This window comes from Petromyzon marinus, chromosome 36 (genome assembly GCF_048934315.1).
Source record: "Petromyzon marinus isolate PM22_M1 ecotype Great Lakes invasive population chromosome 36, UKy_Petmar_22M1.pri1.0, whole genome shotgun sequence".
NCBI classification, from domain to species: domain Eukaryota; kingdom Metazoa; phylum Chordata; class Hyperoartia; order Petromyzontiformes; family Petromyzontidae; genus Petromyzon; species Petromyzon marinus.
The window spans coordinates 4,683,661-4,754,515 of NC_133702.1; the positions used below are offsets into that span (position 1 = coordinate 4,683,661).

At 48.0% G+C, this 70,855-nt stretch overlaps 2 protein-coding genes across 6 annotated transcripts; both read right to left on the bottom strand.

Moving 5' to 3' along the window:
* Positions 1–258: 258 nt before the first annotated feature.
* Positions 259–34,961, bottom strand: EOGT (EGF domain specific O-linked N-acetylglucosamine transferase). 4 transcript variants are annotated; one of them, XM_076072051.1, is made up of 18 exons: positions 34,507–34,961; positions 32,652–32,769; positions 31,971–32,081; positions 27,208–27,403; positions 25,203–25,306; positions 24,304–24,412; positions 17,650–17,744; positions 13,788–13,892; positions 11,068–11,174; positions 9,195–9,298; positions 8,802–8,894; positions 7,422–7,493; positions 6,527–6,613; positions 5,566–5,634; positions 4,257–4,318; positions 3,129–3,248; positions 1,611–1,713; positions 259–1,346 (listed from the first exon to the last, which is right to left on the bottom strand). In XM_076072051.1, the coding sequence occupies exons 3-18, from the start codon at positions 31,994–31,996 to the stop codon at positions 1,200–1,202; spliced, it is 1,599 nt and encodes a 532-aa protein (XP_075928166.1). In that variant the 5' UTR covers positions 31,997–32,081; positions 32,652–32,769; positions 34,507–34,961; the 3' UTR covers positions 259–1,199. The 4 variants fall into 4 exon arrangements, with proteins under 4 accessions (XP_075928166.1, XP_032822549.1, XP_032822550.1 ...); XM_032966658.2 differs by lacking the exon at positions 31,971–32,081; XM_032966659.2 differs by lacking the exon at positions 31,971–32,081 and having other exon boundaries at positions 32,648–32,769.
* A 7,247-nt stretch (positions 34,962–42,208) lies between these two features.
* TMF1 (TATA element modulatory factor 1) lies at positions 42,209–70,143 on the bottom strand. 2 transcript variants are annotated; one of them, XM_032966654.2, is made up of 19 exons: positions 69,820–70,143; positions 66,830–66,894; positions 65,935–66,155; positions 61,280–62,865; positions 59,096–59,199; positions 58,120–58,246; positions 55,185–55,290; positions 54,632–54,774; positions 53,471–53,637; positions 52,549–52,705; positions 51,374–51,466; positions 49,915–50,071; positions 48,619–48,811; positions 48,031–48,100; positions 47,674–47,766; positions 46,871–46,993; positions 45,891–46,025; positions 45,229–45,354; positions 42,209–44,297 (listed from the first exon to the last, which is right to left on the bottom strand). In XM_032966654.2, the coding sequence occupies exons 3-19, from the start codon at positions 66,077–66,079 to the stop codon at positions 44,154–44,156; spliced, it is 3,669 nt and encodes a 1,222-aa protein (XP_032822545.2). In that variant the 5' UTR covers positions 66,080–66,155; positions 66,830–66,894; positions 69,820–70,143; the 3' UTR covers positions 42,209–44,153. The 2 variants fall into 2 exon arrangements, with proteins under 2 accessions (XP_032822545.2, XP_032822544.2); XM_032966653.2 differs by having other exon boundaries at positions 65,935–66,159.
* Between the last annotated feature and the right edge of the window lie 712 nt (positions 70,144–70,855).

Genomic DNA, 70,855 nt, shown 5'->3' on the forward strand with positions numbered 1-70,855 from the left:
AGTAGTCAAATGTCACCTTTTCGCTTTCTGGAACTTAACCAAAAGAGCAAGGTTGCTGCGTGAGTTTCGCGGAAGTGCTGCGCGTCTCTCCAGCGTGTTTTCAGGGGTCGCGCCGCGCGCAATTCGGCACCACGTCCCGACGTTTCGCTCCCGCCACGCGCAACTTCCAAGTTCCTGAGGGAGACTCCCAGAGCAACGTGAAGCGAAACGTTGGACACTCCGCGGAACAGCATGGGGTTACAAAACCTGATACGCATCGGAGAGCAACAAATGTATTTTTCAAGATGATTTCTACATTGTTGCCTAAATATATGGGCGAGAAGTCAAGCCAGCAGAGTCTCACAGGGCACGGAGTGTGGCAACTGACGGACTGGTGGTGCCGTGTTGCTGGTTCGGCAAGGCCTGCTTTGCCAGTGGTCGTGAAAACGAGGAATAAGTGCACAGCGGTTAGCCAAGGGATGCATAAGGAATTAGGAGAGGGTGGAAGAAAGGACACAGGAGTGGGGAGCAAAGGCTTGTGGGTAAAACCTGGAGTGCCGCCACCATTTGACGTAAGTTCTCACGTTCTTTTCTACGCTTTTTTTACTTTAGGTAAACACATTCGCCCTGGTCCAAAAAGCCACCAAAATAACAATAACAATGTATACATACTTTCAAGATACTTCCATGACAAAAACAAAATACATGGCTTTTAAAGTAACAAAATCCATAAATCTGGTTGCAAATGTGCAAAGATTCAGTTAAATAAATCAACATCTTATATCATTCATACTTCTTTGATCAGGTCATGTCATTCCCTTTGGAACTTCAGTATGAAAACAATATAATTTTAGACAAACACCTCCATTCAACTGGGATTCAGGCAGCATCATCATATGCTGCTCTGATTCCAATTTTAAAGATTCAGAACCTTCCCAGCCGTAGTCGACAACTGAACCTGCTCAAATTTGATGTCCCTCCTCCGTGAGAGACCATCTACACGCCGCTTTGATGAGACCTTCCCATCTTAAAATGGAAGTTTTCTGGATTTGGAATGGCTCACAATGTATCGGGGGGGGGGGAGAAACAATAAAAACGTCCTTCTGTAATTTGACGAAACAAACCGATCGGGCAGCCGGATTTCTGGTGCGGCTCGCACGGCTGGCCTTGCCACGGCGTCCCCGACAAAAAAAGCTCCGGCTGGCCGGCGTCAGCCGAGGTCACAGCTCTTCGTGCCGTCTCTTGGCGGGCCACCTGGGGTGGTGGAGGACCTTGTCCGCCGCCAGAATGACCATGCGCATGAACTCGCCCACGTCAAACGAGTAGTTGGTGAACTTCGGGTGCTCTCCCATGGTCGGGTGGTGGCCCTGGAAGGAAATGAAAACAACAGCACAAAAGCGTTGAACTTTTCAACCGATACCTGCGGACCGGCGTGGGATGCAGACGGCTCCGGGAAGGCTTTAATCCAGCAGTGGATTGACCGTGGCGGATGATGACGATGATGAATTGTAAAGGCTGCCTTCGCGAGTCTGACACAGCCAAACACTTCCCATCCAGACGCCTAACTAAGCTCAACCCTACTTAGTTTCCAGGCCGAGCCGAGAGCGAGCGCACGAGTGGCTGAGACTCACCTTGTCCTGCGGGAACACCAAGCTGTCCTTCATCCAGGTCATGTAGTGCACACCGCGCAGGTTAGCCAGGTCCATGTAGCAGTGGCGATCGTCGCAGTTGTGGCTGGGTGGGACCACGAGGCATGGGGATTAGCTCGTCGAAGCTCTCTCGCCTGCGCAGTAACACGTACGTTACTCCTGCCTCAAACACCCATCTTCTAACCCAAGTGGTTTATGTAGGCAATCAAAAAACTTCATCCTGTTCTAACAAACTGCATCTGTTGTTAGTTCCTGCTCACAGACCCCTCCCGTGTGGTATGCATATTACTGCCCAATGCACAGAGTCCTCTGTATGTGTGTATGTTGAACATCTTTCGCACCGCATATAGCCAACCGTGCTAATCGGAAGTGCGGAGGGGGGGGGGGGAAGGACAACCAAATCTACTCCCCCTCCGCATTGTCACCTCCTGCGTGTGTCTGTGCGGTACACTGATCGCGGAGTAGCTGGAAACAGCAGCAGCTGTGTAGAAAGACTAGAGTAGAATAAATAGGTAATAATAACATTTCGATTCAGATGGATGATTCATTTCAGCAGCAAGGGCTCCCAATGAGCTGCAAGGCTGTGACGGTACACAATAAGACCACACAATCTCCCTGTCTTATAAAGGACAATAAAAAGCATTTACTTGTTGGGCACAGTGACATAACCCTCTAAACCAAATTGGTGGATCACACGGCCGTGTGTTTTGTGTGTGCGTGTGTGTATGCGCACATGTGCGCGTGTGCGCGTGTGTGCGTGCGTGTGCGTGCGTGTGCGTGCGTGTGCGTGTGTGCGTGTGCATGTGTGTGCGTGCGTGTGCGTGTGTGTGCGTGTGTGTGTGCGTGTGTGTGTGTGTGCGCGTGTGTGCGTGTGTGCGTGTGTGTGCGTGTGTGCGTGTGTGTGCGTGTGTGTGTGTGTGTTCACCCGGGGTAGGGCTCACCGAGCTACACCGGAAGTATAACAGCAAACAATTATAAAATAATAATCTACCACCACCTACGGCTGCAGCGCAAAAACACGGTGGGCAACGTGAACGGGGCAATAAATGGTGTGAAACTGGCAAACCTGCTGGGCTTCGGCGTGGCCACGAGATGACAGGGGGCATGATGGTTTGTGAACCGGATTTTACGAGGGGCATGCCATTGCCTGGGAAGCCTCTTTCTGGGTAACTCTGGTTTTCTCCCAAATACAAAATGTTCCTTCAAGAGAAAGTGGCCAAACATTCCAACTCAGAATCCCCCTGAAAAGAGACTACTGGTACTCACTAATGCTCTCCTACGTAAAAACAGTGGCAGATGCGTGTTTTTGTCATTATTTGTGGTAAAATTTGGAATGGCAGTTTTTTTTTTAAATCTAGGTCACAACAATCAGAATCTAGACCTTAACTCAAGTACTCTTCAATGGTTCCCAACCATTCAATAAACCTTAAGTTTTCATGCACTTTATTCAACCAGGAGGTGAAATATGTGGCCATGCGTGCGGGGCTACGGGGAACTCACAGCTCGAAGACCACGGCCCAGTCGGGGAGGAAGAGCAGGTGGGTGAGACCAGCGCCGTGCATGCCGATGAAGATGTCGGAGTTGTGCGTGACCTTCAGCTGATCGACAAACCCAATGTGCCTGCGGTGCACCGCAGCAGCAGCAGCAGCAGCACAACAAACGAACGAATGAAGAAAAGACGACAAGATCATTAAGCGAGCGCTCACTAGGAGCTACGATGGCTGGAGGATGCAGGGTCGGGGCGGTGGGACCTGACGGCAATACGAGTGTCACGCGAGTGGAGGGGGACTTGCGCTGCCGGCGCAAGGTGGTGGATATCGCTCTGCCGCAGGGAACAAAACTGTTGTAGCACTTTATGCTAATTCCTTTGTACAAGCGTTTGGTTTCCTCCCACACAGCTTAAAGGAGAGCGACCTGGCTTGACTTTCTTAATTCCAACGCTGTCCTCGTGACAGCACGGTCCCTTCACCTGATGAAGGCCACTTGTGTTGTGGCCGAAACGTCGTGATTTGTGTTGTTTTATTTTTTACCTACATGACTTTACTGAATAGAACCAAAGAGTATGGATCCCCCCCATCCACCTTCTAGCCTCTTCGTACCCCCTCGCCTGTTGGCCTCAGTGCAGTTGCACCGCCTGCACACCCGATCGCTACGCCACCGAGTTAGTACAATACAAGTTGAAATCACAACTTCTAAATATGACTGCATGTCAACAATACTCCTTATAGAAACAGTGAAGAGATTTATCCTACAAACAGGAAGGCCTTGCGACTGGGTGATTGGCCACTGACACAAAACGATCGCGCGAGACGAGATGTCGTTCTCAAGCGTGACTGCGTGACACAGGTAAATAACCCATCTTGCCACTAGGCTGGTCTCCGTGTGTCTGCGTGAGCCTGCAGGATTTTATACATCAGTCCTTGTACACAGAGACATATTAACTGGCACGATGGAAAGTTTTAGCCGCAATATTTGCTCACGCTGGCAAAAGAGCTCCTTGTAAATGACGCTACTCTATAAAAGAAAAATGAACTCAATATTATTATTAATATACGTGCCTTGTAATCAATGGGTCGTTACGTGTAGTCGATACAAAACGACGCCCCGTGTCACGGGAAAGCGGCTCACCTGCTGTTGAAGTCCACAAGCCGAACCTCCAGCCAAGACACCGTCTTCATGGCCTTGATGAGCTGCCGGTGACAATCACAGCAATCAATCGGGCTACTGGCATCGTCTGGGGCGGCAGGCCGATGGCACAGTGATAAGACTCGCGCCTCACAGCAAGAAGGGCCTGGGTTCGATTCCCGACTCGCCGCGGTGGGGAGGTGTTAACTACCTCGCCTGGTATACAGAAGGTCATGTGTTCGATCCCGACCCCGACGCCTGCTGCTGTATATTCGGAGTTTGTACGTCTCTCCTTGTGGTGGCGTGGATTTTTCTCCGGATCCTCCGGTTTCACCCTCCACATTTAGAAATGTGTGTTTAGAGTATTTTGCTGCTATAAATTTCCATGTGATAAGCCGCTTCGTTGAGCTATCATTTGTGGCCAGGTCGCTTCTGAAAAAGAGGTAAATAGCTCAGTGGGGCCTTACTTGGTCTAAATAAAAATAGGTAATAGTTTAGTTTAATAAACTCGAAAGTTTTTTGTGTGTGCAGTTTGTATGCTCTCCCCCTGTTCTGATTGAGTTTCGTCCGGGTTCTCTGGTTTCCTCCCATAGCTAAACAAAAAGAATCGTACAATGCATCTGGTATTGGCCAAACATCCCAACGCGGCAACATTTACTGAATTGGGATTACGCACTGCAACATCAGCCAAAAACTGTGAAAGTGCAGCAATGTATTACTCCACGTCAGTAAACAGCCGCATCCGCAGATTTTCACAGAACCACTGGTATGTAATTTATTGACCCCAGAGGGATGATAGGCTCGGAGGTACGAGACTTTCTCACGTAAAAAAAAGGCCAAACTAAATATGTGGGGAATTGATTTTGCAGTTGTTGGCGACCAGGCTGAGACCATTAACTCGCACCTTTGATGAGAGTGTTGTATAGTCATGCGTGGTTGAAACTCAAGATTCGAATCCGGTATCTCAGCAGTGATGGCTCAGTGCTCTGACCCCTGAACTAATCAACCCTTCTCCAATTCAACGCATTTCTACCTTAGCTGACATTCTCACAAAATGCATTACCTCGCTCATCTCACTTGCAGTAATGCAATATTTATATCTTGGTCACCCATCCAAGTAATGTGTGTTAAATGTCCTTCGCACCGCAAGTAAGCCAACCGTGCTCATCGGAGGTGCGGACACAGCCCGGCCTTTCTTAGCCTCTGTGACCCGACGAAGTCTGGCCACAGAGCTGTAGACACGACTGTCAGTGGGTCGTGCGTCAGTGTGTGTGTGTGCATGAGCGAGTCCACATCGCCAGGGTAGCCTCACCTCGTCCTGGTTGAGGATGCGGCGGAACTGTGTGCTGCGCTCGAGAAGCGTCACGCGCACCTTGTCAGCCTGCAGCCGCCACTCACGCGCAGCACAAAGACAAAGGTCCCCCACTGTGCAGCCTTAACAGACTGTTAGCGAGCAGCACCTATGAAGGCAGGCACGGCACACGAGGAGGTGGGTGGCCAGCACCACACCCGGATGCCTTTTTCTCCCTAGTGGTAATGTTTACACACTGCACCTGGTACTCATTCGAGGCCGAGTCAACCTTGGGGAGGCCCAGGACTGGTTTCGATAATCGTCACTGCTGGTGTCCGTAAGTGGGAATTGAACCCGGGCGGCAGGGTTCGTAGTGCAGTGTTCTAACCGCTACACTACCGCTCCCCACACTCCCCAGCATACGCACACACACATCACACTGCGGTGAGTAATGTGGTAGGCACACGACTCCCCCCAATCACGTGCTGTCAAAGTAACAGTGGGTGGTAGGCTATGTAATGATGCACTGGATTATCAACTGAAGCCCAATGGAGAGACGTACCCATTGCCGGCTCAGGGCCAACAAATGAAGATTCATACCACTCCGTTACTTGTTTTGACAGGGAGACACTTTTAACTTTTCAATGCATGCCACGGCTGAGCGCCCCCTTTGCCGATCTGGGAGAGCTCCCTCTGGGCCAAACCGCTTGCAGGGCAACATTGGCCTTGTGCAAAGCACGCGAAGGGTGTCGTGCGTCATGTGTCATGTGTCGTGCGTCATGTGTCATGTGTCGTGCGTCATGTGTCATGTGTCGTGCGTTGTGTCATGTGTCGTGTGCTGCGCACCGTGTGTTGTGCATCATGTGTCGTGTTGTGCGTCGTGTGTTGTGCGTCATGTGTTGTGTGACGTGTGTTGTGCATCGTGCGTCACGTGTCGTGTGACGTGTGTGCGCGGGGATTCGCCGCGGGTTCCTCCGGGGACCTTGGGCCACTCCTGCGCGACGCGGAGACGGTGCAGCACGTGCTGGGAGAAGGCCCGGAAGAGCCCCGTGCCTGAGCAGGTGGGAACCTGCACGCAGACGCCCTGGGGTCAACGGCCACTCCGCTCCCCCACCTGCCGTCTGGCTAGCAGGCACTCCGCAGTTTAAGAGACTTTTGTATTGTGACATCCTGGTTTCTGACCGGAGATGTTCGAGGCTGAAAAACATCGAACCTAACAGCCGCTCAATCTCGGTTGTGAGAACTGCTCCTCGACTCGCCCGGGAGCTAATAATGGTAACGATTGGCGCGTCGTCACGCGCCGCTTGCACGCGTCACAATTTCACGTGAACTGCGCGCTGAACTTTCTTTCGCGCCGTACGTGGCCAACCGGAGGTGCCTCACGAGCAGAGTCAGGCTCGCTTGTGTTTGGCTATGCCTGGGTGTGGTGGAGGGCTTCACGACAAAAATGTGGCAAGATCAAAAATCGATTATGAATCATATTGCCTGCTAAAAAAAACCCATACTGTTTATTCGATTAAAAAGGGAATTGTAAAATCGACAGTTTCTGTTGCGTGCGTGCATACGTGGCGACCACCATGCACAAACATGGCGCTGTAGGCTGCTGCTGCTGCTGCAGGGGACTAGGTTATTAGCAGAGATCATTGCGGCACAATCCACCGTCAGTACTCTACTGTATTGTACCGTACTCCTATGTCGACGTGCCACACGCCTCCACCATTCTGCACTGACCCCGTGCGGTAAAGTACGGCCGAACAACCTCCACAGACAGCGTGGGAAGGGCCCGCCCGCCCTCCCTCCCCATCCAGCAGTCGATTAACAATAGGGATGCGGATGTGCGTGTGTGCGCGTTATCTCGGCCGTGTGCGTGCACTCACGAGGGGGGTGTTGTAGAAGAGGCCGTAGCGCATCCTGGGCAGCAGCGGGAAGATGGCCTCCCTGAAGCACACCTGCGCACGGCCACGGGGACAAGGGCACGAGACGCCACTCGCACTAGCACCGCCGCGGTGGCGAGATGTTATCTCCCTCGCCTGGTATGCAGGAAGTCGTGGGTTCCATCCCGACCCTGACGCTTGCTGTATATTTGGAGTTTGCGTGTCTCTCTCTCTCTCCCCGTGGTCGCGTGGATTTTTTTCCGGGTCCTTTGGTTTTTCCCTCCACATTTAGATTCAACAACACTCGTTTAAGAGTATATTTGGCTGTGACAAATTTCCACGTGATAAGCCACTTTGTTGAGCTATCATTTGTGATGGCCAGGTCGCTTCTGAAAAAGAGCTACATAGCTCAGTGGGCCTTACCTAGTAAATAAACATTTTGCTTGGGCTGCTTCACCCAAAAACAACTGGAAAATATCTCTTCTACAATGACAATAGGCTAATGGACTAAAAAAATGCTTTGTATTTTTGTTTTCATTTGTCCAAACAATCTCTTGTCTATAAACAGCCGATTGTCTGTTTTACTTTTTTCTTCTTCTTCTTCTGTGTACTAGAAGAAAATAAGAGACAGCTGTCTCATTCATGATCTTCTCATAAATCCTCCTGTACTCGGAGAACTAAAGGTAATCTGGTTTTTTAAAATGTAATAATTCTCTAAGATTTTAAGAATGTTCTGGCAAAAAAATTACATTCATAGGAGCCCAAATGAAAACAAAAAATCGAGCAATATTAAATTACCCGGATTTGTCTTCTCCCACCTCTTCAGCGAATATGGATAAACCGTATGGGTTGACAGGTGTGCAGTAGGCTTGTTTGAGCATACTTCATGCTGGGGAGTGCGGGTTGGTGAAGAGGGGAGTGCCAGAGCTGGTTCCGAAATCACTCGAAATATGAAAATTATCATTATCACTCACCGCACCTTACTGCAAAAAATATTTTTTTCACAATACGGAGACTCCTTTATTTACGAACACGTTAGGTTCCAGAGGTCTGTTCGAAAGTCGATTTGTTCGTAAGTCCAACTTTGCTCCTGTCGATTCCTAACGTGTTGTACGGCATGTACACTAAACACGAGGAATGGCTTTAAAAGTTGTATAATCTCCTGTAGATGTAGATGCCACTGGTTCTTCACGTTCTCTAGATGTAGATGCCACCACCGCCATCTATCGTGTGGCGGTGGAACTTACGATTCTCGGTCCAAACAGGCAACTGCACAAGGTTTAATAGCGTCTCTGAAAGTTCATAAGTAGAGGAGTCCCTGTAATCGTTATACTTCTGACGATGCCGTTAGCGCTGACCGTGACCCCAGGGCGAGGCGCGTACCCGCTTCTGGTCGTAGTCCTTGAGGTGGGTGATGTTGAAGTTGGTGAAGGCACTCCAGGTGTCGCTGAAAAAGTCTCCATAGCCATAGAAACTCTTCAAGAGCACACACGCGCACACACACACACACATTCACAGAGTTGCATAAAGATTCCCCCGTGGGGACTAAGGCGCGGTGAGCGAGCACACGTTAAGACTGGCGCAACACGCGAAGGGCAGTGGTTGTGTGGCCAGCGCCATCCCCCGACAAAAAATTGTCTTCCCAGTACCACAGGCTGTGCTGTACGTGCGGACGTTGAACTTCTTTCGCACCGTACGTAGCCAACCGTGCTGATCGGACGTGACGAGACTAAAACGGGCAGGTGGGGGGGGGGGGGGTCGCGGCCGTGCGCTCACCGTGTCCCACATGACGATGTTGACGTCCTGCGAGAAGGAGCCGTTGATGTGCTGCGAGGTGTAGAGGTTGACGAAGTCGCAGAAGTGGTGGTACATGTTGACTCCTGTAGGCAGCGCACGCATTGACATTGTGCAGATTCATTTTGGCCGCTGTGAAATTTCCACACGCGATTTTTTTTTTGTTGGGCTATCATTTGTGTGCCAGGTGGCTTCCGAACAATAAGTTAATAGCTCGGTGGGCTTTATCTGGAAAGATGGTTTAGTTTTACTTGTATATATGTTTTTAAGTTATTTATTTACCTTTGCTATACTTTGCGCGCCTATTGTGTTTTTGTACTGTTTGTTTTTGTAACGTTCTGACCCGGTCCTGCTGGACATCTGTGAAAAAAGAGCTTCAGAGCTCATCGGATTCCTCCAGTACAAATAAATATTCTGATTCTCATAGACCGCAAAACGATGCAACAAAGTTGCAAAACGGATAATATGAGCATCGTGGACATTTCGATGTGTCGTCAGCTCCGTAGCGTTAAAGAGGCTGGAGGGGGGCCTGAGCCCCCCTGCAGCCCCTGCTAAATGCAGAGGGGGCCACCTTTTAAATGATCTTATTACGGTCAAGTAAAAAAATGTCGGTACAAAAATTCATAGCATTACATGATAGGCGCCGCTTGCTATATCTCATTGCGCAGGGGGAGAAAGCTTGAGCAGAATGCATAAGGACACCGCAGATCAAACTTAATTCTCCAGGTTTGTTCAACATTAGCACCTCCGGTTAGCACGGTTGGCTACATACGGTGCGAAAGAACTTCAAAATACCGTACATTCATACAAAGACAAAGATCCCCCATATAGCCTTAGCAGACTGTAGGGGCAAGTACTGTTAGCGAGCACCTATAAAGGCCGGCACGGCACATGAGGGGGTGGGTGGCCAACACCACGCCCGGCCGCCTTTGTCTCCCTAGTGGCGATGTTTTACTACACACCGCACCAGGTACTCATTCGCAGCTGAGTCAACCTAGGAGGAGGGCCCACGACCGGTTCTGATAATTGCTAATCACTGGTGTTGGTGGCCGTGAGCACGAATCGAACTTGGGGGGGGGGGGTCTCCGGGTTCGTAGCGCAGCGCGCTAACCGCTCCTACGCTACCGCCACCCACAACCACCACCATAACGCGAATTGGATGTAACGCGATTCATCGAAGGGAACTCCGTCGCGCGAGTAGGAACAAGCGGTCGTACGGCTGCCCCGGCATAGCGTCGCACAAGGCGGGATACTGCTGGATGCATCTCACGCGTCATCGCGGACTGTGCTTTACCTCATTTTATATATTATAACGCGATTTTTCCATCACGCGGTGTTCTTCAGGGACACAACTACCGCGTTAGAGGAGAGCAGACTGTGCCGCCATGTCGCAGCAACCCTAGTGCAGTCGTTCTTCGTAATATGTTTGCCGAGTAGAGGGCCCAAAGGCCCCAAACCTACAAGCGGCCGCCAGTAACAAACGGCACCATCAAAGTTGTAAGAGATAAAGGGTGCAGCACGTGTCTCGAGTGGAGCATGGCTGTTGTATAAAAGCTTGGGAAAGGAGACGGTGGGAGGGGAGTATCAGAATCAGAATCTTTAGTCAGGACTGGAGCAGGGGGTCGACAACCAAATTAACAAAGAAGGTCCATTTTTTGTTCGAATTCGGTAACAAAAAATAACTCGATATTTCAAGAGCCGCACACAGCACTGTGGTGAATTCGAGACGGCGGTCCTCAAATAAACGACGTCACGGAGCAGCCCTTGAAGAGCCGCACGCGGCACCGCGGCCGCGGGTTGCCGACGCCCCCTGGGCTGGAGGAATGCGGCACGAGGGGGCCGCTTTGCCGAGCACCTGCGTCGAGCTTCATGAAGTAAGTCGGCGTCTCCACCACCAGGTCGCAGCGGCCACTCTCCTCCGGCTGCCGCTCCAGCTGTGTGAAGCTCTGCAACTCCGCAAACCTGGGGTGTGGGGGGGGGGTGGTGCAGAGACACCGGCACGTGGAGATGTTAAGCCAGGGAGATGTTCTGGGCTGCTCGTAGACTGGGGTTGGCCCTAGCGTATGGGTGTCTAACACCCGGCACGCGGGCCAGACTCGGGCGCCCCAAGCCCCTTCCCTCCGGCCCGCCACGTGTTTCAACGTTTATGACTTATTTAGAAAAATAAAACTTTTTAAAGATTCAACCTCAATTCAACCTGAATTTAAACCGGAAATTGAAGTGGCAGATTTGCCACGCCCGACGCAGTGGTCCAAACAAAGAGGTGTCAGGCATCAGGAAGGAAGCAGCCGCAGCACTCAGCAAGTCGCTATACATATCACTTGGTTCATTACGTGGGTGGTTGACGTGAGCCAATGTTCGGTAAATTAATACCGTGTTATTATGCTTTTCATTTCCACGTGTGGCCCGTGGAAGCTGCATTTGAATCCAAACCGGGCAGCTGTTCGATTGACTTCGACACCTCTGCCCAAGAGGCAGGAGAGGGAGAGATGAGCCCGAACTTAGACGGCGTGCCGGGCGTGAAAACATTTTCGCTGGCTCGCTGAGCCGAGATAAAAAATTAAGCCCCCCAAGTGAAGCACCGTTGGGCTGCCTGGTTTTGATGCTTTACCACTTCCTATTTACCAGAGGTTTTTTTGGGTTAGATCGCGTAAATATAAACGTGTCGTTAAACGTGTCGTTTACGTGACAAACCTTACTAGCCAACTAGTAAGGTTTGTCACGTAAACAGAACGTGCCAATTCGTTAGCACACCGGTGTGTTGGAGAGCAAATCCACAACAGTTACAATCCGAGTACGACGTTTCGCCAGTAATTACCACCAGCATTATCAGGTGGCAACCAGATTTGTGGATAAATCCTCCTGTTTCGTTCCTTAAATAGAGGGGTAGATGTGATGACGTCACTTGTGAGTCCTTCACGTGCTTCGTGGGGGGGGGGGTGGGATTAATGAATGCATATAAATTACAATCTTACTAATTGGCTGCGTTGGGTGGTGGCAGGTTTAACGACACATTTATATTTACGCGGATGATATTGGTCACGAATGCCTACGTGTTAAACCGTTCCTATTTACCAATATTGTAGCAGAGTTGAGCGTGGTGAGTACTTGGACTGGAAATTTGCCTGGGAACACCAGGTGTTATAGGCTTGCACGACGAGGTGGTAAACAAACAGCAGAGCAGCAACACATTATTACTTGTTGCAAAGAATGTATATTGTTTGAAGGTAGTGTTGCATCAGCACCGATGCAAATTAGGAAATGAAAGCAGTCATCTTCCCAAATTAATTTTCAGCCGAATGGTTTACCGGTTACTCGCGAGCGGTGTTACATTTATACAAACTACTGGGAGTACCGACGGGGAAGTTGGTGGGGCTAGGGGACCGTTATTTTGGTGGAGGTTTAGGGTTTGGAGGTTGCACAAGAGGGAGGCGAGGTGTGGAAATTTTCGTTTCACTCTGAGGGCTTCGGCCTTGCTGCGGAGGTGACTATAGGGGGTTTTTAATGAATGGCAACCATTGATGAATTATTCATGAGCATGCGTTGGCAGCCGGGGTTTTTTGGCGATGGGTTCTTGAATCTGTACGGGCAGACGCTTCGGTGCCCACCGCTTTCCCCCTTTCCTCTCAGGGTTTTCGCCCCGGTTCTCCGGCTTCCTCTCTCGACTCTCCTCCTCGAGCCAAACACTCGCGAGTAGAACAAACAAACATCCGCAAGGCAGGACTCTCCCGAAAGCGAGTCTTACGACTCGGCGAGGCCTTCCTGTGCGGGAAAAAAACGATTCTCGTTTGTTTCTACAATAGAGAGACTCCTCTACTTACGGACGAGATTGGTTCCAGAGGTCTGTTCGTAAGTCAAACTTTACTGCTGTCGATTCCAAACATGTTGTACGGCATGTACACTAAACACGGGGAATGGATTTAAGAGCTACGTAATCTTCTGTGGATGTAGATGCCACTGTTTTTTTGTGTTCTGCAAATGTCAATGCCACCACCATCATCTATTTCGCGGCGGTTGAACTTATGACTCTCGGTCTGAACAGGCAAGTGGACACACGAACAGGTTTGTTCGTATATGTCTGAAAGTTCATAAGTCAAATGTTCACATCTAGAGGAGTCCCTTTAGTTTTTGTTGGTATCGTGTTGTAGTCGTGATGTGAAGAAGTGTCCGCTCAGATCGATCGCAGCCACCCGTGGTGCATCTCTTTGATACGCTCTGAAAAAAAGCGTGACGAGCTTGGCTTCCAGACTTAACGAATGGGCTTTGCGTATGTCGAAGTATGGATGTATGCAAGTATGATGAACTTCTTTCGCATCGTAGACTCTACATATATTGAGGAACTACTACTGTGTGTTATCTTCGTGTGGTCTGGGACTGTTTTGTTGTTGATGTTATTGTTGCCTTGCTAAATCGGACTTACATAATTAAGTAACGTTTTATCTATTTATAGTTAGCGACTTGCTTACCATTTTCTCTATTTTGCACTCCTGTCGCTTTTTTTGTGACTCGCCCGACCCGGCGAACCGTCAAAGGCCGACGGACGAGGGGGGGGGGGGGTGGTGGTTGGGGTCTCACCACGACTGCAGGGGGCTCTTGTGCTCCCCCTCAGCCGCCAACGCGGCCGCGTCCAGGTCACAGCGGCCGCCAATCTCCCCGGCCTCGAAGAAGTCTTCGCTAAACCTGGCCGCAGGAGGGGGGGGAAAAGCACAGTCACGGAAGGCGAGTGATCGAGCGGTTCGCTGCGAAACCCGCCGATGCCGAGGTTCGATTCCCGCTCGTGCCCAACACCGGCGGCGATAATCTGAACCCGTCCTGGGCCTCCGCCAGGTCCAACGCAGCCTCGGAGGAACACCTGGTGCGGCGTGTAAACATCAGCATTGAGAAGGCAAAGGCGGCCGGTGCGTGGAGCTGGCCACACCACCCCCTCCCTCGCGTGCCGAATCGGCCTTCGTAGGTGCTCGCCAACAGCGCTTGTCCCACCATCCTGTATGTCGCGATGTAGGGGATCTTTTATCTTTGTGCACATGGGTAGTGGTGGAGCAGCGGCACAACGGTTATGGCACTGCGCTATCAACTCTGAGCCGTGAGTTTGATTCTCAGCCACAGCTGCCGTTAGCGGGGAGTGACATCAGCACTGGTCCTGGGCTTCCTCTCGGTCGACTCGGCCTCAAATGAGTACCTGCCATGGTGTGAGCGCTCTTGTAAGGTGATCGGGGGTTCCTTGTGCAGAAATGTAGGCACGCAATTACGGAAATGGACGATCATGGGCCATCGTGTCGTTCAAATCTAAAAGGTGTCACACGTGCTATTACTCAACTGCCGTATAACCTGCCAGCATGCAAATCTCCACTCCAGGTCGTCGCGCGACCATCCAGTTTTACCTGAATTAAACCAGGCCAGCGGCGACTCGTTTACCTGCATCTGGCAAAAGAATGTTCTTCTTCAGCGAAAACATAAACACTCTTTCAATGGTTTCGTTGACAAAATGAGAACGTGACGGGCGTTTTGGTCATCTCCACTTACTTCCTTGATTGTATCTCCTTCAGTCGCCACCGAACTGCACGCAGCTCGACTGTAAGAACACTGCGCCATCTCAGTAATGGTGAATTCAATTCTAGATTTGAAGCTTTCGTGACTGCAAGGATCCATACTCTTTCGTTCTATTCGGTAAAGTCACGTAGGTAAAAAATAAAACAACAAAAATCACGACGCTTCGGCCACAACACAAGCGGCCTTCATCAGGTGAAGGGACCAGACTGTCTCGAGGACAGCGCTGGAGTGAAACACAGCCACGCTCAGACCGCGACCTTTAAGCTGTGTGCGAGGAAATAAGGTGCCTTGACAAAGGAATTAGCATAAAAATTAGCATTTGATTGGCCGACTTAGCATGATGAAGATGTTCTAAATCGAACCAAACATTAAACTAATTTTCAATGGTACAGTATATTTTTCAAGTAGTGGTACCCCAAACTTTCGCAGCTCTTAAAATTCCCTTTTCACACCATCAATAGATAAACTCCCCCTCCCCCCCTCGCCAACCGGCATGTTCACCCGCATGTACACCAGAGCAGGCCGGCCATGTGGCCAGATGACAAAAGTGTCATCCACGTACCTCTTCCATAAGGTTGGGGCAGAGTGGCAGTCTGGATGGCGTCAGTCTAGACCAATTCTTCGACCACATCAATTCCATACACCCAGCCATCAGATTTACCATGGAAGTCCAAAAAGATGGCAAGCTACCTTTTTTGGATGTCCTAATTAAAAAGAGACCTGATGGTTCAATGAGCCACTCTGTCTACAGGAAAGCTACCCATATGGATGCTTATCTGAAACCGGATTCCCACCACCATCCATCACAGAAGAATTCTCTCATCAAGACTCTGTATCATAGAGCCCAATGCATATCCGACCAGGAACACATAGGCAGTGAACTCAAGCACGTACACCAAGCTCTTAAGGCTAATGGTTACTCCGACTATACAATCCGCAAAGCTATCACTCAAACCATGAAGAAGAACCCTCTTGAGGAGCCTTTCAAAACCATCACTTTACCCTACATTGCGGGGATCACAAAAAAGATCTCCAAAATCTTGAATAAACACAAGATCCAGGTCCGTTTCAACACATTACAAAAAATCCGTGATCTGGTTCCGTCTGTAAAAGATGTGATTCCGGACATACAATACCCTGGTGTCTACAAACTAAGTTGCCTCTGTGGTAGTAGTTACATTGGAGAAACCAAACGCCATGTCTCGGACCGCATTCGTGAACACAAAGCAGACCTTAAACACGGTAGGACCAACACCTCGGCCGTGGCAGATCATTGTTATAATTCAGTAGGCTCACATGACATTGACTTTTCCAAGACAGAGGTTCTTTGTAAGCCATCTGGCTACCATGAGAGATTCGTTCATGAGGCTATCCACATATACAAGCACAGAGACAATTTCAACCGAGAAGATGGATTCTGGCTTAGCAATCATTGGAAAGATTTGATAAACCATTTCAGGTATTAATTGATTGTTCACGCTTACAGTGGCTTTCAGACAGCATACATTACATTTTTCGTCTCCCCCCTCCTCTTTTCAGAACATAGATGGACTCGTCCTTCTAAATAAACTGCCAAATCGCTGCGCGTGGCGCTAACGTTTTTTTATAAATAAATAAATACACCGTTTAAAAATAAATACATTTATGCAAACCGACACACCTGATGACGACCGTTTGTGTTATGGTCGAAACGTCGTGAGAATTTTTATTGTTTTATATATATTTTATTGTTTCCCTTCAACGTGACTTCACCGAAAGAACTAAGAATATGAATTACTGCAGTCAAGGAATGTAATCATTTTTTCCCACCCACCCTAGGGATTTGTGAATTGTCAAGTTTTGGTGTCTTTGATTCGACTTGAGGATCAATTCCTTTTCGTATTATTTGGTATTGTTTCTTGTGTGCTTCGTCTTGTTTGTACAGTTGTGAGCGATAGTGTAGCGGTCAGCGCGCTGCGCTATGAACCCGGCGACCCGGGTTCGATTCCCGCTCATGGCCAACACCAGTGACGATTATCTGAACCGGTCCCGGGCCTCCCCTAGGTCGACTCAGCCTCAAATTAGTACCTGGTGCGGTGTGTAAACATCGCCACTAGGGAGACAAAGGCGGTCGGGCATGGTGCTGGCCACCCACCCCCTCGTGTACCGTTCCGGCCTTCATAGGTGCTCGCTAACAGCACTTGCCCCTACAGTCTGTTAAGGCTATATGGGGGATCTTTGTCTTTGTTTGCACCACCACCATAAATGCAACGTGGGCGTGTAATTTTCTGAAGGATATGCAAAAATGTTAAAGCACGTAATTTCGCTAGCGTGATTCGATGCATGGGTCTTGAGTGTACAAAGCAATGGCAATCAATGTGATTACAAACAATTACTTGCCCAGAGAAAACCCACCCTTACAGACGGACAGCAGTAATACTCAAAATCCTCCGCACAGACAGATTTGTCACAAACCCACATTCTCGACTGCCCCCGACGGACATCAACATCAACACCATCATCCCCCGCAGGTGGGCGACTCACACAGGGGTCCATCAGTGCACGAGCCAGCAACTCTGCAAGCGAGGCTCTGTACTACAAGTGAGCATCACGGCAGCACGTCATCGATGACGGACTACTGCCTTGTCCCATCCGCCTGTCTCTTCTGTACTAATCTCATCCGTTACGGCCTGCGTCGTACGGTGGCACCGCCCGTCTCGGCGTGGCATCTGCGCATCGCGATCCTCACACCCAGGAGCACAGTTCGGACGAACGTCGATTCGGTTGTTGGTGAGATGCACCGAACGAAAGACCCAGGATGCAGTGGAGCAACGCTCGATCCCTCCTCTCCCCTCCGGTAGGCCGCTTGTTTGGTGTCGGCGGCAGGTGAAACGCGGAGCGGCCTCACCTGTCGGTGCCGCGTCGGGGCTTGCGCAGGTCGACGTAGAGGTTGGTGGCGCGGCAGTAGCGTGTGTATTTCACACACGTGAGGGACGAGTCGCCCTGCACAACCACAACCAAATACAAAGATTCCCCCCCCGTATAAGCTCAACAGACCGTTGGGGCAAGAGCTTTTGGCGAGCAGAGCTTGTGAAGGCCGGCACAGCACACGAGGGGGTGGGTGGGCAGCACCACAGCCGGTCACTTTTGACTGTGTGCGCTAACCTTTGCACTACCGCTGCCCGCACGCACACACACAGACGCACACACACACAGACGCCGCACGCACACACACAGACGCCGCACGCACACACACAGGCGCACACACACAGACGCACACACACACAGACACCGCACGCACACACACAGACGCCGCACGCACACACACACAGACGAACACACACCGCACGACACACACACACACCGCACGACACACACACAGACGCACATACTAACGACGACGATCCCCAGTGTAGCCTGTAACAGACTGTAGGGGCAAGTGCTGTCAGCGAGCAGCACCGATGAAGGCCGGCACTGTGGCGCACGAGGGGCTGGGTGGCCAGCACCACGCCCGACCGCCTTTGTCTCCCCAGTGGCGACGTTTTACACATCGCATCGAGTACCCATTTGAGGCCGAGTCGACCTAGGGGAAAGCCCAGGACCGATGTTGGCCATGAGCGGGAATCGAGGTCGGGTTCGCAGCGCAGCGCTAACCACTACACTACCGCTCCCCTAAGACCAACAACCACCGCCACAACGAAAGCAGCAACCACCACCGCCACAACCACCACCACCACCACAACCACCACAACAACCACCACCACAACCACCACCACAACAACCACCACAACCACCAACAACCACCACAACCACCATCACAACAACCACAACCACCACCACAACAACCACCACAACCACCACCACCACAACCACCACAACTACCACCACAACCACCACGACTAAAACCACCACAACCACCACCACGACCACCAGCGCCGCCGCAAGCAGTCGGTGGAGACGAAAGACAGAAGCGTCGAGACGGACGGCGCAACATAACACCACCAGGTGCATCGAGGCGACAGGGAAACCGACCGGTAAACAGGCGTGCACGACGGCCGTGCGACAGAGCCAAGCAGCGGAGGAGATGAGGCGTTACTTTCCAAGGAGCGAGCTTCGATTTCAGGTCCATCTTTACAGCTTCCACCCCATCCACACCCCGCACGTTTTATCCCAGGCCTTGCTGTGAATGTGCTGCTGCAGTTACAGCCTGTTAGAGGCACCCTGCCAAGACTCATCCACCATCGTCGGTGTGATTCACCTGCGCTGTTACGCACCACACCACGTAGGTATAAAATAAAATAAATCACGACGTTTCGGGCGCAACACAAGCGTCCGTCATCAGGTGGGAAAGTAGTTTAAAATAGTGAGTGAAACACACTCACCATGAGTGTCTGGTGAGTGTCTGGTGAGAGGTGTCCGGTCAGAGGTGAGCAGTCAAATTGAGTGGTGAGTGTCTGGTGAGTGACTGATGAGTGTCTGGTGAGTGTTTATTGAGTGTCTGGTGAGTGATGAGTGTCTGGTGAGTGTCTGGTGAGTGATGAGTGTCTGGTGAGTGTCTGATGAGTGTTGAGTGTCTGGTGAGTGTTTATTGAGTGTCAGGTGAGTGGTGAGTTGTCACGTGAGTTTTGTGTGTCTCGCAAGCATTGGGTGTCTGGTGTCAGGTTGAATGGTGAGTGTCTGGTGAGTGGTGAGTGTCTGGTGAGTGGTGTCTGGTGAATGGTGAGTGGTGAGTGTTTGGTGAGTGTCTGGTGAATGGTGAGTGTCTGGTGAGTGGTGAGTGTCTGGTGAGTGGTGAGTGTCTGGTGAGTGTCTGGTGAGTGTCTGGTGAGTGTCTGGTGAGTGGTGAGTGTCTGGTGAGTGGTGAGTGTCTGGTGAGTGGTGAGTGTCTGGTGAGTGGTGAGTGTCTGGTGAGTGTCTGGTGAGTGGTGAGTGTCTGGTGAGTGTCTGGTGAGTGATGAGTGTCTGGTGAGTGGTGAGTGTCTGGTGAGTGGTGAGTGTCTGGTGAGTGTCTGGTGAGTGATGAGTGTCTGGTGAGTGGTGAGTGTCTGGTGAGTGAGTGGTGAGTGTCTGGTGAGTGTCTGGTGAGTGTCTGGTGAGTGGTGAGTGTCTGGTGAGTGTCTGGTGAGTGGTGAGTGTCTGGTGAATGGTGAGTGTCTGGTGAGTGGTGAGTGTCTGGTGAGTGTCTGGTGAGTGGTGAGTGTCTGGTCAGTGTCTGGTGAGTGGTGAGTGTCTGGTGAGTGGTGAGTGTCTGGTGAGTGTCTAGTTATTGTCTGGTGCGTGTCATGTGAGTGGTTTGTGTCTGGTGCGCATTTAATGGCTAGTGTCAGATGTGTGTCTGGTGCGTATCAAGTCATCCCGTCTGTAAGAAGTTATGCCCTTTAGTAATTAAATACGAAATTCCCTTGATTCTAAGCGGCTCAAAAGACATTAATGTATCCTGGACAACACTTCACAAGGGAAGCACACAACTCAATTTTAATTCAGAATTGCCTTTTGTCTTTAGTTTATTATCCTCCCCCCCCCTCGCCTCCGATGAGCACGGTTGGCTACGTACGGCGCGGAAGAAGTTCAACGTGCACACACATGCATAACAACTGGAGTTGCTTCGTGCAAAACCATTGCACCGTGACTAGACGCTTGCCCGTGCTGCGCAGCATCCCACGGCCGTGAGTGACAGCACTCGCCCCACGTGGGGCCATCAAGGCCTCGACACGATTGCCCTACCCTGCCTGCGTCCGTACGGACAGAGAACATCTCGCGCGGGTCACTTTGACAATTATGTCTTTGCTGCCACCAACATTTTTCGATTTAAAGCTTTCGTGACTGCAAGGATTCATCTTCTTTGGTTCTTTCGGTAAAGTCACGTAGAATGAGAATAAAATAATAAATTAATAAAATAACACAGAGACTGTCCCTTCACCTGATGAAGGCCACTTGTGTTGTGGCCGAAACGTCGTGAGAATTTTATTGTGTTATTTCATTTCATTAATTTATTATTTTATTCTCATTCTACGTGGTGACTTTACCGAAAGAACCAAAGAAGATGCCACCAACATAATTGGGGAACACAACGGCATTTTGAGAGGGTGTTATTTTCTGTATTGCCCCTAGTGGTTTGCATGGGGCGGGGGTCACGTGATAAAATCACAAACACGACATGCACGGGTTTGCACGCGCAGGATATGGCGCAAGCATCGTGTAAGAACCGATCTCAGAAGAGGGATCGGTGCTGAGACCGAACGCTGCAGTCGAACGCTCTCCAGCGAGTGGGAAACCTTTTCGAAAGTTCATTCCCGGCTCTTGACACCCTCCCTGGGGCAGGCAGACATCACAGGCGGCGGCCCCGCCTTAGAAATCCGATAAGAGCTCTCGTGGTAAAAGCCACCAATCCTCTTATTTGTTTACTCTTTGAGACCCTTTTGACAATACAATGACAACCCCCTGCAGCAGCAACACTTGCATTCAGAAAAAAAAGGTTTGGAACCTAGTTTTTTTTTTAAACCAAGATAATCTCTTTGCCATGTCACAATGAACCGGGTACACTCGTGAGGCGAGGTCTAGAGCTTCTTGCCGCTCTTTAGATACATACTGACGCATCGAGCCGTCAATTTAAATCGATTCTTACGCTCAAGACACATTATAATTGATTGTTGCTAATACACCCAGCAATAAAATTCACCATGGAGGTAGAAAAGGATGGCATGCTACCCTTATTAGATGTTTTAATCAAAAGGAGACCATATGGCTCAATGAGCCATTCTGTCTACAGGAAAGTAACCCATACTGACGCCTACCTAAAACCTGATTCCCACCACCATCAATCCCAGAAGAATTCCCTCATCAAAACGCTACACCAGAGAGCTCAATGTATCTACGACCATGAACACCTGACCAGTGAACTCAAACACGTACACCGGGTTCTCAAGGCGAATGGATATTCTAACTACACAATCCGCAAAACCATCACCCCAGCCGTGAGGAAGGAGCCATCAGAAGATCCAAACAAAACCATCACCTTACCTTACATAGCAGGGATAACCAATTTTTTTTCCAAAATCTTGAACAAACACAAGATCCAGTTCCGATTTAACACCGTGCATAAAATTCGTGACCTGATCCCATTTGTGAAGGACAAGATTCCTGACATGCAATATCCTGGCAGCAGTTACATTGGGGAAACCACATGACATGTATCAGACCGTGTTCGTGAACATAAGGCAGATCTGAAACACGGCAGGACCAATACTTCTGCCGTGGCTGATCATTACTTTAATGCGGCTTGCTCACATGAAATAGATTTCTCTAAGACGATGGTACTTTGCAAGCCGACTGGCTATCAGCAAAGATTCGTTCATGAAGCCATCTGTCTATACAGACACAGAGACAATTTCAACCGAGAGGAAGGTTTTAAACTCAGCAATCATTGGAAAGATGTCATCAACCACTTTGGGTCATGACTTGATTTGTGATTTCTTGTCCACCTCCACCGTCAGCAGTGTGAGTGTGTGGAGCGAGATGCAATGCTTTGATTGGTGTAGACCTACTGCTGGTGTCGGGGTCCTCTCCTACATTAACATTAGCTGCCCCGCCCATCTCTAAACCTTTATAAACAGCTCTCTGATTGGTGTAGACCTACTGCCGGTGTCGGGGTCCTCTCCTACATATTAACATTAGCTGCCCCGCCCATCTCTAAACCTTTATAAACAGCTTGCCCTCAGAGGCTAACCTCCCTGTTCCTGATGAGAACCGCTTGTGTTGTGATCGAAATGTCGTGATATTTTATTATTTTGTATTCACTTTATTTTCATTTTTATTATTTGTTATTATTTTTCTATCTACGTGACTTTACCGAAAGAACCATAGAATATTGTTGCGAATGTTACACTTACATGTGCCGAATTGTGTGTGTTGTGTGTGGGAATCGATGTATTTGTTTGATTTGTCTATGTTGTATGTAATCATTTCATGCGAGGGGCTACAATGGCCAACGGTGTAAACATAAAATACATTCTCGAATCAAATCGCAGCCTTGATTCGTTACAATTTCTCAAATCGCAAGGCAGGCAAATTTGTTAAGAGGCCGACTCCTTCGGAGAATACAAAAAACTCCGTCTCAAATTTCGAGGCTCTGCACATGAGAGGCGATCATGTTCCATTAACGCAAATCACGTGCGAGTGTTACGTTCGGATCCATGGAGTGAACGCAACTGAACAAACAAAAGATCAAACAAGTGGGAGACAACGCCAAGGAGTTAATAAAAAAAACGAGACGAAACAAGGGCACTTCCACAAACGAGGCAATCTGACGGTGGTCATTTTTCAAAAACGTCCGAAAAATAGACATCAGGTGTTATTTTAAAGGTAATCGCGGTGGCTAGGAGATGTTAACTCCCTCGCCTGGCATACAGGAGGTCGTGGGTTCGATCCCAACCCTGACGTCTGTATATTTGCAGTTTGCGTGTTCTCCCCGTGGTGGCGTCGATTTTTCTGCCGGGTCCTCCAGTTTTTCCCTCCACATTTTAGAAACATTCGCTTAGAGTATCTGGCTGCTATAAATGTCCGCATGGTGATAAGCCACTTTGGTGAGTTATCATTCACTTCTGAAAAAGAGCTATATAGCTCAGTGGGCCTTACCTGGTAAAAATAAAATAGTTTGAGAAAAAAAATCCTTATTTATGGATTCAGTTGAATGGGTTGCAATGCACACGAAGTTTAATGGAACTGTAAATGCAACCATGGCCATACCAGTGTGCATTGAGTAAGTCAGTTGCCAGACTACGACCTACACCGTGGAATTTATACAGAGCATTTCTCCCTTATCAAGAAAGGTGAACAGATCAATTCTATAATATTTAACAGTCCTAATAGGTTGAAAAACAACTCCTGAGTAAAGAAAGCCACTTGACGTCACGCAAAGTATTAACCACATCCTTAAAGTGTTTGGAATGTACCCCGAAAACTGTACAACTGGCCAAAAAAAGAATATATCCTTGAAATTAATCTCCACCCCAAAGCGTGAGAATAAGTCCTGCATGGTATAGCCGCACTACTTTACAACTCTGAAGAGCGATTACAGCTCGTTTGCCAGAACGTCCCCCCTATTCGTATTGCAATGTGGATTCAACGTCATGCAATCGCTGGAAGGGATATGAAACCTACAGCTTAAGAGATCCCATGACTGTTCTGTGCAGATTACTATGGCATCATGTGATGTGAGGGCAGAACGCACAAAACTACCTATAAACACTTCCTGGCATAGAGCCACCAACCCTCATATTGTACACCCCGAAGTGATGACAGAATCACAAAAACAATATAGAAATGTACCAGGAAGTGCACTTTCTATGTATGTATGTATGTTGAACTTCTTTCGCACCGTACGTAGCCAACCGTACCAATCGGAGGTGTGGAGCCAAACGAAACAAAGTCACGGCCCATATATATATCTCTCTGGAACCACGCATGTTTACCCAACCCCGATTTAAAGCGGTGCAGTTTGACAAAATTCACCGACAGCCCCCTCGGTGTGGGAGCGGGGGGACGGGTTGTGTAGCGTCCGTACCGTTTGCCTGGCTCGGCACAGGGTCTTGAGCTCTCCCATACGCTCCTTCACGTAGCCGAAGTCCGCCTGACGCCAGTAAAGGTACTCCGCCGCCTCCACGGAGTTGGCCCTGCAAAGAAAACGGCCGGCGAACGCCGTTGGCGGCACTGCGATATATGAAGCCGGTGACGCGGGTTTCGTTCCCGGCCACGGCTAACGTTTCCCGGCCGCAGCTAACACCAGTGGTACATGATATACAAACCGGTCATTTAACCCAACGGCACTGATCAGCGCGGTGATGTATGGCCAAGCAATCCTCATGGCCGACAAAGAATGAGGAGGGCTTCATTCCAGCAGCAGATTGACACATCTAAATCCGAATTTTTATTAATCCTGGAGAAATCTGATGAGTTATGAAGCTCTTTTTTTATACAGATATCCAGTAGGGGCGGATCAGAAAGTTACAACAACATAGAATTACAAAAAGTATAGGAAAGGGAATCAAAGACTAAAACCAAACTATTTTTACCCCATAAAGCTCACCACAGATATTTGTGGTAGGAATCCATGGAAGGAGGCGGTGCAGAAGAGACAGCCAATGCGGCACAAGTGAGAGTTTACAAACAACAGACGGGACAAACGAGAGTACAGTAGAGGGAACTCAACAGTATAAAAATAGTATACAGAGACAGAGTACAGACAGGAGTGTGGCTGGCCACAACAGAGCGACTGCTGCTAAAGCAGGGCTGGCTTTCACTTCCACAACATTCATTATGAAGCATGGCAACGTGGCACAGCAGGAAGGGTAACAACCCAGAAAGCAGGGTGCCATGACAGCTGGGAGGGTGCCAATAGTGCGACAGTGAGAGAGCCAATGCTTCGGATACAGTGTGGTGCATCAGTGGGTTAAGTGCGCTGACCAGGCGGTGTTGGAGGATGAGCAGACCGGGAAGCGGAAGCTGTGGCGTGGCACGCACCCCTCCTCGTAGCCCCAGCAAGAGGAGTTCACCCTCGACAGATGTCTCTGTGCGACAGCAGCAGCGCTCCCAATCCTTCTCGTCGCGTCATCTCGCGCGAGCACGCATCTCACCGCTGTGTGCAGTGAATTTATGATAACGCAGCACGTAGCCCAATGTGTGCACAACCAGTGTTCGTATACTCGGCGCTCAAGACTTTATTTTCAGCTGGCCTCGGAACCCATTGAGCCGAGCAGCCCTTTTACAAGGACGACCAGATGTAGACACAGGCAACACATCCACCACGCCATCATCACGGCAGGGCCGATCGAATAGAGGAACAAGCAGAGAGGTGTATCTTGAAACTTCCCAAGGCGGGGGCCGGGAGCAGTCACAATCGTACCAAGAATATTTAATTAGGGCCCTACATTAATAATACATCAACATATTTGTATGTTTACATTTCAAAAAGGGGGGCACTGCCTGGATTGCCCCCCCCCTCCCGCCTTTGATCCGCCACTGTAACGTCAATCAATCGAACTTTATTGCTTTAAAGATGCCTTTCTCAAATCAAGGCCCCTGCACACACACACACTATTATTATTACAAACGAAATCACCACTGACCGTACCGATGACCGTGTAAACATGACGACAGTGAACGCAAGAATATGTAACGACAATATAGGTGTGTGACGCACGATACAGTTAGTTTATGTCTTTGACCGCAGTGTGCGTGACGCTCATGCTCGTGTTTCTGGACAGCGGAGATGTAGTTGTAACATCCCCACAGTACTTCAATCCTACAGGGTCAATAAAATGACGATCCATCTGCGGGAAGTCAACAGTGGTTGTGCTCTGCATAGATTCTTCTGCTGCCATAGCAATGTGGGATTCCAACCCACTGGCTCAGGGCTGTGAAAAAAGAAGGGACCACCATGTTGCACTCCTTTTGGAAGGAAACTACTTGAGACGTTAATTTATTTCAAACTCGGTGGCCTAGATTTAATACTGGGCCAAATATACACAATGGCACCAGTGCTCCAAATGATGTCTAAACCTGGCCTGAACCATCCCAACCAGTCCCCACCTGAAAACAAGAACAACTCTTGAGGCTCGGTCAATCACTCAACAATCAGCAGGGAAACACATTGGCCGAGAGTTCTCTTGCAAGGTTAGCTACAGGAATTTGCCCTTTAACCTATTTCTTTTGCTTCCTTGTACCTAAGATGTGTGTATCTGCCTGATGAACTTCGACCACACCGTACGTAGCCAACCGTGCTAATCGGAGGCGCGGTGGAAGGACAACAACAAACTCAACACAAAAAGCAGTTTCTAAAGAAATGAGCTAACAATGTAGACGATAAATAAGTGTAAAGCTCCAGTGGATTCACAAAATATCGGGAGGAAGAGTGTTCCAGATGGCCGCAGAAGCGTGTCTGAAAGCGTCGTGATGCGGTGACCGTGCACAGACTCCAGAGACATGCGCCAACATCCTTGCACTGTTAGAACTTCTACTTCCATCTTGGAAGTTCTCCCTCCTCTCCTTTGAATTTGAATTCAAACCTGTTGGTCTTCTTCGGGGAACGACAGGCGCACTTTATTCATATTGCGCTGTTTAAATAATGTGGTTCTGACCGCAATGATCACTTTGTATTTTAACATTGCGCAACGTTCACATTTCTTCCAGGGTAATATTAGCACTTTGAAGCACTTTCTGTTAGCGGTTCATTTGCCTTGCTACCACTAGTTTAAGGAAAATTGAAGTCAACATATTTGACCTTGTGATGTAACCCAGGCCACCATTGCAAACGAGTGCCACGATGACACTTTTGTCTTAACGGGGCTGTTGCTACCTCCTGGTGGCATTGCAGCTGGACTCCCGAGTGCACTGAGGGTGCACAAGCAATTCTCTGTACCTTGCAATTGCACGGACTTCGGCAATGCCATTACGGGCCGCTGAGACTCACCTTGTACGGGCACCGGGGGTCTGCCACGCATGACTCTGTCTCTTGCGGGCGGCCGTGCAGGTAGTAGGGTATGTGCTCAGGGTGGAGGTTGAAGTTGGTGAAGTTGGTTGACGGTGAGATCTGAGCGCCGCCCAGGCACGGACAGAGGACGACCCAGAGGCACAGCGCTGACCACGGCGCCATCGTCGGCTCGAGCCTGCGACGACACGACGAGTGGGATTTTTGTTGTTGTTGTTGTTAGAACGCTACGAGCCACGTGCAGGCGACACCTCGTACCCTGACAACGTCCTTGCGATTCGCTTTCACTCGATTGTCACCAGCAGCTGTCAACATCGCTTCCTGAAACTGTGCGTGAGATTCCACGCCCCACACCCCCCCCTGCCTCACCCAGCCCCAGCCATCTGTGCTGCCGACAGCCCGTCGCTGCTCACGGCTACCGTTTCAGCTATCGTGGCCGGGAATCGAACTTAGGTTGCCGGGTTCACAGCGCAGTGCGCCACCGCTTCCCACGATGTAAATACGGACACTATTTATGCAAACTCGCACACGTACATGGTACACTATAAAAGCACACACACGTACATAGGTACACTATTTATACAAACAAGTACATACGTGGACAACGCCGCACGCAGTCGCAATAAGGGGCGCAGCTTTTCCCCGCGGTCAGAAACGACCTTGGCGTCGTGGCGCCAAGGTCGCGTCTCGCCGACAGCAGCGAGCGCAGGCCGGGCCGCGACCGGGACGATCCTGCCTCGATGCGTTTTGAATAAACAAAACGACAGGAAAGTAAAAAAACCTCCCCAGAAACCGCGGGCGTGTCGAGGAAGCCCCGAGATGAAGCCCCGTGAACGAGCAGCGTGCAGCATTGTGACCGTGAGGGGGGCGGGGGGGGGGCTGGTTCACGGCGAGGACCCCCCGGGGGCGATCCCCAGGGCGTGGTGGTGCGATCTGCAACTTTAGAACGCGACTGTGCGTGGGTGGCGTTGTCACCGACGGTGGGAAAAAAAGTCATCTATTCTCACACATTACCAATCCCCTTCGAGGCGGCCAATGGCATGCACGTATGCACGCGAGCACAACACGCAACCTCCAGCTAATTGTTTGCATTTTTTCTCACACACTTTTTTTAGGTGAAGGTAAAGGTGCAGCCCCTGCAATTGCTCGCTCACGCCACTGCTGACAGAAGGGCCTCCCCTAGACGGAGGTCTAGAGACAATCTCTAGAAGGTAGATTGAAAACTCAAATGTTTAGAAATGCTTTTTGTCTTTAGTTTAGTTCTCACCCCGCACTTCCGATTAGCACGGTTTGCTACGTCCGGTGCGAAAGAAGTTCAACATACAGAGTATTTTGGCCTAATCTTTCACGCTGGTCAGACATCTTGGAAGAGGTGGGAGTACCCAACCACACGTGACCTCTCCCGATGGACTAACTGTGGCGTCACCCATTTGTACCGCGCGGTGGACAGAGGCGGCGCGGGAGGGGGGGGATTTAAGAAACTGACACCAATGTTAATTTGAAGCTTTCATGAATTTACCGAAAGAACCAAAGAGTACGGCACCAATGGTTGCAACTGCCGTGCCGGGAGATCAAATTGAACTTCTGACCTCTGGATTGCAAGTCCAGTGTGCGAACCATTACTTCACTGCAGCTTCCCTCAAACACTTTACACAACACATGTATTCTTATTCAACACATGTAGTTTACAATTTCTTACGGCCGAATGTGAGTAATGCCAAACTGAATAATAAATAGACTTGGGTTCGATTGACTCAATCGTCATCCATGATCAATCAAATTTTGCAAATTACCAATGAGGTTATCCTGGTCTCTTGAGTTCTCACCTGGTTAAACAAAATAAACGCGAAACTTGAAGTTTAATCCACTGCTGGATATCAAAAAAGGCCTCTGTGTAGCCATTGGCCACCTCTCACGATCCTGCATCGTTACAATCCGCTTAGCACGTTCTCACGAGCTGATTTCGTGCCTCCATCTCCGTAGTTGATGACCTCCCTGGCCACGTTCCTTCCTTTGGCTACCACTCCATCGTTAGTTGAGGCCAGGGGCCGGCAACCAAAATAACGAGAAGAGACATTTTTTTTTTCGAATTTGGTAAAAAAATACATCTATATTTCAAGAGCCGCAATGCAATGTGAATACGAGACGGTGGGTCCTTAGTAAATAACGTGGCACAAAGCCAGTCCTTAAAAGTTCCGCATGCGGCAGGTTGCCGACCCCTGGTCTAGACCACCGGCCAGTGGCGGCTCGTGACATCTCCATTGGGTGGGGCTGCTGTGAGTGACCTCTGAACTGACGGTGTTCTAATAAAGAAAACCCTCGTCATGTCATTGGCCTTCCCGTGAAAGTGATACAACTGTCTTAGCTACTAACAGTAGGCGTTTATAAACAATACAAAACATAACAACAAAGCACCCAAATACTGTCCCCATGACCCTCAAGTCCACACTACACAACGACCTTTGACACCGCCAAAAGCCTAGAGCGTGTAGGCCGTGACCTGCTATATTTGCACAGTGCAACCTAGCGTTGTGACTTCGTCATTTCTGATCCATTCAGTACACGTGATCACCTCTCGTCACCTCTTGTCTGCAGGCCTGTCATCTTTATGACCTGTTTATCTTTCCTCCGATGTGGCCCACGGGCAAAAGCTGAAGAAATCCTGGCTTTAGCATGACTGTTTACATAACATTACATCCTGTAATGGACCCTCGTGTTTGTCACACGCATTTACTGGTCCTGGCCCATTGAATCGGCAACGAAAGCCAAGGAGAAAGACTCGGACATCATTTTTACGGCGTGTCAATGTATTTTAAATCAAAACCGCGTGTATAAACACAGCCAATCACCCGTGATGTGCCCAATGTTGTCACATCTCAGAGGCTAAGCAGGGTTGAGACTGGATAGTGAGTGCTCGGATTAATTAAAACTGGCTGGGGGTTGTGCTACGCAGTGGTCGGCAGTGGCGCAAAACCCATCGTTGTTCTGTACTTCTATGCTCCCACCATCTTCGCTCCCCACCGCCACCCTCAAGGCTTGGGGAGGTCCTCATCCAGCAGTGGATTGACAAACGGGCTGTACATGTACTCATAATAATTCTCCTTCTGTATCGCCTGTCAGAAAAGCCGATAGAACGCGAGCAAAAGCCCACTCCTGGTTAAGTATGAAAGCATGGGCTGGTTTTTTTGTATGTATGCCTGCGAGTTTATGCCACGAATCCCAAACATCAATCACATTATAAACACCCACTGCTGTCTTTACTCCTTTAAAGGAGGGATGGACGAGATCCACCTTGCTTCTGGAAAAAAAAAATAGAGTGGATAACAAATCTAAAATTACATCTTTAACCTGCTGTTATTAATCCGTACAAAATAAGTATGTATGTTTGTTGAACTTGTTTCACACCATACGCAGCCAACCATGCTATAATCGGAGGTGCAGGGGGAGAACAACAAAATAAACACAAAAAGCTGGGTTTTTTTCACTCCTTTAAAGGAGAAATGGACGAGATCCACTCTGCTTCGTTGCCCGATTTGTGGCTGTCACCTGATGAAGCTAGTTGTAATTACTGGCAAAACGTCGTACTCAGATTGTCAATGTTGTGGCTTTGCTCTCTCCAACACACCGGTGCGCTGTACTAGAAATTAATTGGCACGTTCAGTTTACGCGACAAACCTTACTAGTTGGCTGTGTCGGGTGGTGGCGGGTTTAACGATACATTTATATTTTTAAAACGCGATCTAACCCAAAAAAAATCTCTATTGTGTTGAACTTCTTTCACACCGTACGTAGCCAACCGTCCTAATCGGAGATGCCAGGCTAAGGACAAGAAATTAAACACAAACACATAAAACAAACCACGCACACAAGACTTGCTCCAGCTGGCAAACGTGCGGGAATCTGGCTAGCTGGCTGCTCCAGTGTCATTCACAGCACCAGCAGCAACCACTGTACGTTCCCACATGTTGATGTTGGAATGAGGCGCTGTATACATCTCTAAGAGATAAAGACTTACACATTACCGCCACGTACATGCGTATTCATGCAGTTCAAGAGTATACAGCATATTTATTCGACTGTATCGGTAACGCATTTTCCGTGTGTAAATGTTATATAACACAAGTTTTAAATGACGCGTAACATATACGCACATTAACGTGTGTACACAAAAGTCACGTTATATAAAGCGCATTCCTACAAATGTACGCATTTGTGAATCATGTAATTATGCAACGTATGTAAAAGCGCTCGTTCCGAACGAACCACAACATGTACCTTGCTGAGCTTGTCACTGGAGCATAGTCCACGTCGCGGACTCTGGTTACATCCCCTCAATGGCCTAGCCACCCGCCAAACTAAGACCGTCAAGGACATCTAGTGCTCTTAAGCTGCGCCCTCTGCAACCGTCTGCACACTTCCATCTAACATTAGAATTCCCACTAGAACTTTGGCTCTTTTAAATCTACATCGAAAACTCGTTTGTTTAGGACTGCTTTTTGTTGCGTATCGTCTGTTGTCACTCTCCCGCACCTCCGATTAGCGCGGTTGGCTATGTATGGTGCGAAAGAAGTTCAACATATTAATGCAGAACAAGGCTAGGAAGCACCCGTGGAATTTCACGGTTTAATTCTCCCCAAAACAACCCATTTGTCCTCCACACAATTCCACAACAACCACCATTCGCCACGAAGTGGCGGTGATGTTACTACCACGCTTGTGCCAGGCTATGTGCACGTTAAGGCCACGTGAAGTGTCGAACGCCCGCTGGCATGAGGTCCTGGGACAGACCCAGGTGCCATGGGTCGACTGACTGAGATGACTGGCCGATGCACCGCCTGTGCCCCCTAATGTGCCAACTGCAATTACACGCACAATTACACACAATTACAATTACACACACATATATACCCACACAAAAAGACAGAGATCCCCCGTATAGCCGGAACAGACTGTTGGGGCAAGTTGCTGTCGGCGAGCAGCACTGTGGCACACGAGGGGGCTGGCTTGCCAGCACCACCCTCAGATGTACTACTCACATTGATTTCCCAGCAAGCGTTGGGCCAAAAGTTTGTGGCATGTGGTTGGCACCGTTGGACCAATGTCGGCCCAACGTTCCATCTTTACTGCTCGAATGATCACCGAGGCGGTGATCGCCTCCAATTTATAGCCCCGTGCCAGTGGCAGGAATTCCTCATTCCTATGGCGGGGGCGAGTCGCACCATGGCATTTACCTATTTTATCGTCCACGAGGGGATAATGGATGGGCTATCGAGTCAAACTGGGATTTCGAACTCGCAAGCTCCCTTTTGGGGACGACACTCGCTCTCCCACTGAGCCTACTAGTTGGGTAAATGGAGTAAATGTGTGAATAATGGGATGCGGGAGGGCGTTCGTCAGGCAATATAACAACGTGGAAACATACTCACAAGTGCTTGCTTGCTGTTTTTCTGCTGGTGCTGGCAATAATACCGGGGCAGCCAGCCAGGTTCTTCTGCTGCACGCTTGCAAGTCACATCACGAGAGAGCACCGCCAATCTGTGGACCCTGCAAAAGGCACAAAGATCCCCCCTGTAGCCGGAACAGACTGGTTGGGGCGAAGTGCTATGAAGGCCGTCTTTGTCTCCCCCGCACCAGGTACTCGTTTGAGGCTGAGTCGACCTAGGGGAGGCCCAGGACCGGTTCAGATAATCGTCACTTGTGTTGGTGGCCGTGAGCCGGAATCGAACCCGTGTCGCAAGGTTCATAGCGCAGCGCGCTAACCGCTGCACCACCGCTCCCCCCACACAGAGACATACACACAGAGACACACACACACAGAGACACACACACAGACAGACACAGAGACACACACACAGACAGACACACAGAAACACACAGAGAGAGACACACAGAGACATACACACAGAGACACACACAGACACACAGAGACAGACACACACAGAGACACACACACACACAGACACACAGAAACACACACACAGAGACACACACAGAGACACACACAGAGACACACACACAGACACACACAGACAGACACACAGAGAGACACACACAGAGACAGACACACAGACAGATACACAGAGAGACACACAGACAGACACACAGACAGATACACAGAGAGACACACAGACAGACACACAAAGACACACACAGAGACACACACACAGAGACAGACACACAGAGACACACACACAGACACACACACAGAGACAGACACACAGAGACACACACAGAGACACACACACAGAGACAGACACACAGAGACACACACAGAGACACACACACAGAGACAGACACACAGAGACACACACAGAGACACACACACAGAGACAGACACACAGACACACACACAGAGACACACACACAGACACACACACAGGGGGCACTGCTGAGATGCGGAGATCGAGAGTGGGGGGGGAGGGGGTAAGGGAGTGGACGTGCCGAAACTTGCCCGAAGGGGACAATTGACAATCCCCCACCCCCACCCCCCTCGGGGTCACCAAGAACGCACAGCAAGCCGGGGTTCTTATAAATCCATCCCAGCTACAACAGCCCTTCTTCCCTCCTAGCTTATTCTAACCACGCGCTCAGACACAAACACAAAGGTGTAGACACTGTTGGGGCCAATTGCTGTTAGCCGGCACGGCACTCGAGAGGGTGGTCAACACCACGCCCGGCCGCCTTTGTCTCCCCAAGTGGCAATGTTTTACAACACCGCACCCGGCATTGATTCGAGGCTGAGTCGACCTAAGGGAGGGCCCGGGACCGGTTCAGATGATCGTGATCCGGTATGTTCGTGAACAGGAATCGAACTCGGTTCGCCGTGTTCATAGCGCAGCGTAGCGCCAACCACTGCGCTCCCGCTCCCCACTCAAGTTCCAAGTTTCATTTATTAGGTAGAGCCCTGTGAGCCATGCGGCTCTTGAATAACCACCCGCTCGTTCACGCCGAGCCTTTGACACAGTCAGCTCGAGACAACGATTCCCTTCTTTACGCAGCCCACCAACCCCCAGCCACCCACCACCACCACCCAGCCCCGGCGGTCTAAAACGGAAATGTCAACCTTTAACACAACTTGAGTTGCCTGTCATGTATATGTATGTTGTTCTTACTACACGGCTCTAACTAGACACGTGTGGTTCCTAGTAACAACATCATCATCATCGTAGAGTTCGCCCAGCAGCAGCAGCACGCGCTTTGCCTTCTCAGCGCGCACAACGCAGCCCGTGACAGCCGCAACACCCAGCACGTGGTGGGCCTCGCACACCTTGCGGAGAGTACCTGCTGCTGATGATGATGATGTTGCTACTGCTGTTGATGTTGTTGCTGCTGCTGATGATGCTGCTGCTGTCGATGTTGTTGCTGATGATGATGATGTTCCTGCTGCTGTTGATGTTGCTGCTGCTGTTGATGTTGTTGCTGCTGTTGCTGCTGCTGTTGATGCTGCTGTTGCTGCTGTTGATGTTGTTGCTGCTGTTGATGTTGTTGCTGCTGCTGTTGATGTTGTTGCTGTTGTTGCTGTTGCTGCCGCTGTTGCCGCTGCTGTTGATGCTGCTGTTGTCGTTGCTGTCGCTGCCGCTGGCTCCCGACTGATGGGTCTTCCTGTCACTGTTAATGATGTAACGCCGCTACTGTAAAAGGCCCCGGCGACTCTCCCGTTTTGGTCGTTTGTGAGTGGGCCGGAGTCGCTCGCTGTGGCCGAGTGTGACCGACTGACCACGCGCCCACATCACTTCCCACCCCCCCCACCACCACCACCCACCACACCCCCACCACACCACCTACCACCCCACCACCAACACCCACCCACCACCGGTTCGCTTGCGCCCCCTGGTGGCACGGCGGTCCCGGCTCAAGAGGAACATCGGCGCCACCGAAACATTTGAGCGCCGAGAATTGTGGTTTCAGTTTCATTTATTTGGTAGAGCCCTGTGAGCCATTCGTCTCTTGAATCGGGTGCAACCGCAACAAACAAAAAAAACATGAACAAGAAAACATCTTAAAGTGACTTTGTGTGACTGTGCAAACAGAAAGTCCAGGAAAAAAACAGCAAAATATTCCTGAAAAAGCACAGTACACCAACACTGTGTGCAAAAATCCCAGTGGGATGCAAGTCAAACAACAACCACAAGACAACTTAGATTAAGGCCATCAGTCTAACTCCGTACTACAACAAACAAACATGGCCAAACCAAAAAACGTTTTCAACATCACCAAAATAAAGCCATAAAAGCAATGTAACTGTGATCTTAGGGACTGTGACCGAATTTTCACAATAAACGACATAAACAACATGTACCACCAAACCCTGTAGCCATAGCTGGCTGCATGAGTCACTTCCACAACAGCAGGAGCATCAGTCGGAGTATCAAAATTTTCAATGCACCTTTAAGATCAGCACACTAAATCAAAGATACAGATAATACTTTGCAGCGGTCATCCGGAGCGAAACATTTTATTTTTATTTTAGGCCACTGTCGAGCAGTGGCAACTAGGGGTGTACAACTCCTCTAGGACAGTTGTGAGTGGTAAAGGCTATGATGGAACATGGGTGACCATATAGAATTTATGGCTGAATCCACGGCTCATACCGTGTCAAGCCATACGGTTCAGTCCGGATTCTTGTACAGGGAAATTGAGTTGTCAGGTCCATACGGTGTACAGACTTTTCAATACGGGCAAAAAAAAAGTTGTTTGTCTATTTGTTTGTAAGGGCACCGGGTGACCAATAAGATTTTAATTGGTCTGTAATAAGGTAGGGCACTGATAAGGGGTTGACAGGTATGACTGCTGGATGAAAGCCTCCCAAAGCTGCCCATCCTGCGATGCAACAGTGCATCCAACACTTGCACGTGACCCGATCTATTGGAACTCGTTGATTTAGATCTGCGAGGACCCCCGGGGCGATCTCCAACTTCAGAAATCGACTTTTGCGTGTGCGGCGTTTGCAGATCCACTTTCGAGGCAGCCAATGGCATGCACGTACGCACACACACATACACACACGTAACCTCCAGCTAAGTGTTTGACATTTCTTCTCACACTTTTTTTAGGTGAAGGTAAAGGGGCAGTCCCTGCAATTGCTCGCTCACGCCACTGCTGGTAGAAGGGCATCCACTAGACGGAGCTCTAGAGACCATCTCCAGAGGGTAGATTGAAAACTCAATTCTTTAGAACTGCTTTTGTATTTAGTTTGTTGTCCTTCCCCGCATCTCCGATGAGTACGGTTTGCTACGTACGGTGCGAAGGAAGTTCAACACACGTCTCTAATCCCTCAATCTCCTCTGTCAACGTCGTCTGGGACGCGTTTTGCCACTGTCGTTATTAATCCTGGCCACCTTCCGTAACCTCTGCTCGCGACTGTGTCCTGCCCAAGGCCACTTGCTTTTGTTAACAATTGGATGATGCAAACACATTCCTGCGGAGGGAGCTGGTAGGAACGTTGGGTTGCTCGGTCAATGGCCAGGGTCAACGGCGGCACCACGTGGTGTATTCCGCAAATATGCCCGACTGTGAGGGCGGGCACAAGCCGGCGTGAGTAGGTTAAACGTTGAGTTTTATAAGGGCACCACGGGGTGACCAGCCCCTCCCCACCCAGCCCCATCCCTCCCATTTTTGGATGCACGACGAACGGACGGACACAATTATCCCCCTGTGGGCTGGTGTAACCAGGAGGTTCCTACCAGTATTAACCCCTTCGAGTGTTCTATCATCCGTTTTCCTCTGTTGAGTTAATTTACAGATATATTACTATTCAAATAAACCTCTAGCCCCCCCCCCCCCCCCCCCCCACAATCTTTTAAGTGTTAACATTCTTATCTGTAAGATATGGATACATCGCTTTCACAATATGGAATCAGCTCTGTAACACATGTGTTTTGGGATAGATCGTGTCAAATATAAATGTGTCGTTTAACCCGCCACCACACGCCACAGCCAATTTAGTAAGGTTTGTCACGTAAACAGGACATGGCAATTCGTGAGTTGGAGAGTAAATCCACATTTGCAATTTGAGTACGACGTTTCCCCAGTAATTACAACTAGCATCATCAGGCGAGAGCCAGATTTGTGGAGAAATCCTGAACAAAAAACCCTGTATTATGGATAAGGGGCCGTCCATAAATGACGTCACGCGATTTTGGACGATGTTTTACCCCCCACCCCCTCGTCACGCGGCGTCACAAAAAGTCAGACCCCCCCAAAACATGCTTCAAATCGCTTTGAACTATTATCATTGTAGTGCGTATTTAATGTGGCGCTGCACTCTGATGTTGCGGAAGAAAACATTTATTAAAAAGTCTATTTAATTAAGTAGAACGTGTTGTCTATATTTATTGAAAGTTGCACATTTTGATGTGACGTCACATTTCTCAACCCCCCCCCCCCCTCGTCACACATCGTCACAAATGTCTGACCCCCCCCAGGTGCGTGACGTCATTTATGGACGGCCCCGAAGGTTCGCGAAAGCCTACGTGTTAAATGGACTCAGCTGTCGAGCAAGACGAACATTACATATCAGTGGGGTATCTATTAATGGCTTGAACCTCGTGTTATATTGTTTTGCGCCATGTGTACTTGTTACAGCTCTTTTGTCAATCCACTGCTGGATAAGAGTGCCTACCCTGTTCTTCCATGCGGGTCGCGGGGGGTTATTCAACCCATACTGCTTCGTCAGTGTGCGTTGAAGGAAGGGAAAGACAGACGTGGGACAATGGAAGCTCAGTACGACAAATGGGATAATACTGCATATTTCTGCACTGCCCTCTGCTGTCCACTTCGCAGAATCATTTTTGTTTTTCAGAAAGTCAAAGCTCTGGTTTGCTTCAACAAAAGGCTCTTGGCCAGTGTTGGCCAATGTTGGCCAGTGTTGGCCAATGTTGGCCAGTGTTGGCCAATGTTGGCCAGTGTTGGCCAATGTTGGCCAGTGTTGGCCAATGTTGGCCAGTGTTGGCCAATGTTGGCCAGTGTTGGCCAATGTTGGCCAGTGTTGGCCAATGTTGGCCAGTGTTGGCCAATGTTGGCCAGTGTTGGCCAATGTTGGCCAGTGTTGGCCAATGTTGGCCAGTGTTGGCCAATGTTGGCCAGTGTTGGCCAATGTTGGCCAGTGTTGGCCAATGTTGGCCAGTGTTGGCCAATGTTGGCCAATGTTGGCCTGGAAAGCCAACGTGTTGATGGGACTAAAAATGTAATCGATTTTTTTATTACGTGGAAACACACAACGAACTTCTACTTCATGGGACCTCTCTTGCCAATATCAAAATATAATAGGTGTTACCCTTTCTGGCAAGAAAGCAGTTGTGTTAAGGTGTTAAAACACCAAACTGAAACCTTTTGCATGGAATCATATCTGCATTAAACACGTGCAGTGAGGGAAAAAAGTATTTGATCCCCTGCTAATTTTGTACATTTGCCCACTGACAAAGAAATTACCAGTCTATAATTTTAATGGTAGGTTCATTTGAACAGTGAGAGACAGAATAACAAGAAAATCCAGAAAAACGCATGTCAAAAATGTTATAAATTGATTTGCATTTTAATGAGGGAAATACGTATTTGACCCCCTCTCAATCAGAAAGATTTCTGGCTCACAGGTGTCTTTTATACAGGTAACGAGCTGAGATTAGGAGCACACTATTAAAGGGAGTGCTCCTAATCTCAGCTCGTTACCTGTATAAAAGACAACTGTCCACAGAAGCAATCAATCAATCAGATTCCAAACTCTCCACTATAGCCAAGACCAAAGAGCTCTCCAAGGATGTCAGGGACAAGATTGTAGACCTACACAAGGCTGGAATGGGCTACAACACCATTGCCAAGCAGCTTGGTGAGAAGGTGACAACAGTTGGTGCGATTATTCGCAAATGGAAGAAACACAAAAGAACTGTCAATCTCCCTCGGCCTGGGGCTCCATGCAAGAACTCACCTAGTGGAGTTGCAATGATCATGAGAACGGTGAGGAATCAGCCCAGAACTACAACCGACTTAAGAGCCGCATGGCTCACAGGGCTATACCTAATAAATGAAACTTGAAACTTGAAAGGCAGCTGGGACCATAGTCACCAAGAAAACAATTGGTAACACACTACGTCGTGAAGGACTGAAATCCTGCAGCGCTCGCAAGGTCCCCCTGCTCAAGAAAGCACATATACATGCCCGTCTGAAGTTTGCCAATGCACATCTGAATGATTCAGAGGACAACTGGGTGAAAGTGTTGTGGTCAGATGAGACCAAAATGGAGCTCTTTGGCATCAACTCAACTCGCCGTGTTTGGAGGAGGAGGAATGCTGCCTATGACCCCAAGAACACCATCCCCACCGTCAAATATGGAGGTGGAAACATTATGCTTTGGGGGTGTTTTTCTGCTAAGGGGACAGGACAACTTCACCGCATCAAAGGGACGATGAACGGGGCCATGTACCGTTAAATCTTGGGTGAGAACCTCCTTCCCTCAGCCAGGGCATTGAAAATGGGTCGTGGATGGGTATTCCAGCATGACAATGGCCCAAAACACACTGCCAAGGCAACAAAGGAGTGGCTCAAGAAGAAGCACATTAAAGTCCTGGAGTGGCCTAGCCAGTCTCCAGACCTTAATCCCATAGGAAATCTGTGGAGGGAGCTGAAGGTTCGAGTTGCCAAACGTCAGCCTCGAAACCTTAATGACTTGGAGAAGATCTGCAAAGAGGAGTGGGACAAAATCCCTCCCGAGATGTGTGCAAACCTGCTGGCCAACTACAAGAAACGTCTGACCTCTGTGATTGCCAACAAGGGTTTTGCCACCAAGTACTAAGTCATGTTTTGCAGAGGGGTCAAATACTTATTTCCCTCATTAAAATGAAAATCAATTTATGACATTTTTGACATGCGTTTTTCTGGATTTTGTTGTTATTCTGTCTCTCACTGTTCAAATAAACATACCATTAAAATTATAGACTGATCATTTCTTCGTCAGTGGGCAACGTCCAAAATCAGCAGGGGATCAAATAATTTTTTCCGTCACTGTATACTTGTGGTGAACATGTCTTTGTGCTGTTCGCCTTTTGGCGTCCTCTGTTCTAACGCTGTTTGAGACTAGGCTCTCAAGAAAGCTGTCTCTGGTGTGGCCCAATCAGTTTAAAAGATAATGAATATGTAATGGATTCAACTTAGTCGCAGCCGTAGACTTGGAGGCAACATATTTATTCAGTTCCAGCGCACGGGGTAACTTCCCCTTAACAGAATAACAACCTACGGTGGTGACCACCAGGCTACCTACACTAGTTACGACACGAGTAACTACACTAGTTACAACATAACTGCTTCTACGGACCGGGACCAACAGCTTCGGCCCGGGTCCACGTGTTGGAGACTCGTTGAACGGAGAACGTAGACGAAGGGTTTCTTCAGGATGAACAACAACCTTGGTCCCTCTCGGGACCCGGCTTATATTCTCTGTGGCGTGGCCGGCTCCGTCCTTGGCCACGTCCACCTTCCAAAATCCTCGGGAAGGATCTCGGTCCCAATCACGTGACCACCCCTCGCCCCCTCTTGGGGGCCCTTTGTAGACCTAACCAGTCACCTGTCCTCCCGTGTCAACCAGAGTGCCATGGCCTCACGTAACCTCATCCTTTGGCCGGCACCCACACACCCTGTCCTGGAGGGTCGGCACTGCACGCAAAGCGTGGTGCCATCTAGCGCTATTATTCAACGCTCCCCGGGCCCCTCTCGGGCCGGTAGTGGCATTGTCTTTGTGCTGTTCGCCTTTTGGCGTCCTGTGGTCTAACACTGTTTGAGACTAGGCTCTAAAGAAAGCTGTCTCTGGTGAGGACCAACCAGTTGCAAAGACAATGCATATACTACAAGAGCATGTTTTTTTGTTTGCATGTTCACCACAAATGTGGTTAATGCAGACATGATTCCTTGCAAAAGGTTTCAGTTTGGGGTTTTAACATCTTAACACCTACATTTTGATTTAAAGCTTTCGTGACTGCAGGGATTCAGATTATTGGTTCTTTCGGTAAAGTCACGTAGAAGGGAAACAATAAAATAATAAAAATATAAAACAATTCTCACGTTTCGACTGCAACACAAGCATACATCATCAGGTGTGGTTTTCTCACAAGCAATCACCATCAGGTGTAGTGTTCACACCTGATGATGATTGCTTGTGTTGCAGTCGAAACGTCGTGAGAATTTTGTTTTATATTTTTATTTTGTTTCCCTTCTACGTGACTTTACCGAAAGAACCAAGAACATCTTAACACAACTGTTTTATTACCAGAAAAGGTAAAACCTATTCTCCTATAGAACTTCTACTTACATCTATGTTCCACAAAAACTAATAATTTTCACGCATGGTGGTTTGGTCCAAGGTCAGAAAGTTTTAGTCCAGAAATGTTCAGCTTTCTGGCTAACTGTTGGTGACATAGTGGTCTCTGGACAAAAGTTCGTATAATGCACAAATGCATCGATTGATGTAGATTTGTGTAAATACATGCATCAAATCGCATGTAGATATCACTTACCATTGATGATAGCCAGCAAATCAGCCGTGGCTGGAGAAACTCAACTCGGGCCACCGCATCATCCCGAAATAAATTTTGGGTCATTGCTATAACCCCAATGATCAATTTCTAAGAGGACCCTTGACGATACACATCTGTCAGCTCACCAGCATTTGTTTAATCAAGCTTGACGCTGCTGTTGAGACGAAGTCTTTGGAAACCAGTCAAGAGTTTGCTTGTATTGAACCAATGCTGTTGAAAAGTAGCCACTCCGAGAAGGCCATGTGGCCGAGATTGGGATGTGTAAAAAAAAAGTTACGGGGAGGTACAGACATGCTAAAGAGGAATAGTGTCTGCTTAGCCATGTTACATTCCCCACGACATTAACGATCGATCACTGCGTCAAGTTAAGAAAGTTCACTTGCTCAAGTCCAAAACATTTAGCCACACGCACAATAGTGCTTACAATACACAGCTTTGATACAAGGTTCAATGAGCCAAGCACAAGTTGAAGACTTTTATTCAACTGCTTATCCCCATAAATAACCAACGTTGTCATCCGTGAGTTTCTTTTCATATACCGTATCCTTCAACTAATTGCATACATGTTTAATATCGAGTGTATATCGTGCTAAATCAAGGCTATGTTAAGTTTGAATCAACAAAGTCTAACCCCAGGGCCCTCCATCTTAAATGGGCTTTGTGGAGTGCTAAGGTCAAATGTAGCTCACGTAATTCACAAGTGTGTGTGCACGTGTATTTAGCTATCGACTATGCTAATTTAAGAACATTTTCCACAAAATAACTTGTTTAGATACTGTATATATTGTCAGGATTGGACGGGAGACCTTGTTTATTAATATGGCAAATTAACCACGACATGCAACTGTAAATGTTAACAAGATTTTATATATACACATACATACACCCTCTTATGTACAGTACCGTACACACAGTCACTTCTGAAGTCAAACGTAAAATCGTGGATCGAGAAATGCATTTTAATGCCAAACGACCACAAAAGACCTTGGCACTCCAAAATTTCCACTTGTACTGGATGCACCGCAGAATAGTCTAGAATATTACAGCCATGGCATGGCCAAACACCCTAATACATGGCAGACGCTATGCTCGAGTTCCACACTCGACGTGCGAAACACTCGGTGAAACCTTGATATAGAATTAAACGCGCCATCGTGATCTCTTTTGAAAAGATCAACTTCTCCGTAAAAGTGCAATGACAGTTAAAAACATAACCCATTCACCAGCTTAGCATTTACGAGGAGGGGGGGGGGGCTAATTAAAATACCTAACGCTTTAATGCATCAATAATAAATCTATATCACCATGACAGCAACAAAAACATATCTGGTCACATACAAACGATGGGACGTGCCAGCAGAACAACAAACAAAAGTGTCTGTGCAGACGTGATAATAGAGCACATCACCTACCGCTTTGTGAAAATGATGTAAAAGAGTGAAAAGGCTTCCAAAAATCTGGCTTCAGCCACAGCTGAAGATGCTGCCTGCTGGAACACTGAATGACTGTACCACAGCGATCGGATGTAAATAGGTCTGCGGCTTCTTGCGATGACGTGAGTGACACCACAGATTTCACACCAAGGGAGACTCTTGGCATAAGCTCCCTTAAACTGTGAACGCTGGTGGGAAAAAAATACTGTGCCCTGCCGCAAACGGAATGCGATTGTGGGAAAAGCGTTTCTCACACACAGCACCCGCCTTCTTGTACTTGTGTTCAAACAATGGAATATACAGTTCCTAATCCAGGCCTGCATGATGGGTTAATGACAGAACATTACAACAGATGCCTCTGGGGGGGGGGGGGGGGTGCTTCAGAGTTTCGAAGAAATGCTGTGATCTTAAATTTCAATGGATCTACGAGCATTAGCGCGCCGCAGAGTAAATGTTCACTCGTGCTGTTTGTAGAGGCATCTGGCATCAATGGCGATGAGAAAGCAGACATCACACTGCATGCCAGGACTGAACTCCCAGCAAACCACCTCCAGACGGGGATCTTGAGCCACAGCTTCGTATTGGGATAATACATTCAGCTGTGACTAGGAGATGCGACAATAGTAGGGCTGGTGGTGATGTACTGACAACATACTATCTGCAGCATTAACAAAAAATCATTAATTGGGAAGGAATTTGACGAAAAAATGATCTGGATTATCGAGGAAGGCTGGACTTAAAATGGCAAACTAAACATGGTACGATCCATAACTGGTTAGCGGTCACTTTGATAACCGCAAAAAATAATTAGTATAGTTTCGCGTCACTCTTGGGTGATGTTCCAAAAATGTATTTTTGGACATCTTCATCCCACGGCCACCCAAGAAAGAGGCACCATGGGATGGGGAGTAAGGGCAGGCAGAGTTGAGGAGGCTGACATGTCCCAGTGTGCGGCAGCAGGATTTGTCCTGCACTACGAGGGCCTCTGTCGTAGCAGCTCCTCAATCTGAGCCTTGTACATGTTCTTGATGTCCTGCAGGTCCAGACGAAGCTCTTCGGCCTCCTCCGCCTTCTCCCCATACATCTGCAGCATCGTGTTGTACCGCTGCTCCAGGTCCTGAGCATGCGCACGAGCGACAAAACAAGCCAGAAGACAATTTTTCTATCTGCTCACTCACTCACAGAAGTGATACCGATTAATAGTGAAATGTATGGAGTAGGCATGTACGATCGATCTAGATGAACCCAAAATAACCGAGTGTGACCATGTGGTCACATGTAGCACTATATGATGGCCATTAGGTCAGCCAATAAAATTCTATGAAAAAAATGATCCAGGTTAAACTCGGCTCCACGATGGTAAAATCGACTCTTACATTCATGACACATGCAATAAATCGTGCATATAAGAAATTATTATTATTGGAATTGTATGCGGAGGGTATGCTTACCGATACGTTTCATCCAATGTCGAGAACAAAAGTGTACAAACGTGACCAGAAAAATGGATTCCTCAATGAAATTTCGACTCTAGTGTAGAGGCGAGGGCAGGGGTGAATCATTACATTATGAGTAGAAAGCCAAATTAACGGTACATTGGTTTTGAAGCCGCTCGTAATCTTCTACTCGGCGTGTCACCCCAGAAGTTAAAAACGCACAAATGAGCATCACCTTGTAAATGTCACTGCCTTAAAACGAAAAATAAAGAATAAGTGACGTTTCGGGCAATGGCCCTTTTTCATCGTGCAAGATATGCTGCGAGATAGAGGGGGGAATATTGACCTGCAAAAAAAACATTTCTTCTAATTTTCAAGCGCTCAGTCACTTGTGTTGTTCTTAACGTGGCCCATCAGGTATCTTGTTAATGTGGCCCGTCAAATGTATTTTAAAATCCTGGTTGGCCCTAAGTAAAGAAAAGGTTCCGCTCTCTCCTGGCTTACACGAGTGGCCCCTTCAGCTGCAGGATACACGGTTGCGCGTACACGTGTGCGCACTGCAGGGAAATAAAACCGGGGGTGGCGACGACGATGCTGACCGACGGGGCTCACCTTCAGCTGACCCTTGAGCTTGGGCACCTCTTCCGCGCTTTCCTGCAGCTCCTCATTCTGCGTGCTCAGCTTCACGAGCTCCTCCGTCATTAGCATGCGCGTGCGCTCCAGCTTGCCGATCTCCGTCTGGCAGCACGACACGCACACTTCGTCTCTCAACGAGGTGGCGGGGGGGGGGGTACAGTGCTGCAGCAGCCACAATACCTTGCTGATCTCGCACAAGTAGCATAAACCATCACGCAAACTCCGGTCATCCTCGCAACGGCTTTTCGATAGCCATCGAACAAAGACGGTCACCGCATCGTGCGCTTTCATATGCTCGCTTCTGCGGCCGTCTCGAAAGCTCTTCCTTCCGTCATTAGTAAGCCACTAGAGGCTATGCACTTTCAAATATAGATTGAAAACTCACTTCTTCAGAACTGCTTTTTGTGTTTAAGTTTGGTGTCCTTCCCCACACCTCCAATTATGATGGTTGGCTATGTACACGGTGTCACAGATGTTCAACATAGATACATATAAAATGCAGTGCGGCGGGCGCTCTTACAAAGTACGTTCGTCGATGGTCATGATATCAGCATGCAATCTGCGCGTGTATCTTGGCCAACGTGCAACTGATTGAGCTGTTTCCCAGCTGATGGTCTGGCCAGGGCACAAGCCTTTACCTGGAGCTGTGCGATCTCCCCTTCGCGCTGCTTGAGTTGCGACTGCAGGCTCTCGATGACGCTGGAGCCGGCGTTCAGTCGCAGCGCTTCGTACACGTTTCCAGGACCCATCAGCGCCTGCTCGATCGATTCCTCCTGCGTTGACAGAGGCAGGTCCGCATGTGCGCATCGTTACGTGCGAATACAGTGGGACCAGTGAATTTAATTAGTCAGATGTATACAGATATATGCCATGGTGCACAAGGTTTATGCTGTGTCTGGCAATGTACTTATTTAATCTATAAAAGGTTTTTTTGGGTTAGAGCACGTACATATGTGTCGTTAAACCCACCACCACCCGACACAGCCAACTAGTAAGGTTTGTCACGTAAACAGAACATGCCAATTCGTTACGAGTGCAGCACACCGGTGTGTTGGAGAGCAAATTCACAACATTTACAATCATTACAATAATGTTGGGTGGTTGGTGGCAGGTTATATTTACGCGATCTAACCCAAAAAAACCTTTATTATGAATGATATTGGTCGCGAAAGCCTACAGTGATAAACTACTTATTTAATGTTTGCACATAGACACCAGATATTTCTATCTGTTAGTTTTTAACATCCCACTGCTGGTTGAAGGCCTCCCACAATGTCTTTCACTCTTCAAGATTACTTTCCTCCTCCATCTTTGGAGGCAGGCACGATACACAAGGGGGTGGGTAGCCAGCACCATACCCGAATGACGTTGTCTCCAAAGTGGCGATGATTTTACACACCACACCAGGTACTCTTTTGAGGCCGAGTCGACCTAGGTGAAGCCCAGGACCGATTCAGATTGTCACTGGTGTTGGCTGTGAGCGGGAATCAAACTCGGGACGCCAGGTTCGTAGCGCAGTGGCGCTAACCACTACACTGCCGCTCCCCACGATTTTAAATTGAAATATTTTAATCCACACGCACACACTCGTATGGTCTTCGGCAAGTGCCAAACGAACCTGTGTTACAGCACTGGTCGACGGTCCACTGACACTCTCGTTGAGGCCGACTGAGCTGGAGCTTGAGTGACTTAACACAACCGAAATCCCTTCAAGAGACTGTGCCCGGGACCCTCTTCGGTCCTGCACTCATGACACACAATAGCAGACACGTGGGTCAAATCAGACTCGTAACAGTGATTCCAAACGTTGGAAAAAAAAATGCAAGCTAAAACACAAGTTCCTATTTTGTAGATATGTACCAAAACTGCGTTTCCTGGAATCATGCTGGCTGTGCTCACTGCTTGGCCCAGTCAGGTACAATGGCAGAGGTGAAATTACACTTCTTGTTTCTTTATTTCTAAGAGCAGATTTAAAAACCTGGATCAATGATGATTCGGCAACAAAAGAATAGAACATCTCCCTGTGCTTAAGTTTGCGTCTTCTGCTAAGCCATGTCTGCACACAGGAGGATAATGCTTTGACTAGTGGTCACAGCCATTGGGTTTCCATGAGAAATAATAGTACCAGCACTGCTAAGTCACTGTTATTTGTTCATCGGCGTGACATCACTCGAGTGCACACTATGGTAGCACATCTGACCATTATTAGAGAGTCTGTATTATTATTATCAGTTATGAAAGCAACTTCTTTCAGACAGCCTGAAACACAGCCTAGGTACAATTCTACAATCACATCTCCGATTAGCATGGTTGGCTACGTATGGTGTGAAAGAGGTTCAACATACACACATACAAGTCATTTGTTTTCTCCATTGTGCCTTCCTTTCATATTGCCAGGGAGCATGGTGGTTTCAGACGCACCTTCTCCTTGAGGGCTTCCTGAGCGATCAGCGCCCTCTTCTTTTCCGCGTCCACCTTCGCTCGCTCCACCTCCAGCTGGCTCAGCAACAGCGTCTGTGGGTTCAGTGTTAAGCATTCACGGTGATCTGGTCACAGGCCCTCTGTTTAATAACAGTGCAAAAAATACACAAGACCAGCACTGCACAGTATTAAAAAACGCCTGCCATGAGAACACGTGCGTAAATGTGCAGGACATGTTACTGGTGCAAGGATCTCTGTTCATGTTAGTATGACAATGGAGCCCAATTCGTAACAGAGAAAAGACTAGGGAGCCATCAGCAATTGTGGCATTCTATGTGATGCACACAAGTCTAGTACCTTGTCTTTTCTGGCTTCCTCCAAGGTCTTCAGGTGCTCTTCCCGCAGCATCTCCAGTTCCACCAAGCTTCTGCAATAGCAATACAGAAGAGACCAGCATTGCTTGCCGCTTCACTTTTCACTTTATACAAAGGTACTTATCCACACATGGTGCTCATGCCACTGCCGGTGTAGAGCTTCTCTCATTCGGTGTTGTCTTCTATGGTGGGCAGATGAGTAAGTAGATAATCACCCACACATTACCTTGCTGCAAACAATGTGCCTAAGGACAGCTCACTTGTGAATTCAGCTTACTTGTCTGTGATTTGTGACAAATATTTTTAACAAGTTTTGCTATTTTACATGTTTTATTTTTCCCCAATTTAATGCCAACTGTGTATTATTTCACGATATGAAGTATCCATTCACTTTCAAACCCAGTTTACTCACAGCTGGCTTGCTTTGATTTAAACCCAGGATTTCAGCAGAGCCAACAGCTAAGCTTTGACCGCTGAGCCAGCCGGGCCACCTCTTGGGACACAAATATATTTGACTTGCATGGATGCAAGCATGGGCTGTGTGTGGGGGGCTCCGGAGCTCCGGCTGCACCTCGACTGCTGCTCCTGCAACTCATGTTGCCGCTGCTTCTCCATGTCCAGCTGCCCATGGAGGCGGCCGCGCTCCTGCCGGAGGATCGCGCTCTGCGACTCCAGCGCCGACAGCTGCGCGCTCTGCTGCATGAGCGACTCCTGGGCGGCGCGCTCGCGCTGCACGGCCATCGCCTGCTGCATCTGAGACTCGGCTACACCCAGACACACACAATGCATGCGCAGGAGAAGGTGGTGTTCTAGATTCAATGAATAACGACAGCAGGCTCGTGTCTGAGATCAGCAGACATGTTCAACAGACAAGTTAAAAAGTCCTGCCCAAAGAGCAATGACGTCATGCTATGCTATGCCATGACATTGTGCTACAATGCGATGACGCAATCCCCCACACCATGTGACTCCCCAATAGGCGGCACCCCGCGATGAGGGTGGAGGTGAGCATAGATCGCGCGGCGTGTATGACCTCATCTAAAATGTGATTTCAGGAAGTGCCGCACGTTGTTCTGCAAGTCCAATGTTTCGCCCCACGTGCTGGGAGAAGTTCCAAAAGAACTGAAACTTCCAACACGTAGAGTAAAACGCTGGACAGCATGCCAATGCACAGTACAACACAGAAAACACATTGCAGAGCTACACAGCACAATCAACCTATGCAGTCGTAAACAAACTTCTGTTCATCAGTCCCAGAATGTCAAGACCAACCCAGAATTGGTTTCGTTAAATCAATTGAGTCAATTCGCTTGAACAGCTGGGGTCAATTGAGTTAATCAACAATGTGCTATGCGTTTGGCCTCATCTCAAGTCTCACTGACAGTAGCAGGAGAGTCATTGGTGAAATGATGGATCCAGGATATGTGAGAGTAACCTTGAGGTCAGCCAGGTCAGCAAAGGATGTCTATCCTGATCTGAGGATATTAAACAAGTCTGGCAAGCTAACAGGCTGATGAACTAATACATTGTTTATTCTATTTTTCATAATTCTCTGCATATTAAGCCAAATCAGGTGCTCCACCACTACCTTTCCAGCCAGGTATATCCAAACTAAAATTAAATCTGTTACCTATAAAAAAGCAAACCAATAAAAACGAACAACTCTACTCTGCAGATATGAACCCCAGCTGTGCATTACAGACTGTGTGATAAGCATTCGAAATCAGTGTGAAAGAAGACTTAACATTTAAGCTAAACAATAACGCAAGCACGGCTGGAAGACACAAGGCACAGGGGTGACATGGGGTAACGCACTGGCACTGACGAAACCGATGTGTGGCCTGGTGCCTTGGGGCAAGAAGCTCACCCAATCGGTCAGACAAGCTCCTCTCCAGCTTTTCCCAGGAGGCTGACTGCGCGCTCAGCGTGCCCTGCAGATTCTCGATCTGCCGCAGAAGCGGGCGCGTGGCGGTCGAGACGCCGTGGCTCAGCTCCTGATTCCGGCCCTCCGCCTCCTGCAGCCTCTGTGCGCACAAGCAGGTTGACAATAACACACGGGTTTTTTTTTTTTACAAACAACAAGGGTTTATAAATCGTACCTGGGTTTTCAAATCATGCGGCCAAGCAAAGCAAAGCCTTCGATGCAAGGTTGGTTGTTCACGTTCAACTCATTGCACACGTGAGATGGCTGGAATGGTGAAAACGAGTTGATGAAAGTGAGCATTTAAATTATTCACCTAAGTGTAGAATTACCTATGATCAAATCACGGTCCGGAATGAGCCTGATATCATCAAATCTCAGAAGCTAAGCAGAATTGAGATAATGGTGCTTGGATTGGTGGCCACCATACACAACCAGAATATTCTATTGTTGGACTATACTTCTACAATCCCATGTAGATGCTCTCTGCCTTCAGAACCTCCACTGGCCACTATGGTGCAGAATGTTCAAATTATCCCCATAACCTGCATGGCGTGGACAGGCCTTCACATAGAAAAGCCTTCAGGGCTGTGATTTGCAAAAAAACCCCAACTGTTTACAAACTGCCAGATGTGGTGGTTAAGGCCTATAATTATCCACCACTTTGGAGGCTAAGGTTGGTGGTGTATATAGATTTATCAAACTTCTAAAAGCACGAGGCTGTGACATGGCCAGGAGATGTCAACAGGGCAACAACAGTGGGTCAATGACCTATTTATGCAGAGCTTTATAGAGTGCCTTGAGAAAATCCATGGGAGTTGAACAAACATTCCAAAAGAGACTCAGTGAGGCTCATCAGATATATGAATTATTATTCATAATATTCGTAAAAAATACCCATGACTCTTTCTTTGAATTAGGGGCTGCAAATCGAACTGAGACTCTTATTCATTTTATACATAAATTTGCTTACGTTTGTATAGAACTCATGCTGCATGAACGGCTTATGGCCATTTATATAAACCCAAGCATTAACTTGACCTTTGGTGGCCTTAACAAATCACACAAGAGCAGGTGACCCACTAAGATGAACAATGAAAAGTACACAGCTAGTGTCCAGCAATGAGAAAGCCGAGGCAAACATTGATACTCAAGTGATCCTGCGGCAAGAGTGGATCACTCCCTTACAACTCCCCACGGTCTTGCTCGAACAACATGGCCCTTTGTGCAGAAGCCTCGGCTTTGGGGAAAAAAGCCATGTCAACACTTGCGCAGATCCATTTCGCATACAGCTTTGCACGTTTATTCATCACTTAAATTTAACGAGCAAGAAGTGCTATTTGCTGCCAACTGCTTTCCAAGATCTGCCCGACCGGTTTTTCCCCTTCCTCAGGTTAGTGCTCACCTGCTGCATCTCGCTGAGCTCCTGTCTGAAGTAGTCTTCTTTCCTCGCCTGCTGTTGTTCTGCTCTCTGCAGGGCCAGTCTCAAGTCCGTCACCTGCATATGACACAGGAACCACAGGCGTTGCATTAAAACCGGCAACCAGTGGAGTTCAGTGAAAGTGCACTGAGGATTACGATCGTGAGACACCTATGCTGATCAAGATATGCTGGTCAAGACTACTTTGTTAAAGGACAAAAGGCATCTCTTGTCATGTAAACATGTACCTCCCAGAAGCGTAATAACTATGCCCCACCCACGGAAAATCAAATGATATGTCGTGATTCAGTGTCCAATTATATTCAAGATCCAATTCTTTTATACTACTGCGGTGAATGTAGCAGTCACTAGTGGCCGCTTGTGACCCCATTACATACATTGCATATTAGAGGATTACTCGGGGAAACATGATTCGTAGAAATGCAATTCTATCCATGTATCATGAGCTTAAAGATCGATATTAAATGAGGAACGTATTAACCGTTACACCTTTAATACCTAGCCTATGTGCCCCGGGTTGTCTGACATAAATTTGAAGGTAAACAGAGAAAATCAGTTAACTGTGTTGCTGTAATGTACTATGATGTCATTTCATAAACGGTGAGTGATGTTAGTGATATCACTAGAGCTATAATGGTTGTATTTTGATATTTTCTTATTAAGTAAGCTTCAAACATGTGCTGGGCAGCATATGCCTTAGGTTTGTATATACAAGAGCGTCTTAGTGTTGTGGGTGTAATCTTCCTCTGAGCTAAATGTTCTCAATATTAAACATGAATTCTATACTCAGCGTGCAGTTACTGTGAATCAGTCTTCACAAACTAATTTAAGCTCGGGGGTGCGCTCATCTCCACAATGCATGTTATTATTTAATGCATGTATTAGCTGTAGCAATTACAATGTGGCTATGACATCACATGCATGTATGTTGAACTTCTTTCGCACGTAGCCAACCATGCGGAAGGACAACAAACTAAACACAAAAAGCAGTTCAAGTTTCAAATGAACTTGCATGTCTGGCTCAGTGCCGTCTAAATAAAAAAGATCTCGTACTATAAGCCCCCTTTTTGCTATATCCGACAGGTTCATAGTAACCACAGCCACGATCACCGCCACGGTGCCCTGATAGGTGCCCTTGCCTGCATGGACAGTGCCTCGTGTTGCTGGATGGCCTCCTCCTGCTGCTGCTCCAGGGCGAGGCGCATTTGCTCATGCGCCTGCACCTCGCGGCTGAGCACGGCCTCCTGGGCTTCGCTTTCGCGAGACGCATTGGCGCGGTGCAGCTCTGTCAGCTCCCTACGGCGTGGATACAAAAAATAAAGACTCGGACTTGGCCAACGCTTCGAAAGATAACAGGGCAGCACGATTTTCGTGAAGGATCGTCGAATCGTATTGTGCTCAGCGCACGCTTAGTGCCAACACATGGTGCCTCTGCACAATGTACCCATGGACGTGTACGTTCATGGCCTTTGTGTCAAACCACCGCTTGCGAATGACCTCTCCATGTCGTGTGGGTCATTGGAGGTTATTTGACATAATGTCCCCACGGTGACCAGCGTGGTGGACAATACAGCACAACAGTCCATTTTTCTGCACTCTCCTCTGCTAACATAGCCCTGTTCTCATGTTGACATTGATATACAAATGCATATCAAAATACGTCCCACTTTCTTCATTCAGAAGATAAAACCCCAATTTGAATCAAACCTTGTAGTCTCAAGTTGTGTTGGTGAGTTTTCCTATTGAAAACCGTTCAAATTTACTACACAAACCAGATCCAAAAAGACAATGGTTATCATCAACAATGGTAAATGCACTGCTGGAAGCGGCTTCCACACCGCTGATCAAATAATTCCGAAGATAAACGTACCTCGGAAAGCGATACCATAATCCATTCGCGAAGATGCTTTTGGCCAATTTGTTAACGCGTGCACATTCTCGGACACGGAGCCGAGCGTAAAAATAATTTAGCGGAGCGAGTGAACCCATTTCGAGGGGCGAGCGAGTCACGTTCGAGCCGTGAGCGAGCCACGTTAGTGCCGCAGGCCGCGTGTCCCCCACTTGTAGGCGTTGTCGTATGCAGCCTGGAGCGTGCGGTTGTTCTCCTGCAGCGCGAGCAGCTCGGCCTGCAGGCGCGCCGTCTCCTTTTCCTGCCGCTCCACCACCGCGTTCAGCTTCCTGATGTTGTCCCTGTGCTGTTTCTCCACCTCCTCCTTGCCGTCCAGCACCTGCGGGCCCCCACGCAGGGACAACGCCAACGCGGCGCTCAACGCACACGTTGGGTGGCGGCACCACGGCGATCCATTGAGCCGTCGGAAACATCGGCCAGAGCCACGCAAAGTTTCGTTTTCAGCAAAATCAGGCAGATGAATAGGAGTGTTCATCGGTTCATTTGTATAATCGCCGGTTAAATTTGTACACGCGCTTGACGATTTCTCTGTCGATTTACCACCGTTTCACAATTGCAAAGTGGGTGTTTAAGAATTGGATATTTAAAGGATTGGCCAGTGTCATTTCCCAAATCTGAGGTTTTTGAATTTCAAAAAAATTATATGTAGATATAAAACACTTCCAATATAATCACAAATCTGAAGTTTTCCATGCAAAAGAGGTAATGAATGTAGTTAAGGTCCCAACTGACTAAAGGAAGGTAATTTGACATCTACATAGCAAGCTGCAGGCCAACCACAGCAGTGGCCACTTGGCATCATCTTCAACCACAGCTTAGGCCACAAACCAGGACAGCTTCAAGGTGCAACCCAACAAAACAAACAGCGCTCATCTTCAACATCCCTTCAAGACGTCTAAGTACACACACTTAGGGGACATCACTTTTCCACCTATCACATGACAAGCCAAATTAAGTTTAAAAAGTCAACGATTTCCTGCTCAAATGAGCAGAGGTGGTGCTCATCTCCTGTTTACAGCCCTGAACCAGTTGTGTAAATTCCACTTTCCTATGGTGGGGGCCAGTCTTCCCATAGGACAACTACAATTGACTTCCCCACAAGGTGGGTATTCATATTGTCGACCCCGTAGGGACGATGGGCTGAGTTCAACCACCCCCCCCCAATCAGGATTTTAACTCGTCAACTTCTGACCGCGAGCCGCTCGCTCCTGATCCGAGCCACTCGGCCACCTCCGTGTGCGTTACGAGCTGCGTCTGCCTTTACCGCTACCACTACAGGGCACGCGCGCGTGGCGGCAGCGGGAGACGCTTGCCTGCTGTAGTTGCTGCAGATCCCCCTCCAGCTCGCGGGTGCGTCTGCTGTGCTTGGACAGCAGCCCCTCGTTCTCCTTCTCCTTGGCGCGCAGCTTCTTGATGATGGTGGAGGTCTGCAGCTGCTGCTTGGAGAGCTTCTCGCCTGCGAGGAATCATGCCCGGAGACACCCATGGGTTTTGCGATTCTCGAGGCAGTCACCGGTGGTATGCTCACTCTGGAATTGTTTGTATGTGTGTGCAAGGGCAGACCGTTCGTCAATCCACTGCTGCATTAGAGCCTCCCCACACTGTGTGGGTCGTGGGCGTTATTTGACCATACTTCACCACCAGTTAGTGTGCGTTAGTAAAGGCAGGGAGCATAGATGTTGAAGCATAGTACAGTACAACAATGCATTTGCTGCACTGCCCTCAGCTGACAACGTAGCCCCACAGAATTAATATATGTAGTATTTACATGACAAGTACATCTTTTATGTAGATAATTAAGAGGACAATATGGGGCGACATTTTTTTCAACGGTTATGTTTCCCATACAGTTTACCTACTGCTCACCTTCCTCCAGAAGGCCCTTAACCTGCTCGTCCTTCTGTCTCAGTAGCTCTGCAGTCTCATTGGAGTTCAAGCGCGTGGCCAGATCCTGCTTGACCAGCTTCAGTTCCTACCGCGCACAACAACACATCGGGGAACGTGATCGTCTGTTATTCAAAATCACAATTTGATTCAATATTTCTTCAAAATATTTGGTGAATGTAGGTCCTCTAGTGGCTACAGTGGATTAACCCATTGCGTACAAATAGTAACATAATACGTGACTTCATGCATGTATGGTGAGAAAAATAATATATTTTTTTATTGATGATTTATAATTGAGAAATTGTTACATGACGGCAAAATTACTAACTATACCTGCACCTCTTCTATAGTTGAAGAGCAAAGCTAAGGTAGAGGGCAGTTCTCCATATTCAGTTTTTGGTCCGAGTAATATAGTCTGCAAAATTTATAGTACATTGAGTAAGATGAACTTTCAAGGTGTAAATATTACCTTCAACTGATAAGTAATTTAAATCAATTGTGTACACTCTTGAATGCAAACTTATGGGGTTTGCATAACAAACTGCAACTTTGGACTACGTGAACTAAAGCTGCGTGGCAAGATCTCCGTGAAAAATGTTACACATAAAATTCATACAGTGAGGGAAAAAAGTATTTGATCCCCTGCTGATTTTGTACGTTTGCCCACTGACAAAGAAATTATCAGTCTATAATTTTAATGGTAGGTTTATTTGAACAGTGAGAGACAGAATAACAACAAAAAAATCCATAAAAACGCATGTCAAAAATGTTAGGAATTGATTTGCATTTTAATGAGGGAAATATGTATTTGACCCCTTCTCAATCAGAAAGATGTCTGGCTCTCAGGTATCTTTTATACAGGTAACGAGCTGAGATTAGGAGCACTCTTAAAGGGAGTGCTCCTAATCTCAGCTTGTTACCTGTATAAAAGACACCTGTCCACAGAAGCAATCAATCAATCTGATTCCAAGCTCTCCACCATGACCAAGACCAAAGAGCTCTCCAAGGATGTCAGGGACAAGATTGTAGACCTACACAAGGCTGGAATGGGCTACAATACCATTGCCAAGCAGCTTGGTGAGAAGGTGACAACATTATGAGACCTCCTTTGCCAGTAACAAGATATAGGAATAGGTTTTACCCTTTTAACTGGCACAAAAACTGACACCTTTATTCAAGGCATCATGTTAGCAATAACCACAACACAAGCAGTCAAAATGAAAACAAAAAAGACAACTCTGATAATAATATGCACTGTCCTTGAATTTGATTGGTCCACACCCGAGACGGCTTTTCTTAGAGCCTAGTCTCCATTGATGTTGGACCAGAAGATGCCAAAAGGCGTAAAACTCAACAACAGCGCACTATCAGAGTATTGAGGGCTCGGGGTGAGCATTTACATTATGAGACCTCCTTTGCCAGTAACAAGATATAGGAATAGGTTTTACCCTTTTAACTGGCACAAAAACTGACACCTTTATTCAAGGCATCATGCATATTATTATCAGAGTTGTCTTTTTTGTTTGCATTTTGACTGCTTGTGTTGTGGTTATTGCAAACATGATGCCTTTAATAAAGGTGTCAGTTTTGTGCCAGTTAAAAGGGTAAAACGTATTCCTATAAGGTGACAACAGTTGGTGCGATTATTTGCAAATGGAAGAAACACAAAAGAACTGTCAATCTCCCTCAGCCTGGGGCTCCATGCAAGATCTCACCTCGTGGAGTTGCAATGATCATGAGAACGGTGAGGAATCAGCCCAGAACTACACGGGAGGATTTTGTCAATGAGCTCAAGGCAGCTGGGACCATAGTCACCAAGAAAACAATTGGTAACACACTACGCCGTGAAGGACTGAAATCCTGCAGCGCCCGTAAGGTCCCCCTGCTCAAGAAAGCACATATACATGCCCGTCTGAAGTTTGCCAATGAACATCTGAATGATTCAGAGGACAATTGGGTGAAAGTGTTGTGGTCAGATGAGACCAAAATGGAGCTCTTTGGCATCAACTCAACTCACCGTGTTTGGAGGAGGAGGAATGGTGCCTATGACTCCAAGAACACCATCCCCACCGTCAAACATGGAGGTGGAAACATTATGCTTTGGGGGTGTTTTTCTGCTAAGGGGACAGGACAACTTCACCGCAACAAAGGGACGATGGACGGGGCCATGTACCGTCAAATCTTGGGTGAGAACCTCCTTCCCTCGGCCAGGGCATTGAAAATGGGTCGTGGATGGGTATTCCAGCATGACAATGACCCAAAACACACGGCCAAGGAAACAAAGGAGTGACTCAAGAAGAAGCACATTAAGGTCCTGGAGTGGCCTAGCCAGTCTCCAGACCTTAATCCCATAGAAAATCTATGGAGGGAGCTGAAGGCTCGAGTTGCCAAACGTCAGCCTCGAAACCTTAATGACTTGGAGAAGATCTGCAAAGAGTGGGACAAAATCCCTCCTGAGATGTGTGCAAACCTGGTGGCCAACTACAAGAAACGTTTGACCTCTGTGATTGCCAACAAGGGTTTTGCCACCAAGTACTAAGTCATGTTTTGCAGAGGGGTCAAATACTTATTTCCCTCATTAAAATGCAGATCAATTTATAACATTTTTGACGTGCGTTTTTCTGGATTTTTTTGTTGTTATTCTGTCTCTCACTGTTCAAAGAAATCTACCATTAAAATTATAGACTTATCATTTCTTTGTCAGTGGGCAAACGTACAAAATCAGCAGGGGATCAAATACTTTTTCCCTCACTGTATATGACGCATAATTCACATTTATGAATGTGCAAAGTGCCCAGGGCGCAGATTATTCGCTGCGGTGAATAAGTGAACTGCGGGATAGTGGTGCGAGCGAACGAGCGAGCGAACGAGCGAGCGAGCGAGCGTGCGTTCAGTATGGTTGTGGAAGCCACACCTTCTTGGTGGCGTCCCTCTCCTTGCAGGCCGCCTGAGCCTTCCTCTCGGCGTCGGCGATCCGCTGCGTGAACTCCTCGCGCAGCGACACCACTGTGCTGCTCTCGTCCCGCAGTCGGGTCAGCTCGCTGGGCAACGCAGAGGAGACGCGTCGGGCAAAGTCGTTGAGAGTGACTGACATGGCCGGGGCGATGCTCTAGAGACCAGTGCAATTAAACCAGCAGCGGCTTCGACGACGTTCTCCGTGCCGAGAGGGTTTCACGTGAACTGCGTTGAGGGGTCATCAACGGTGGAATTGACAGCGTGACAGCAAATGGCATGACCAAGAGCACTGATGCACCGAGGCTGAGATATACGACAACCAATGCAATGAAATCAGCTGTGGTTAGGGAACTACATGAAGCAAAAAAATCCATCCAGACATGCTTGAGTCATTTAGGACTTAATGCAAATGCCACAGACACATAAATGAAAAATTGGGGGTTTTTTACATTCAATTTTAATGCCTTCATAAGATGGCTTTCAGCTTAATAGTGTCCTCAATATACAAGTTCATCCGTTATCTTCACTTTACTCAATTTACTTCAATTATATCGCTTTTTTATCGTCTAAACATATAAAAAATCTATTCATTGGAAGTAAATAAACACACCAAAACAATTGAAAATCCCACAAGCCAGTTGTGTAACGCACACCTGTACAGTAACTGCTCGATAAATAAGTAACTGCTACAGCAGTTGCAACACAGTGCTAAACTGAGTGCGCCACGCACGTGGTGTGGAGACGCGGGTAATAACAAGTCAGCATCGTTTCACTCGACGTTCAATTTGACCTTTGGGATTGCAATTTTCATTTCTTCCCAGTCTTTTTTTGGTTTTCAGAGGTCCGTCCCAAAAAAAAATATATCATCATATCCACCCTCCTTATTTGAAGGACTCTCTGTATTATGCAAAGGCGTTCTGTGACCCTGTACTCACTCCTGGAGGTTATCCTGCGCCTCTTCCAGCACCGCCCTCTCTTTGCTAACGGTAAGCAGTTGACCCTCCCGCTGCTCCAGCTTCTGCGTCAACTCGTCGATGATCTGCAAACGAAAAGGAAGAACAGCTCTTGCTGCTAAAGATTTAATCACCGCCTTGTGCTGCTGACCACTCCTGTAACATGTCACTATCAGTGACACGATAAATAGAGTTAAACCATATTCTTGGTTTTCTCCGTAAAGTCACGTAGAAGGGAAATAATAAAATAATAAAACGAAAACATAATAAAATAAAATTCTCAACTTTTCGGCCACAACGCAAGCAGCCGTCCTCAGGTGAAGAAACAGAGCTGTCGGAAAGACAGCGTCCGACAGCTCTGTTTCTCCACCAGAGGACGGCTTGCGTTGTGGCCGAAACGTCGTGAGAATTTAATTTGAATGTTTTATTATTTCCCTTCTACGTGACTTTACCGAAAGAACCAAGAATATGAATTCTAGATTTAAAGCTTTCGTGACTGCAAGGATCCATACTCTTTTGGTTCTATTGGGTAAAGTCACGTAGGTAAAAAATAAAATAACAAAAATCACGACGTTTCGGCCACAACACAAGCGGCCTTCATCAGGTGAAGGGACGAGACTGCCGTTTGTGTTGTGGGCGAAACGTCGTGATTTTTGTTATTTTATTTTTTACCTACGTGACTTTACCCAATAGAACCAAAGAGTAAGAATATGAATCAATATATTTAACCCAAACATATGGTGCTGAAGTCTATGGACAACATAGGACCACATCCGCACCTCCGATTAGCTTAGCACGGTTGGCTATGTAAGGTGTGAACGATGCTCAACCTGCATACATAAACGAAAATATGCTCAATCTCATCATTCATCTCAGAAGCTAAGCATAGACAGCACAAATGCGTTGCGATAGCCTGCTACAGGTGTACGTGATGAGCAGCAGAGCGCAGTGCAGACAACGTCGTTATATTGTACGTTGATGCTCCGAGCATCAATACACTTCCTGCCTTCACCACTGACCGGTGTGGTAAAGCATGGTGTAAAAAAAACCGTCATGATCTGCATCCAGCAGTGAAATGACAAATAACTGTACGTGCACAAAGGATCTTGGGTTTTTGTGACTGACATAAGCCTATGTGCCTTATGCCGTCGATGGTAAATATTCAAATTGTATTGCAGATGTAAGATCTAAGTCTATTCGTCGAATAATGTTTATGGGTTCCCCCAAGTTAGCCAATTGGTCAAGTACAACCTTATGGTAATATTGAGTCTTTGGGTCCTTTGTCAGTTTATGGATTCAATGTTAACCTATGTATTCTATACAAGTCTATTGCACCCATGTAAGTCTACTGCTGTGGAAGCCTATTGGTTGTTCGTAATTCTCTGTCAGTGTGACGAAAGTCTGTGGGACCCATGTTGACCTAATTTGACCTTTGGGATCGCGATTTTCACTTCATCCCAATATTTTATAATTTACAGGGGTCCTTCCCCAAAAAAATCTCATTATATGCACCCTCATTATTTCAAGAACCTTCTGCATTACGCAAATAGGAGTTATGTGACCTGTAATCCAAAACAAGCTGAACCAGTTTTTTGCCACTTAAAAGTAAGCCAAGTGTATTTACATAAAATACCTTGTCTATAAATGACACTCGTCGACCAGAGAAACAACACTGGTAATTGCAGCAATTGAAGAGGAAATCGAGGAACTACTCGTGCAGTGTATTTTTTATAAATCTCAATAAGCGTTGCCATTAAGATTTAATTCTATTGCCACTAAAACCCAAGCCAGTTGAGATCAACTTGGGTTTTGTTTTGGGTTTGAGCTGCCTCGCCATAGCCAAACACCACATTCGTGTAAATCCGTTTGTCAATCCACTGCTAGATGAGAGCCTCCCCCCACACCATGCTGGTCATAAAAGTTATTTGACCACACTAAACCACGCTAGTCAGTGTGGGTTGGCGAAGGTGGAATGCGTAGATGTGGAAGATTATAACTACGGATTTTGATACGCTTCAATCTACTGCCCACTGCATAAGCCCACTGCCCCTCTGATGACCTTTAATTCAAGCCTGCATCGCTTCAGATGTTGGACGAGATGGGGCACATTCCGGGTGAATTGAGCACAGGCACACACACGGCCAAACTGAAAGGTAAATTACCAACCTTTTGAAGTTCCATTTTTTCATATCCGAGGGAAAGGTGTTCCAGCCCTCTGGGCGTCCGCTTGTTCTGCGTGACAACCTGCGCCTGCTCCTGAGGTGCCGCCGCCGCCTCCTCCGCGAGGGTAGCTGCAGCGGCATCGTGGGCAGCACCAGCCGTGTCGCAATCCAACCGCACGTCGGACATCACCATGCCGGCCTCCTCGCCCTCTAGTTTTGGTGCGGTGGGGTCCAGAGTTTCGCCAAGGGCCTGCGTGTCTGAAGCGACCGCCTGCTCCTCATACACCGGTGTGGTACTCCGCTCCATCTCCTCCACACTGTCCACGTCGTGCTGGCTGAAGCCAGACACTTCCAAGGTGTCCTCACTGGACTTGCCTTCAGCCGGCACAATATCCTCGTCAGTAGGCACGCAGCCTTCAAATGGCACACGGTCACAATCTGCCGCGGCGGATCGCTGCTCCTCGTGCTGCGGCCGCTCCTGCTGCTGATGGTCGTAGGAGGCTGGCTGGGCCTGTGCGAAGCGAGAACCTCCGACCTCGTCGTCCGAGTTGACCTCGCTGATGCTGCGGCTATCCAGCGAGCGCACGCTCACCGAGTCGATCCTCTCGAAGCCGTCGGTGGAGGAGCTGCCACTCTCGTACAAGCGCTGGTCATCGTCACCAGGTGCCGGCAGGAAGGACTGCACCTGAACGAGCGGGGCGAGCGCGGCCTTGTGGTCAGCACGTGAGCTCGCCGAATTTTCGCTCTTCACGCTCTCATGGTCCAGCACCTCGATGTCGCTCGTACTCGACGTTCCGGAAGAAAGAGGCCCTGCCGGAGGAGACGGAGTCTTGCTCTGCCGGTCCTCGCTGCCACCATCCATCAGCGGTGCCTTCACGCCCGATGTCTCCTCAGCCGTGGCACCAGTATTGTAGGAGCACTCGTCTACAATCTCCGTTGATTCTTCCGCAGCAGCTGCTAGAACCATGCTTATCGACGAGCTGTCCGTGCCTTCTACTTTACCATCCAACTCGTCACTTTGCTGCTGTGTATCATCCTCGTCTTCTTCTCCTCGTTGCTCACTGACGCTCACGTCCGTGTCGGGCATCTGCCACGAGCTCTGTAAATCTCCAAAGTTCTTGCTCTCTGAGCCATCCGTGCGTTCATCACTCAGCAGGCCGCTGTCTGCCTCACCAGGCGATTCTGTGGATGGCTTCCGTTCCAAGGAACTCGCCTGGGATGCAGTGTCCGGTCCTGACACTGGCTGCAGGCTTGGCTCGCTGGATGCAGACTTGTGCACCTTGCTGCCAAGTTTCCTCCCGAGCTGCATCCCTCTCTGCACCGCTTTCGGCTCTTCCGACTTCTTATCATCAGCCCTGGGCGTCCCATCCTTCTCCTTTACTCTGTTGCCGCCAGGCCTGGGTGAGGACGTGTCCTGCTCTCCCGTGAGAAATGCGCTGAAGAAGCTGTCCGTGTCTTCGTTCAGGGTGCGCGACACGGGCGTGGTGATGGCTGGGGAGAGGTCGTCGGCTTCCTCCGAGTGCGGTGCCGTGCCCCACTCGGAGGAGCTGCCCCATGCCTCACCCCCGGACCCAATCACGCTCCCCGGACCTGTCCAGAAAAGTGACGGGAAAAAAATCACAATCATCATTAATCTAGATTGAAAACTAATTTCTTTAGAACTGTTTTTGTGTTAAGTTTGTTGTTCTCCCCCTGCACCTCCGATTATAGCACGGTTAGCTACGTACGGTGCGAGAGAAGTTCAACAAACATACATACTTATTCTTTCGTATGGATTAATAACAGCAGATTAAAGATGTAATTTTACATTTGTTATCCACTAAATTTTTTGTTCAGAAGCAGAGTGGATCTCCTTTAACGGAGTGAAGAAAGGGTGTTTAGAATGTGGTCGATGGTTTTGGATTCGTGACCACAGTCGCAGGCATACAATCATACAAAACAGCCCATGCTTTAATACTTAACCAGTAGTGGGCTTTGCACATGTTCTATCGGCTTTTGTGCCACTCGATACAGAAAGGAAATTATTATGTTTACAGATGATATTAAGCTTTAACATGAGACTTATAACGATTGAGAACATGTGGATGAACTTGCCATATGAATAAAGCCAATCAATCTCCGGGTCATTATGCAAAGGGGGCACAAATTATAAAACAATAATTTTTTAAATTGTAATTATCATTAGAATGTACATCAGTCACTGAAGTCACAATATAATAAGTGTTAATTATAAATACACATATCACTTTGAAACGATTGTGCATTGCAGTTATTAATTTTTAAGTAAATACTTTTGGTGCTTTCATATTAGATAAACTGTGTATCTTAAAATTCATGTCAATGGTGCATAAGACGATTAATCATTTATATATTTGCCTCTACAAAGCACGATGACAATATAAATCAGTGCATTTAATCCATAGAAAGCATGTGGAGTTAATAGATGTTCACATGACACCATAAGATTGGAAACGATGCTCGTTATTTCTTTGTGATCACTATTATTAACATTTTCGCCATGAGAACCATTGCATCACGTTGCCAGCAAGTCAGTGTACCTTTGCACTTGAACAATATTAACTGCAAAAAATGTTATCAACACAAATTGACAGCACTCTATTTTTCTGTTGTAAGGCAGTGTTCATGAGAAATCTGATGAGTTTGTTTTGCTATTCAATTTTCAGGCATGTAGAGAAGAAATAAAAATGATGCAAAGCTTCTCAGGCTTTAAACTGCACATGCTCATCTTAGTTATGCTATGGGTGCAGTGCATACTTTCCAGGATTTAAGCCAAATTAACGATTTGAACATTATCTTTTTCTCCACTTAAGGATCCAGGTTGTGGTTAAATAATAAAGGATGAAAGTTAAGCAGAGGTGTAAAATACCTCCCCTAAAATTATATCCACCCTCTCCCCTCTCTCACGACTAGCTTATGGACATGGCAATACTCTGATCACATTTATAATATTCTCCAGATTATAAGACTCTCCGGAGAGTAAGACGTATCTCAAACTTGAGGCCTGGTGTCAATGAAGTTATTCATATCTAGACCCACATATACACGAACCAGATTATTAGATGCAGCACCCCCAACTCCTGCTTTAAAATACATGGGGGGGGGAAAGTACATCTTAAAATCTGGAGAATCAAGAAATTACATTACATCAAAAAAATTAAAAAGTGTTGCGTTTAGGTAAAACCTGATTGGTCTGAGCCTATTACCTGACCCACTTAATGAACCAGTCCCTTAACTAAATGCATTCGACTGACCGATCAACTATGCCAAAAACATCACACCACAAGTCTGCTACCCAGTCTGTAAGTTCAGCTGAGCAATAGGCAACATCTTACATCATCACAGAATCGTAAGTGCTCCACGTGTGCCAATTATAGACACATCCACATTTTTACAACATATTTATTGAATATTATGTTCATGTCAGCTGGCTTGGTGACATTGTGACAGAACACCTGTCTCACATTAGGAAACATATTTCACATCCTGGTCAGAGCTCAACTTCCATTATCTCTCTGGGATTAATATAGAAAGTACCACTTGATGGCAGTCTACAGCAGAGTGGGTGCCCCGAGGGCTAACACTGCATCAGCACCACTGAGAAAACGGATTCGAGTCAGGACCCCGACCCATGATTAAACAGTTCTAGTTTATCGTCTCAGATGGCGAACGCATGACTATACAAAAACGCATTATCTATCCTTGTTTTTTTCCTACAATTAGGGATAATTTCAGTTCTGAGGAATAGATATTTCTGGTCTCAAACAAGTGCGACAAGCACCTCTGTAGTGGGGCAAGTGAGATGTAACATCTAGTGGGGTAAGAGGTAACAGAAGGGATCACTTTCAGTGGCTGTTCTCCAACATGCAATGGCAGTCCACTTTCTACGGCAGCTCCTAATGGAAATGTATGCATCTCATGAGACAATGCCAATCGCTTCATTGGAATGCAGTTAGGAGATGACGTAGGGAAACACTGGTCCTTATCAAATATATTAAATGTAGGCGACTGGCTCAGGATCTCTACACGAGAAAGCATGATGTAACGGGTCATGTTTAGGGCAATAGTTGCGGGCATTTGCCAACGGCAACGGATTTAGGATGACCATTGATGGCAACTTAAAAACCTTTCCCATTCCGATGACGTACATGTACTAAAATAAAATAACTTCATCGGTAAGTCTTCAGGTCGGAAGACGTACCGAGGCTCCCACAAGGTCATGCGGAAGGGGGGCGTGTGGCATAGTTTGGCGTCAGCTATCACAGAGTGCGGTCGTATCGCTACGGTTCTCTGCGGTGAGTATAATGTCTTTAAAACAATGGTGCTCTGCCTCGAAATAAATTTTACGCCGAACCGCTTGCGCATTCAGAGATTCCGCGGTGAACAGGACCCACCCTACTCTTTGGTTCTATTCGGTAAAGTCACGTAGGTAAAAAATATTTTTTACCTACGTGACTTTACGTAGGTAAAAAAACAAAGAGTATGGATCCTTGCAGTCACGAAAGCTTCAAATCTAGGACCCACCCTGCAACTTGCAGATGTGTCCAACATCACCCATCTAGCGAGCACATTCTAATCCGTGGCTGCCACTCCGTCATTAGACCCGACCACCGCGCATGTGCGTGTGCCCCCTGTGCTCACCGTCCAGCATGAGGTTGGGAGCGATGCCGCCGTCCCACGAGAGTCCGTCCTCCTTGATGTCGAGCACGCGGTCGATGGATTTCTGCGCCGTGGAGAGCGCCTGCTTGGCAAAGCTGGACAGGTGTGACGTGTTGAACCAGCTCATGGTTGGTTGCAAGGAGGAGGATGTCTTGTCTAGATTCCGGGTTGAGGTGCTCTGACGAGACCCAGAACCACAGGGGCTGCCTTTCAGGAACGCACATCAAATGGAGTAGAGACAAGTAAACATCAAATTGACATGGTTCACAAACAGTGCTGTGCACGATAATGTTCATGGCATGCTGTGTAAATAGAGTTGGTGAAGCAGAGGTTGGAATTTAAAAGACAACATCCAAAAAACAAACAGTTCTTAACTTTCAGACAAATACCGTATATAGGGCTGTGTGTCCCTGTCTATATGAAGTCAATTTCAAGCTTAGTTAATGAGAAAATGAATGTTAAATTATGGCCAAGCACATCAATTATGTGGAGCTACATTGTCAACAGTGTAGTACAGCAAAATATATTATCGCACTGTACTATGCTTTAATGTCTAGGCTCCTTGATTTGACCAATCTGCACTGACCAGCGTGGTTAGGAATCGTCCAATAACCCCCTTCAGCAAAAGGAGAGACCCTTGTTAGAAGTGTATTGGCAAAAACGCTGTAAATGTGTTCATCAATAGGATACGAATTTGCATTTAAGTATAAAAATGTGTAGAAGTGATGTCAGTGACATCACTGGCCATTATTTCAGTCATTTATTTGAATAAACTCATGGTAGATATTCCAGGACACACAGCCACAGTGTGTGCTAAACGATAAGAGATCATTTGTTTTCAAGCTGCATCTTCCTGTAAGGACGTAGTAGTTCCTACCTTTTTATTGCTGCAAGGTCAGCCCCTGCATGCTGCGTCAGTCAGATCCTGCCTACAGGTGCTCACTGATGGGAGAGAAGAGTGGGAGAAAAAGAGCAATTGATTAGGGTCAGATGAAGACAACTTCTCAAGGGCTTGGACAGCAAATAAGTACACGTCTGTGCGAGTTCCAGTTGATCAGGTGATGAATGCTTGCCAAACACTGCTCTCGCAAGTCCGGGGTGAGAGTGGCTGAAGCTAAGTGACTCCTTCCTCACGGAAGGCAACAAGATACGTCATAGTTGTAAGGTGGTGGTGTTAACCCCTGAATGTGGCCCTGGCTCGAAGAGACCTGGCATGACAGTGTCTTTGCCACACATGCTACTTGCATAACCTTACACATGACATTTAACATCTTAAATACATAAAAGGATTAATAAGTCAGGTTTTGGGAGTAAATATATTTTCCTGCTTGTACGGATCTTCCATACCTGACAATTGAAATAGTGTAAAGTACGTCCAGGTTAAATTCCAGGGTTTAGAATGGCGCTGTAGATTATGTTGAGTGCAGGAAGTCTAAATGGCGGAAGTTAATATGGTACAGTGATGCAATTTGCATATATTGTAGGTGTTATTCGAGATATCTTAATATCGTTGATGAAGGTGTTATAAAAGGAACATGCAACCCAATCAACAAAGATGCTTTTTCAACAGAAACTGCACGTGCCTACACTTTGCGTCACCGGCTTTCCACCAAAATTGCTTAGCGCTATTAATTAGAAAAAAATATATATATACTTAAAAATGACTGACAATCCTGGGAAAATAGAAAAATCTAGGCGAGTCATTGGATTGACACTAGGTTTTCTGGGAGTGATATTAGTGATCGCAACAGAATACTGTAATTCTGCACTCGTTCTCCACCACGTAACCTAGAAGCCAGAAACTGTGTTGCTTTATTTTAACCGATGCCCAATTGATCCGAAATGCCCCTGAACCCTACGTCCTGTCCTAGAATGCTAAGCAGGTCCGAGCCTGAAATGGTGTTTGGATAGACGGCCAATGTGTATAACAAATGTTATGCTTCGGTGCTAAAGTAGTTGCCAGAAGAAAAATGCTGTGACGGTTTCCACCTCCGTTGCCTCCGAAACGTCGTGATTTAATTTAGTTGTTTCATTTATTTTTTACCTAAGAAAAAACCCAAAGAGTAAGAAAAATGCTGTCCTGTACGACACAACTCCCACGTTTATAATCCGATCTTCACCAACCCAACACTGACCGGCGGCGTGACCAAGTATTGGCAATTAACCCCCAACATCTTGGAGAGATCCTCATCCAGCAGGGTCACGATTCAGGGGCCGCACATGCTTAACCTGTAGTTGCCGTAAGGGTTGTAGTTGCTGCTCAAACTAACCCGAGGCTTGGCGGTGTGCATGTAGCCAGCACGTTGCCGTGACTGCTACGCATGCTGCGTTTAAACCCTACACTGTACTTGCCCTAGCGCAAGTTGTATGCTGCAACAGTTAAGCCAGAGTTGTTGCATGTCATCTGCATTAGCTACAGTTAAGCTGTACGGTATTTATTATAAAGCACATACACAGTTAGGCTGCAGTAGTCGTTGGTCTTGGTACTCTTATGGGATAATCGGAATGCGTCACTCCAATCGTGATTTTTGATTCCTTTTTCCCCCCATTAACCAAGGCCTCCAACTCGCAGCTGGTAGCCCAAGAACACACAATCAAGCTGAGCGCCCACGATGCAAGGCAGAGAACGAGTTGTTCTTTATTCTGTAGACTTGCCCTGCAATTCCCATCTGCCACGCACACACAAACGCCGAGGTGCGACCCTCCTCCACACAAGCTGTGCCGGCCCAGTAAATACACAAACGTTGGGTCAACGTTGGCATTTGGTGGTTGCCGATCCAGGAACTATGCAGGCTCAGACCATGCGTAGGTTTCGAAGTCTGACGGCACTGGGCGTATCAACAAGAGTGGCTCAACACTGCATCGATTACATCGACACGGGCGAACAATACTGCGCTAGTTACATCAGCAGTGTGAATTACATCAACAGGGGGGGGGGGGGTGATCAGTGCCGCACGATGTTCATTGCATCAATGCTGTTTCATTGCATGCACCATGCGTTGCTGGGGCTCTGCGGTGGCTAGATGTTAACTACCTCGCCTGGTATACAGGAGGTCGTGGGTTTGATCTCGACCTTGACGCCTGCTGTTGTATATTTGAAGTTTGCCTGTCTCTCATCATCACGGTGGCTATGAGATGTTAACTACCTCGCCTGGTATACAGGGGGTCGTGTCTTCGATCCTGATGCCTGCTGTATATTTGGAGTTTGCGTGTCTCTCTCTCTCCGTGGTCGCGTGGATTTGTGTCCGGGTCCTCCGGTATTACCATCCACATTTAGAATCAACATCACGCGTTTTTAAGAGAGTGTTTAACTGCTTCTATAAATTTCCGCATAAGCCACTTGGTTGAGCTACCATTTGTGGTGAAGTCGCTTCTGAAGAAAAGAGCTATATATAGCTCAGCAAGGTCTTAACCTGGCAAGATTATAAAAAAAAGAGTTAAATCGTTAAGTCACGAATCGCACCAACACGGGTGATCCACCAGTAAGCCACAACAACCACCAACACCAAAGATCCCCCATACAACCTTCACAGACTGTAGGGGCGAGTGCTGATAGCGAGCAGCACCTATAAAGGCCAGCAAGGCGCACGAGGGGGTGGGTGACCAGCAGCACGCCCGGCCGCCTTTGTCTCCCCAGTGGCGACGTTTTACTACACACCGCACCAGCTACTCATTCGAGGCCGAGTCAACCAAGGAGGAGGACCCACGGACCGCTTCTGATAATCGCTAATCATTTGGTGTCGGTGGCCGTGAGCACGACTCGAACTTGGGTGGTGGGGGGGGTCGTAGCGCAGCGCGCTAACCGCTCCTACACCACCGCCACCACCACCACCACAACCACCGACACCGAGGAGCCCCGCTGCTCACCGCGAGCTCCTTCCGCGGCTTCACCGCGCCGCGACCGTCGCTGTCGTGGAGGCGAGACGAGGCGTCCATGTTTTGCGAGTGGATATGAGCGAAGAACGTGGAGGAGTCGCCGCTGGGACGGCGGCGGCGGGCGGCCTCCGTTCAAAAAGTAACCGGCAACGATCGACCCCTTGGGGGGGCGAGTTCGAATGGGGGGTCGTGGACGCCCGTGGCCCCACGAGAGACTCCTTCCACTTCCAACAACACCACCACCCTCCTCCTCCTCCCAAGGCAGCGCGTCCACGTCGCCTCGCTCTGCTTGGGCGATGACGTAATTTGTTGATGGTGAATGACGTCATGTGCACTTCGACTGTCTCCCCCACACCCCCCGCCGGAGCCACCACCACAACCTGACACGCCGTGACGTCATTTGTTAGTTGGAGGCGATCGTTACGTGACGTCATTACGTGGAGAAGACGGGATGATGTGGAAAATGCGTGACGTCATTCTTGCGGCGGTCCGTGACGTCGCTTGTTGACGGCACTGTACTTGGACCTGTCAACACCTTATCAGTGCCCTACCTTATTACAGACCAATTCAGACCTTATTGGTCACCCCGCGTGCCCCTTGTACACCTCAACGTGCATCCTACAAACTCCCATCACAAGGGTGAAACAAAGCAATAGATAAATATAGATTTTATTGAAACGACTGTACACCGTATGGACCTGAAAACTCAATTTGCCAGTACGAGAACACGGAGTAACCCGTGTGGGTTGACAGGTGTGTGTACTGTACATGGTTGTATGTAGAACTTCTTTCGCACCGCACGTAGCCAACCGTGCCGACCGGAGGTGCGGGGGAAGGACAACAAGTTAAGGCAAAAAAGCAGTTCTAAGGGAGAGTGGGGGGGGTACAGCTGGTGGTGCATCTGCCCGGTCATCTCGGTCGGTCAACCCCTGGGCACCTGCTGGGTCTGTCCCATGACCTCCTGCCAGCAGCCTTCGACACTTCACGCGGTGACCTCAAAGTGCACCTAGCCTGGCACAGGCGCCGT

Coding starts and splice junctions, on each gene's coding strand:
- EOGT (XM_032966656.2), bottom strand. CDS start 28,076: ATGCTGCACGCTGCTCGTTCACGGGGCTTCATCTCGGGGCTTCCTCGA. Junction 17,745..24,303: donor TGTGCCGAGCCAGGCAAACG/GTACGGACGCTA, acceptor GTGGTTGTGCAG/GGCGACTCGTCCCTCACGTG. Junction 7,494..8,801: donor AGGACTACGACCAGAAGCGG/GTACGCGCCTCG, acceptor GGCCGTGCGCAG/GTGTGCTTCAGGGAGGCCAT.
- TMF1 (XM_032966654.2), bottom strand. CDS start 66,079: ATGAGCTGGTTCAACACGTCACACCTGTCCAGCTTTGCCAAGCAGGCG. Junction 47,767..48,030: donor AGGAAGCCAGAAAAGACAAG/GTACTAGACTTG, acceptor CTGAACCCACAG/ACGCTGTTGCTGAGCCAGCT. Junction 46,026..46,870: donor CGACCAGTGCTGTAACACAG/GTTCGTTTGGCA, acceptor CTGTCAACGCAG/GAGGAATCGATCGAGCAGGC.